Source organism: Prionailurus viverrinus, chromosome B1 (genome assembly GCF_022837055.1).
Source record: "Prionailurus viverrinus isolate Anna chromosome B1, UM_Priviv_1.0, whole genome shotgun sequence".
NCBI classification, from domain to species: Eukaryota; Metazoa; Chordata; class Mammalia; order Carnivora; family Felidae; genus Prionailurus; species Prionailurus viverrinus.
Window position 1 is genome coordinate 59,599,848 of NC_062564.1, and position 72,089 is coordinate 59,671,936.

The 72,089-nt window shown below is 37.1% G+C and overlaps 1 protein-coding gene across 1 annotated transcript; it reads left to right on the forward strand.

The window, feature by feature from the left end:
- Positions 1-2,061: 2,061 nt before the first annotated feature.
- Positions 2,062-24,508, forward strand: CBR4 (carbonyl reductase 4). Its single transcript, XM_047855049.1, has 5 exons — positions 2,062-2,404; positions 4,660-4,780; positions 5,428-5,564; positions 8,065-8,199; positions 23,078-24,508. The coding sequence occupies exons 1-5, from the start codon at positions 2,263-2,265 to the stop codon at positions 23,254-23,256; spliced, it is 714 nt and encodes a 237-aa protein (XP_047711005.1). The 5' UTR covers positions 2,062-2,262; the 3' UTR covers positions 23,257-24,508.
- The last annotated feature ends 47,581 nt before the right edge of the window (positions 24,509-72,089 follow it).

A 72,089-nucleotide genomic window follows, 5' to 3' on the forward strand; every position in this document is an offset into this window, starting at 1 on the left:
GCCGTATGCTTTAGAGACAAAAAAACTCCATTAAGAAATCTTAAACTGCATATAGTGTTCATGCTGTCGATGGTAATATTTGTATTGCTGAGGTTTCTTCCCCTGATTTTAGAAATTGTAAAATACACACAACATAAATTTTGCTATCTTAACCATTTTAACCGTACAGCTCAGTAGTATTAAGCACAGCCATATTATGAAACCATCACCACCATGGCTCTTCAGAATGCTCCATGTTACAAAACTGAAACATTATACTCATTAAACAATAACTCTCCATCCAACCTCCACCCCCCCAGCTTCTGGCAATCACCATTCTTTCTGTCTCCATGATTCTAAGTACCTCATATAAGTGAAATCATACAATATTTGTTTTTTGTAACTTGCTTATTTCATTTATCATAATATCCTTAAAATTCATCCATGTTGTCACATGTTGCAGAATTTCTTTCCTTTTTAATCCTGAATAATATTCCATTGTGTGTATGTGTACCACATTTTGCTTATCCATCCATCTGTCGAAGATCACTTGGGATGCTTGAACTTTTAGCTATTGTGAGTAATGGCTGCTATGAAAATGGGTATACTAATATCCCTCTGACATTCTGCTTCTGCCTTTAATTCTTTTGGTATATACCCAGAAATGGAATTGTTTGATTATATGGTAATTCTATTTTTATTCATTTTTCTTAAGTAGGCTCTATGCCCAACCTGGAGTTGAACTTACAATCCTGAGATCAAGAGTTGCATGCTCTACCAAGTGAGCTAGCCAGGAGCCCAGGTAATTCTATTTTTAATTCTTTGGAGGATGCTGTTTTACAAAGATAATGTTTACATTCCCAGGAACAGAGTAGAAAAGTGCCAATTTCCCCATGTCCTCACTAACACTTGTTACTGTCTTTCTTTTTTGTTGTTGTTGATAGTAGCCATCCTAAAGAGTGTGAAGTTTCACTTGTGTATTTTTGCAAGCCATTTCAAATCCCTTTTGGATCTAGATGGAATACAAATATTTAAAAAATAATGGTCAATTCGCTTATAGTTTTTTTCCTCTTTTCCTTTTATTCAAACTGCATCCAGTCCTCAAATCCAGCTTTTCCATGCACTCCTGCATTTTTTCATTGCCATCTGTCCCCTTTCTTTACGCTCTTGTTTTAATATCATTTTGCACTTTATGGTTTCCGACTACTAGCTAGTGTTTTGTGTGTGTTAGTCCTGTTGTTCCAGGTTGTGTATTTTTTAGTAGCAGGGCCCATGAAGCTTCCACTTTTTGAATCATCTAATGCATTAAAATTGTAACAAGAAATGATTCCTTTTAACAGTATAATTTTTAAGGAACTCTCGACTGTTAGCTAATTAACTCTCGGCACACTCAGCACATCCTCTTTAAAATTGTAGGAACCTGTTTGTGTTTGCAGTAGCCATGCTTGTTTCATCATCCTGCAAGGCTATGCAATCATTCAATTAACGTTTCTTGAGCTCCTACTGTACATGGTGTTCTTGATGGGGCATCTGCCTTTGCAACACCCTTTGAGATGAAGGGTAGTATCTAGATGGGGTGAGGTCTGCAACTTGGGGAGGGGCAGATTTTGCATGACTCTGGTACTTGGCGATCACTTCTTCAATAGGCAGGGCATCCAGTCTCTAGCCAAAAACAAATCCTGGATGAAAGGCAGACATTGGCACTCTGAATAATGTATATTCTGGGTTCTAACTACGATAATCAATTTATCTCGGTTGACAGTACTCTCCTAATTTTAAAATGTTAAGTCCAGCGTCTTAACCCTTAGTTCCAGGCAAACTGGAATGGCAGGTCATCCGAACTCTATTTCCGACTGCCAGGTCCCAACGGGTATGGAGGTACTCTCCCGCCTTGATTCCTTTGAGTACATTTCCCACTGAGCAGTGCGCCCTTGCCTCTTCCATTCTTGCGTGAAGACTACAAGTCCCAGCATGCAGCGCAACTCTAATAGGCCAGTCCTCATCGCTCGGGCTCTTTCACGCTCGTGTCTCCCGTAGGGCGCAAGGCCTGGAGGCCTGTGCGTGCTGACGTTGATGCGTATACGTCATACTCTTCGCGCCTCTTCCCCCGGCTTCTGGGTGGCTAAAGTCCGGTGGCAGGAGGCGTAAAGCGGTGCTTTTTCCGAGGCTGTCTGGCGGTGTTTTTGGGGGGGAGCCCCAGTGGCTTAAAAACCCGAGGGAATCTGGATAGGGGCCGCCACTCCTAGCCCTCCTTCCTCCGAGTTTGCGACTCCGCGGTCCAAGATGGACAAAGTCTGTGCAATTTTTGGAGGCTCCCGGGGCATTGGGAGGGCAGTGGCCCAGTTAATGGCTCAGAAAGGCTACCGACTGGCCATCATCGCCAGAAATCTGGAACTGGCCAAAGCCGCCGCCGGTGACCTCGGCGGTAGGTACCAAACTAGAATTGTCCACTTGGGCTGCAGCTCGAGAGCCTAAAGTCTCCTCGTTTGTAAAACGAGGCCTGGCCTTTAAGGCTCTGAGGTTTAGCCGTTTGGCTTCCCGCGTTCAGGAGCAGCCTTTCCTCAGTGTGGACAACAGACTGGGTGGAGAACCCCTTATCACCGTTTCCCGCAGTGTTTCCTGCCACGCTGCCTGCAGCCAAGGGCAGAACAACTTGGGGTTTTCTTTGAGAGTTAGCAGTCTTGTGAGGCCCCATTAATTAAGCCCTCACCTCCCTGAGGCTAGTGCTAACCGTGAGGCGCTGTTTTGTTTTGGTGTCTGGAAGGAGGGAGACACAAGTTTTCTTTGTAGGGTAAAGGGCTCACTGGTGCCGCGAGGTCCCGGGCGCCGCCTGGAGACTGGGCTGGGTGGAAAGGAGTTAAGGCAGGAAGAGTAGGCGTGTCAAGCCTGAAAGGCTCTGTATAGTTTTGCTGTGGGCTGTTTTGGCCCACGTGCAAATACACAAAGCAGTGTTTCATAGACAAAACTCTTTTTAGTACCAGCTAGTTTTGAGATATACCTGTTTTGGCTCTTTACCTCCATAAGCATTTAATAGGTTATTAAATTGTTTTGGTGGTTTTTACAAATGGACAAATGAGACTTCCAGATTCCTTCTTTATTGCATTTAAAATTCTTTTTTTTGTTGTTTATTAATAATGGATTAGTAATTACTTTTCATCATTTTGCAAACTTAAGTCTTTTGATCGTAGGGAGAAGTAGGATGTAGGATAGATGCTAAGACGCTGCTATTGTTTACTTACGAGAACGGACAAATGCTCCTTATTCACTATCATGGAGGCATTGGGAAGTTTAGAGGCCTGGGATGCATCTGGTGGCTGTAACCTTTAAAATAACAATACTGATTGGTTCACCCTAATTGTGCACATGGGTTGGGAAAATATTAGGCTCTTTAAAGAAGCAAAACAAAATACAAGTTACAGAGCAGGGAGAAATTCAGTGAATGTTTCTTGCTGCTCATATTCACTACCATTATGTTATTCTGACAAGAGAGTGAGAAAGTGGTTTTCCTTATGGGGTCATCCCAAGCCATTAGTGTTTGCTGGAATAGATAAAAACTGTTGGTTGAGCTTCCAAGGGTTATTGTGGACCCAACAGGTTTTCAGATAAACGCCAACGGTGAGTCACAGAGGATGCTTTGGGCCTTTCATTTCCTTGAATTATGTGTTCCATAAGTGTTTGGTTTGCACACTGTTTCCAGAGACATGAGAGTGTAATTTTAGTGTTAACATAATGGGCAAGGTCAGCCAGAAAATAAGGAATTGTTTAGTTTTCAAAACCCCCTATATTTTAGAGTATTAAAATGATGTATTATTAAATAGAGAATGCTTTCTTTGAAGTGTATTCTTTTGATATTTATGCATTTTTAAAAACTGGACACTTAAAGGGAAGTAACAGTTGTTTTTAGTAAAATTATTTTTTTTGGTGTGTTTTTTAGTTTTTGCATTTTGTTTTTACAGCTTCCTGCTTTGTAATGGTCAGCCTTGAATAATAGTTATTCTAATATATGTGCCATAGTAAAAAAAAAAAAAAAGTGTGAGAAACCCTAGGGTATATTCTCAGGATCAGGAAACCAGTGAAACACAACTGTAACAATTAGACATAAATTTATTTTTTAAAAAAATGTTTGTGTATTTTGAGAGAGAGAAAAAGGGTGAGTGGGGGAGAGGCAGAGAGAGAGAGAGAGAGAGAGAATATCCCAAGCAGGCCCCAAGCTATCAGTGCAGGCTTGACTTGGGGCTCAGTCTCAGGAACAGCAAGATCATGGCCCCAGCTGAAATCAAGAGTAGAGGCTTAGGTAACTGAGCCACCCAGTTGTCCCATAAATTTCAAAAAAATATAAAACCCAGAACACTGTTGAATTGGGTAGCATGGGGTCATTGTGGAAGCTATAAATATTGTTAGATGAGTCTTACAAAGCCTTATGAACATAAAAAGGGCCCTCCTGCCATTTTTTGTTGATGAAGAAATATTTTTAAGATTTACTTCCCCACCGACCTCCATCCCAATTTTATTAGACTGAACTCCATGAGTAGAGGAATCCATGACATAATCATCTTTTATCTGTAGGTTCTAAATTAGCACAGGTGTAGGTCCTAGTAGATGCTTAACAAATGTGTATTGAATAATTTTTAAATTCAAGTCATAATTTATAAGTAGTTCTAATTTAACTTTGTTGTCTAGGAGATCATTTGGCATTTAGCTGTGATGTTGCCAAAGAATGTGATGTCCAAAATACATTTGAAAAGATGGAGAAAAATTTAGGTCGAGTTAATTTCTTGGTAAATGCAGCTGGAATTAACAGGTTAGTCACAGACTTAAGTACTTTTCTAATTGTTTGTTTTGGTATGAGTAAATATATTAACTTACTTTACTTCTAAGTGGAAGAAAATGTGTACTTTAAAAATTGGTCTATCTATACTTCTTTTTTTATATTGAGATATACAATAAGGGTACAATTTGATCAATTTTAACATGTAATCACATTCATAGTGAACTGTAGAACATTTCTAGCACTCTAGAAGGCCTTCTTTAGTTTCTTCCGAGTTAATACTTATAGATAACCTCTATTCTGACTTCTGTCACCATTATGTAAGTTTTTTCAGTTCATGAGCTTAATGGTATCAGAGTAGATATTTTTTTTCTTTTTAAAAGGTGAATTTAGGACAGAATACTTAGAATAGTATATTAATTTTCTTGCTAACAAGGCTTACTATAATATGGGATTTTCTCAGTTTATTTAAGCTTTTTTGGCTACTTTTAGCTGATAGGAATATTCGCCTCTCAGCCAGCTTCTAAGTTATCTTTTCTAGTTTATCACTTATTTTAATGCCTCTCAAATCAGATTTAAAATGGGACTCTCTAGGCTTTCTAGCTCAAATATATACTTCTTGACTTTTTAAATTTGTTTTATCCCGTTTTTAATTTATATGCCACTTCTGTTTTTTGTAGGGATAGCCTTTTAGTAAGAACAAAAACTGAAGATATGGTATCCCAGCTTCATACTAACCTCTTGGGTTCCATGCTGACTTGTAAAGCTGCCTTGAAGACTATGATTCAACAACAGAGAGGGTCTATTGTTAATGTAGGTAAGTCTTCACCTGTGAAATTGTTTATCTCATAGTGCCATAAAAATATTTAATTGACTAATTTGGAGTTTATTCATGTGTGAAACTTGGATGAAATGGGTCTTTTTATTTGTGGAAAAAGGATTTGATTAGGTGATTAATGGGTAAAACGGGAATCACGGATTCACATCTTTCTAGTGATCAAAATGTTAACATTTTTTTTTAATGTTTTTATTTATTTTTGAGAGAAAGAGACACAGAGCAAGTGGGGGAGGGCCAGAGAGAGAGAGAGAGAACTCACGAACTGTGAGATCATGACCTGAGCTGAAGTTGGACACTTAACTGACTGAGCCACCTAGGCGCCCCAAGCTGTTTGACTTTTTAAGAGAAATTGGACACCCTGATTTTCATGTGAAACCTGGTTTTTAAAATACAGATAAGGAAAGTAGATTGAAAAATTTTAGGCAGTGGAGGATAGAAAATGATCTCTACAGCAGTTATGTGTGTCACTGATAAATCTAGTACAAAGGTTTAGGAGGAAGTTTTAAGTGAATAATCTCTTTAGTTTTTTTAGAGTGACTGTAACTAACCTCTAGTTTTCAGTTCATCTGACCCATGGAGTAGTAGATAAACCACATAGGTGTGTTTGTAGACCTTAAAACGCAAAATGACTTAGAATTTTATTTCAGTTTGGTAATTTGAAAATAGCATATCATCTGCCTTTTAATTTTAAGTGGTCATACCTTAAAAGGCTGCAAAAGGGGAATGCTGCTCCATTAGAGTAAATGACCGTGTTGTTTTTAATATACGCAATGGCTGTCCAAGCCAAAATGTAGGGTTTTTCTCTTTTGAAGATGAAACACGAATACTGTGCTAATAAGAATTAGAACATTTTTGACATTTACCCTTAAAAATGTAAGAAATAGGTTTTCTTAAAAAAGATTAGTAAATGATTAAAAACTAAAAGATTTAGTTGACCTTTGCCTTGTAACACAGCCAGGTAATGATTTTGGATTCTTAGAAGCTGGTATACTGGCCTGTATATATCACCTGATAATATGGGTGTATTGTTTAACTCTAAAATATCCCCTTTTTAGATATATTAAAAAAACCCACATCAGTCCTTTGTGTACATGCAAAACTTTTAGAATTGTGCGAAAATAATAATTGAAAATAAATTAGGAGAATCTTTTTACAGAAAGGACTACTTTAAACTACTAAAAGTTCATTGATTTAGGAGTTAACACTCACTAGATAAGCAATAGTGTGTGGCATGAACTAAAGTTTCCTATTTGGCCTTTCTTCCATGCCTATATTTTTCTTTCTTTTTTGTGTCTCTCCATATTTCTCTTTCTCCCAAATACCCATTTCTCTGTCTGTGTTTTCTCTGATGTTTTTTTTCCTCTTTCTTCTTCTTCTTCTTCTTTTTTTTTTAAATTGAGAGAGAGAGAGAGAGGGAGAATGTGCACACTTGAGCAAGCCAGGGAGGGGCAGAGAGAGAGAGAGAGAGAGAGAGAGGGGGAGAGAGAGAGAGAATCCTAAGCAGGCTCCACATTGTCAGCACAGAGCCCAACTCAGGGCTCAAACTCATGAACTGTGAGATCATGATCTGAGCTAAAGTTGAGTCGGATGCTTAACTGAGCCACCTATGTGCCCCTCTTTTCTCTCTTTCTGTGCTTCACAGTTCTTTTCATCTGTCATTAACTGGCATGTAATATATAATGTAGATATATTAATATAAAAAGTGTTTGGGGTGTTTTTCTTTTCCTAAAATAAAATTACTTTTTCGAAAGTTTTGTGAAGTTCTTGATTAATTTTTATATCATAAGTACAGGTCACTGGTGCAGAAAATTGTTTCCCCACTTCTGTTTTACCAGAATTTATTTGCATACAGTTGATATTTGAATTATAAATTATTCTTTCATATTCATATAAATGAGACCACCCAAGAATCTTTAGTAGGCAGTACTAGCTATAATACATCACTGAAGATAACTAAATTGCAGTTTTACAAAAAGCTTATAATGAACCTTAGTTAATTTAGATTGATGGTAGTTCAAACTTAGTGAGATTTATCTTCAGATGAACTATTTTTTTTAGTTGGAAATGAATATGTCCTTAATCTGTGTTGTAGAATCATAAAATTAATCAGCCTTTGTCTGACTTTTTCTGGTTTTAACCTCTTCCTACTGGAAGCCTTTAAAAATACTATAGGATTTTCACCATGTCTCACCTACTAAGAGATGAGATTGGGTTTCTTTCACTTAATGGATCAGTTCTCAAGCCCTTGACTGACATACAAAGTTTTACGTAAGCTTCTTTCAGAACCTGTTTTCTGTTTGTATCTGGAGCAGACTCCAACCCTAAGTCTTACTACTCAAATGATGCTGGTTAGAATTCCTAATTTTAGCAAAGGACAAGATAAAATGCTTTGTGCCTTTGTTTGTTTCCTGTAAGATTATCTAAATATTCAAGTAATCCATTAATTGGTTTGAATTTGCTTTCATTTTATTTTTTCTAGGAAGTATTATTGGTTTAAAAGGCAATTCTGGCCAGTCTGTGTACAGCGCCAGTAAAGGAGGATTAGTTGGGTTTTCGCGTGCTCTTGCTAAAGAAGTAGCAAGAAAGAAAATTAGAGTGAATGTGGTCGCACCAGGTCAGTGAAAACTTTTTTTTTTTTTTTAAATTGAAGCATAGTTGATATACGCTATTATGTTGGTTTCAGATGTACAACATAGTGATTAAAAAATGATGTGTATTATAAAATGTTCACCATGATAGGTGTAGCTTTCATTTATCTGTCAGTATGCAAAGTTTTTACAATATTACTGACTATATTCTCTATATTCTACTTTCCATCGCTGTGACTTATTTATTTTATAATTGGAAGCTTGTACCTCTTAACCCTCTTCACCTATTTTGCCCATCCCTTCATCTTCCTCCCCTCTGGCAGCCATCAGTTCTCTGTATTTATGAGTCTGTTTCTGGTTTTGTTTTGTTTTTTAGATTCCACACACAAGTGAAATCATGCTATTTGTCTTTTTCTCTCTCTTATTCACTTAGCATAATACCCTCTAGGTCTGTCTATGTTGTTACCAATGGCAAGATTTCATTCTTTTTTATGATTGAGTAATATTCCGTGTGTGTGTGTGTGTGTGTGTGTGTGTGTGTGTGTGTGTGTATGTATCACACCTTTATCCATTTATCCATCATGATTGCACATTTAGGTTTTTTCCATTTCTTGGCTATTGTAAATAATAGTAGATTAAACGGGGGGGGCATATATTTTTATGAATTAGTATTTTTGTTTTCTCTGTGTAGATATCCAGAAGTGGAAATACTGGCTCATATGGTATTTCTATTTTTAATTTTTTGAGGAACCTCCATGCTGTTTTCTATAGTGGCTGTGCCTTCCCACCAACAGTGCTCAGTGGTTTCCTTTTCTTCACATCCTTGCCAATACTTGTTATTTCTTGTCTTTTTGATACTAGTCATTCTGAAGGTATAAAGTGATATCTCATTGTGGTTTTAATTTGCATCTCCTTGATGATTATTGATGTTGAGCATCTTTTTATGTGTCTGTTGGCCATCTGTGTGTATTCTTTGGAAAAACGTTGAATCAGGTCCTCTGCTCATATTTTTTTTTTTTATTTTTTTTTTATAAATTTTTTTTTTTCAACGTTTATTTATTTTTGGGACAGAGAGAGACAGAGCATGAACAGGGGAGGGGCAGAGAGAGAGGGAGACACAGAATCGGAAACAGGCTCCAGGCTCTGAGCCATCAGCCCAGAGCCTGACGCGGGGCTCGAACTCCCGGACCGTGAGATCGTGACCTGGCTGAAGTCGGACGCTTAACCGACTGTGCCACCCAGGTGCTCCACTCTGCTCATTTTTTAATGGGGCTATTTGTGGTTTTTTGGTGTTGAGTTGTAGAAGTTGTTCATATATTTTGGATATTAATTCCTTGTTGGATATATCATTTGCAAATATCTTCTCCCATTTAGTAGGTTGCCTTTGGTTTTGTTGATAATTTTTTCCCGTGGAAAAGCTTTTTAATTTGATGTAGTCCTAATAGCTTATTTTTGCTTTTGTTTCCCTTGGCTGAGGAGACAGATCCAGAAAAATATTGCTAAGGTGAATGTCCAAGATGTTACTGTCTGGCTTTTCTTTTCTTTTTTTTTTTTTTTTAGAATTTTATGGATTCAGATGTCACATACAGATCTTTAATCTATTTTGAGTTTATTTTTATGTATTGTGTAAGAAAGTGGGCCAGTTTCATTCTTTTGCATGTAGCTGTCCAGTTAACACAAGTTACTAAAGAGACTGTCTTTTCTTCATTGTATATTCTTTTCACCTCTGTCACAGATTAATTGACAATGTAAGAATGGGTTTATTTCTGGGCTCTCCATTCTGTGCCATTGATCTATGTGTCTGTTTTTGTGCCAGTACCATACTGCTTTGAATACCGTAGCTTTGTAATATAGTATAAAATCTGGGATTGTATTACCTCCAGCTTTGTCCTTCTTTCTCAAGATTGTTTTGGCTATTTGGGGTCTTTTGTGATTCCCTATAAATTTTAGGATTCTTTGTCCCTAGTTCTGTCAAAAATTACTGTTGGTATTTTGATGGGGATCACACTGAATCTGTTGATTGCTTTGGGTAGTATGGACATTTTAACAATATTAATTTTTCCAGTCCATGAACATGGAATATCTTTACGTTTATTTGTGGCATTTTCAATTTCTTTCATCAGTGTCTTATAGGGTTCAGAGTGTAGGTCTTCTACCTCCTTGGTTAAGTTTATTCCTTAGTATTTTATTCTTTTTGGTATAATTGTAAATGGGATTGTTTTTTAAATTTCTCTTTCTGCTGGTTCATTATTAGTGTATAGAAATACAACACATTCCTGTATTGGTTTTGCATCCTGCAACTTTACTGAATTCATTTATTACTTCTAGTAGGTTTTGGTGGACTCCTCAAGATTTATATATATCTATATAGATCATGTCATCTTCAAATAGTGCCAGTTTTATGTTTTTCTTTTTAAATGTAATTTATGTATACTTATGGCTTTGTACAGTAATAGCAAAGATTGTTCCTGTGTTTATAAGTACATCAGCATCATCAGGCACTTCTGAGAGAGTATCAGAATAGGAGCATGGACTCTTCACTATTAATAAATTCTTTTTTTTTTTTTTTAAGGTTTATTTATTCATTCTGCAAGAGAGAGAGTGCACACGCATGCATGAGTGCAGGGGAGGGGCAGAGAGAGAATCCCAAGTGGTCTCCACTAAGCACAGAGCCCAATTTGGGACTTGATCCCATGACCCTGAGATCACAACTTGAGCCCATATCAGTAGTCTAATACTTAACCAACTGAGCCACCGAGGCTCCTCATTAAATACTTGGGTAGTGAAATTTGTGAGGGTATGACTATATCTTGACAGGACTTAAATGGCTCCATCTGGCCACACTGCCAGTCTGTGCGCCACCTTCAAGAAGGAGACCAAGGGGCGCCTGGGTGGCGCAATCGGTTAAGCGTCCGACTTCAGCCAGGTCACGATCTCGCGGTCCGTGAGTTTGAGCCCCGCGTCGGGCTCTGGGCTGATGGCTCAGAGCCTGGAGCCTGTTTCCGATTCTGTGTCTCCCTCTCTCTCATGCTCTGTCTCTCTCTGTCCCAAAAATAAATAAACGTTAAAAAATTAAAAAAAAAAAAAAAAGAGAAGGAGACCAAGAGTAATGCCAGTTTGCTTGCATAAACCACATTGCATTTTTAAATAAATGATTACTCTCAAACTGAAACCACAAGAGAAACTTCTCATTTAAAAATCAGTTATAAATTAAGAACTCTTAAGAGCTGAATGTTAAGAATTTCAAGGTAGGTAGGGGGTGAGTATTGGTAACATATCCACTAGTTGAACAATTCAAAATGGTACACTATTGGAGAACTATTTCCATTTTAAGTGTTCTCTCTCTTCTTGGAATATTCCATTGATTTATTGCTCATTGGCATACATTTGCTAGTTAATTTAGACTTTGTCAGTGTCAAAGCAGAACTTTCCAAGTAATGCATCTATTACCTAAATATGTTTCTTAAGTTTATCTTATGGGAACAATACTTATTTATATTTAAAATATTTGAATGGGTCTATAATAAAATATGCTTTTAATAACAGCACAAACCAGAAGGAATAATCAAACAAGGATGCATATGTGATGACATTTGCACATTTAACTAAGCAGTCATGTACTGACATAGTAATTTCTCTAGAAAGTCAATATTCAGACAGAAAAAGAATTGCTAGGGATCACATGTTTGTTTTTAAAATAGACCAGATGCTCTTCACTGGACTTCGTTGTACCCCAGAGAACTACCCAGGATTCATGTTAGAGTTTCAAAACAAAGAAAAACTTGAAGGGTAAAAAGATATTTACACAGACTCGGGGAAGAAACATCCTTTTTGAAGTCAGTCTATGAAGTAGCAAGATTTTAACAGCAATTTTATTTGTGGTTGTTTCCTTAATGAATGGATGGGGGCTCTGAGGCTCATTGTGCAATGGCATGGGAGGAGGAAAGTGGTAGGACATGGTAACAGAAATGAGAATGTGAATACCCTGGCACCAGAAAGTACTATTACATATGCATGAGGCACTGCTTAGAGGAACTAAGGTTCCTAACATCAGACATATGTGAAGTGGCCAACAATGAAGATGACTGTTTAATAGATGTGGCTTTTTAATAATTTTCAAAATAGTAGAAGTCACAGTGGGAAACTTGCAATAGAGCTAGCCTTCTGTAGGAAATCTATCAGGAACGCTTGTCTTTTTGTTAAATATGTAGGAAAAACCAAGCCAGCAGAGATGCAATTCACTTGTAAGACAAAGCAAGTTTGATTTGGGCTAAGTACACAGAAATCAGAGACTTCTCAAGAAAACAAGTAGAGCATTATTGTGCACCTGTTTCTTTTAATGTGCTGACTTTGGGCATTCCTCATGGCTTGAAAATACTGGTGGATTAAATGGGATGCAAAGCCAATTAACTTGGTCTGTCAGTTACAGGTAATTGGGAAATATTAAAACAGTGATTAGAATTAATAGTGTAGTTTGGTAAAGGCAAAACAAATTTTCCAATTCTTAACTTATGCTAACGGTTTAAAATATAAATTCAAATATACAATTTACATCTGGTTTTTTGGTCTTCAAATTAATTGCCTGAAATTTTAAACAAGTTCTATTCAATAGCCATCTGTACTCATGAACAAAAGCATTCTACAGATCACTTAAGTCCCTTTTAAAAATTTCCTCCAATTTAAATTTCCACATTATGCTAAATAATCTGTAAGATGGAAAGGGAAAGAGGGATGAAGTGTCAGTGTGTTGATATAATCTTCAAGATAATTATAAAGCCAACTTTCACGATACCAAATGCGGGCACAGAGTTATAAGAGAAAACTTTTGCCAAAGCTTATCTTGAAGTGGTTTAGTTGCTCAGTTTGAGAAAGGGACCATATTATAGATTCTGGTCTCTGTTCTGATCTACAGATGTTACAGGCCTCCCAGAGGGGACTGAAACAATGCAGCATATAAGCATCTATCAGACTTAGTGCTATGCAGTGTGTTTAGTTCACAGGATAATAGAAGCAGTTGGAATACCTACATAAAAACATACTAAGTTCCTAAACGTGAACTGCAAAATGGTCATAACTATATGTCACTCTTCAGCCAAAATAGGGCCAGAAATGTTGAATAGGTAAGTATTAATTACAATGACTTTAAGATTAGTCAGAAACCTTCCTCAAGTACCATCCCAAAGTGTACAGACCAGTTAAACATGTATAAAATTAGTACTAATCCAGCTAGAAATCCAAAAATGAAAATTACGGATGCTGCATCAAGTATCTGGGATTCCATAAATTTATAAGCAGACAGTATAACAAAATAGACTCTAGTTTTAAGAAAACATTATAGTTCAGTATCCCCAAAATATGAAGAAGTCTCACAATAACATCAAAAATCATTTTATCTGGAAGTTAGAACCATTTAAATGTACAAATTTGAAAATAACAAAATGAATTAAAAAATAAGAGCTGTACAAAGTTGATGTTTAATCTTTTAAAAAAAAATTTTTTTTTCAACGTTTATTTATTTTTTTTGGGACAGAGAGAGACAGAGCATGAACGGGGGAGGGGCAGAGAGAGAGGGAGACACAGAATCGGAAACAGGCTCCAGGCTCTGAGCCATCAGCCCAGAGCCTGACGCGGGGCTCGAACTCATGGACCGCGAGATCGTGACTTGGCTGAAGTCGGACGCTTAAACGACTGCGCCCCCCAGGCACCCCGATGTTTAATCTTTTTAAAAAAAGATTTTGACAAGTCCATTATTTCAGCAGATTGGTTAACAAGCTGTTAGTTCTCATGTGAATTATGTGGCAATGCTGTTCACTGGAGGTGCAGAATGGAGAGCTTGGTTCTTTGTGATTTGTCAGTTCAGGAGATCATAGGTAGTACAGACAGAAGTTTTAACTTACCAAGGACATGAGACCATGGCATTATTATAAAAAGTGTAAACTATCCTTGGGCCAAATGGATATAAAAAAACCAAAAACATACACAAATTACCTGGATTAGTAAAGAGGGTGATAAAAAGGTGCTAAAACTCAAATCTACATTATCACTCTTTGGTGTGATAGAAGTTTGGCATAGATATTTCCTTGGCTTTTGGATAAAATGATTGTTTTTGTATACCTGTGCCAGTTAGCCATGGGATCTTTGTCCTAGCTTACTGTAGGTATTGAAGAATTGATTATCTATATGAGAAAAGACATTTTGGTTCATTGGTTGGTTGTTTGAGAGTGTTAGGTTGGAGTAGATCTTTGCCACTTTTCCATTTCAAGTCACTAATGACTCCAGCTTGTATATTGGAATTGGTGTTTTCTTTGTCAGTGATGCTGAACTAGCAGGGATCAGGGAATTGTCAAAATGTCCTGATAACCCTTGTGCTCTGTAATGTGACTTCATCTCAATGAACATTTGATAAATGACTGTGGTTTCGATACAGCCATTTTGGGGGGGCAGGGGAGGAAAGAAAAGAAAATAAACTAAAACCTGTAGTCATTTTGACACTGCTTTCTGTTTGTGTATGCTTATGTAACCTGGTTGATTTTTGTGTTAGCTTAGTTAAACCATATACAGAATTACTTGATTCTCGATTACTTGAGATTTGGGATGTATGTATTTGCTTCCCTCCTTTAGGGATTGCAGTAGTGTGGGTGGTGAAGAGTTAGTTCTAGTTCATGATGATCTAAAAGTTGAATGATTTAAGGGTAATGCAAGTGTTTCTAACTCATAATAATAACTCAGCAGATTTCCTGAAGTGTCTCCTATATGCAAGGGTTCCAAAATTATAAAAAAAAAATGAGTAAGATATTTCTGCTACAAGCAGCTAAGTACAGTGATAAAGACTGACATGTAAACAAATAATTACAATGCCGTATGATGAATATAAAGTAGAGGAGCATATATATATATGATGCTATGGAAACACTGAAGAAGGAATGCTTAATTTTGTCAAAGTGAATCAGTCGTCAAGGCAACAGACTAAATAGTGGGAATCCAGTTTGTATACAAAGGGAAGTTTTATGAGTGTTAATGGAAGTGTGTTTGTATAGCCTTTCCTAAAGATTTTACTTTCCAGTGCCAGTTTGTACTACAGAAAAAAAAACCTTATTGCTAAAAATGTGGCCATTTCATAGGGTGACCTTTCTTATGTTGGGGATACATATTTAGCAGGATTCATAGTCTGAATATGTTTATTGGCCAGAAGTGAAGTGTAAGTGGAAGTAGAAGAATTAAATTGATTCTATGGCTTATTTATTTATTTTGGGTAGTAATTTCAACCAGATTTGTCATGTCTTTTAATAGAACTGACAAACCTCAGAATTAACAAATATGTTTCTTCTTATGTCAGTTTTCCTGGTCCCCTTCAAATGGAGTTTCCAGTTAAGGAAAACAATTAAGAAGCAAATCATAACAGAAAAAGCAAGAAAGGGAAAATAATAAGTTAGGCCATTAATCCCTGCCTAATATTATTGACTTTTTAAAGATCAGTTAGTTACTAAGCTTTGGTATTCAAATATAAAATAAATTTCTCATCATGGATAAATCTCACTGATTAGAAAATATTGAATATGAGAAACAATATTTGATAAATTGAAACTATAATGGGTACATAACTTTAAAAATGTGTTTTCAGTAGATAACACAAACATGGTACAAAATTCAAAAGTATAAAAAGGCATAGATTGACAAGTGAGTCTTCTCTAATCATCTAGTTTCTTTTCTCAAAACAACCACTAGAGTTAACTAGAGTCTTCAGTATTTCATACACAACCCAATAAAGTATGTGTGTGTGTATAAATACATATAATATATAAAAATATAAATCTGTATTTATGTGAATATACAATATGTGAATATATAAATATATATATATAAAAAGAAAGCACAAATTGTATCATGCTGTTCGTAGAGTTCTGTACCTTGGCTTTATTCATAGTGCAGTAGTGTATCTTGGAGTTGATTCCATATTCTATATAGAATTGCTTTACATTTTTAAAATCTCAGCTTTATGGAAGTATAACTCATATGTCACGCAGTTCACCCATTTAAAGTGTGCACTTCAGTGGTTTTAGTATAGTCAAAAAATTGTTCTATCATCACCACAATACATTTTAGAACATTTTCATCATCCCAAAAGAAACCTGTAGCCATTAGCATTCACTCCCCATTTCCCTCCAGTCTCCCCAGCTTCTAGCAACCACTAATAACCTACTTTCTGTCTCTGTAGAGTTCCCTATTCTGATACAGTTCATATAAATGAAATCATACAATATGTGGTCTTATGTGAGTGCTGTGTCACTTTTAGTGGCTGAATTAAAAGACAATAATGTCTGTCTTAGGGGTGTACCATAATTTATTTAACCTGTTGCCTCTTGATGGGCATTTGGGTTGCTTCTGATCTTTTGCCATTATAACTAATAATGTGGTGACAGTACCTGTGTGCAATTTATCTTGTACATGTATGAGTATATGAGTATAATCCTGGGAATGAAACTTCCAAGACTCAAAGGGTATATGCATTTTAAGTTTTGACAAGTAGTACAGCATTGCATTTATTTGTGTAGGATACCTTAAGTGTCTACCCTTTCCCCCCTTTTTAAGTTGAAGAGCTTTTACATTTACTACTTGGAGAAAATCTTGTTGACAAATGCTTGCATAAGCTTTGCCGCTACTCAAAACAGATATTATTTTGGTGCTCTTAATATGCCACTTGATATGGAGATGATTTTTCACACTGCTTTCCTATATGCTTTTACAACCATAACATTAAGACATATGATGGGGCGCCTGGGTGGCGCAGTCGGTTAAGCGTCCGACTTCAGCCAGGTCACGATCTCGCGGTCCGTGAGTTCGAGCCCCGCGTCGGGCTCTGGGCTGATGGCTCAGAGCCTGGAGCCTGTTTCCGATTCTGTGTCTCCCTCTCTCTCTGCCCCTCCCCCGTTCATGCTCTGTCTCTCTCTGTCCCAAAAATAAATAAACGTTGAAAAAAAAAAAAATTAAAAAAAAAAAAAAAGACATGAAATTTGTTCTGGTTAAAATCTTAGTCTAGTTTCTGACAACAACCTTATTTGTTCTTCTTTAAAAAAAGTGTCTGGGGTTATTTTAATTCTTTCTATATACCAAAGACTTGATACCTGAGCTGGTAGGTGTATCAATTAGTTTACATCCCACAATTGTTAATACTGGTGATAGGCTAAAATCCTGGCATCTTATTTAAATACATGGTCTGTGCTGTACATAAAAGCTTTCAAAACTAAAGTAGTGACCAACAGATATGGAAATGAGATGCTGTTTATTTATATAGCTAGCCAAAAATGGATAAAAGAAATATGTTTTCTTTAGAATTTATCAAATATAGGGGCGCCTGGGTGGCGCAGTTGGTTAAGCGTCCGACTTCAGCCAGGTCACGATCTCGCGGTCCATGAGTTCGAGCCCCGCGTCGGGCTCTGGGCTGATGGCTCAGAGCCTGGAGCCTGTTTCCGATTCTGTGTCTCCCTCTCTCTCTGCCCCTCCCCTGTTCATGCTCTGTCTCTCTCTGTCCCAAAAATAAATAAACGTTGAAAAAAAAAATTAAAAAAAAAATAGAATTTATCAAATATAAATTCTCATCAGACAAGAACCATGTACATGATTTTATGAGGAAGAGTATATCTGTACCTTTTTAAAAACAATTTACTGAGTGTGTTGTCATGTTTGTGGAACTAAAATGGAAGACATGCACTTGACTTAGTACAAGGATACATTTCAGTTATCTGTTTAAGGAGTGACAGCTTTGTATTTAGCTGGAAACCCTGAATTGCCCAAGTGATCAGTAACATCATTTGCTAGACAGTGGCACCTACTGGTAGTTTGTAATTTTTATAACCCAGCTTGAAAGGCATTGTAAATACATATGTAGTAAAGCAAGTAGGAGAGCAACATTTCCAGAACTTTATAAATAAAGTAATAATGATATGGAAGAGAGGCCTGTGGGGCCAAGGGGAGAGCACAGTTTGTGCAATACAAGCACAAAAATGAGCATGTTTAAGGACTACTAATATTTCTGCTCAGGTCTTATGATATATGATAGAGAATCCAACAGGCTGTTTATATGCGGTCAGTGTCTTGGGTTGTGAATATATTTTTAAATGAGGATCACACGGTTCATGAGCTATAGCATAAAATGACATTGAAATTTGGTAGAGCCTGGAGTAGCTTATCATTAGAGACTAGCTACATGTTTTTTATTTGATTTCTGATAAATTTGGGGATGATATACATGAATTCTTAAAAGCTGAAGGCAGATTTTTAGGGCAATAAAATCATTTTATTTTATGCTATTGTATGGTGGATACAATTATTATATTGTATGGTGGATACAATTATTATACCAGCCATATAGTGAACGCTAATGTAAGCTACAAACTTTACTTAATAATGTATCAATATTGGATCATCAAATGTACTACCCTAAGGCAAGATGGTAATAATTGGGGAAAAAATGGGGTAATGTGCTCAATTTTTCTGTAAACCTAAAGCTGCTCTGAAAATAAGTCTATTAATTAAAAAAGCTGCTGATAGTGACGAGAGAAAGGTTCTTGTTCCTTGGACCTGTTCTTGGTCTCAATATCAAACATCATATTCAAAGAGGAAAAGCCAGTATTGGTGAATTCATCCCTTCCTTTCAACTTGGCCTCTCATGCCTACTTTATTTTAGGCTTTCGGTGTAGAGTTCAGGGATGGCTATGGGATCCTCAGGGATCCCATGAGGATTGTCATTATAACTATTCATTCAAAGACAGAGACTCTTAAAACTGAGAACAAACTGAGGGTTGATGGAGGGTGGGAGGGAGGTGAGGGTGGGTGATGGGTATTGAGGAGGGCACCTTTTGGGATGAACACTGGGTGTTGTATGGAAACCAATTTGACAATAAATTTCATATTTAAACAAAACAAAACAACGACCTGGAGAGAATCTGTGCAAACTTCCCTTCATGAAATAACACCCTTATCCAAACTTGAGCAGTAGAGGGAAAATCTTCATGTAAGGTGGGTGTTTGAACATCATGATCTCAGTTCTGGACTTCTTGCAATCATTGCTGGATTCAGGGGACACACATCTCTCTCCTTCTCAAATTCGACCTAACATGGACACAGATTGTAGCAGGGCTGAATCCAGGTTGTAAAGTTGAACAAGATCTTATCAAAAGCTTCAAGATACTTTATTCTGTTCCATGTATCTCACTTACCTGGTTGTTTTTTGGAAGACTATAGTCTGCCCTCATGGCCCATATCTGTGGCATAAGACTTCTTTTCACCTCACTGGAATTGTCTCACTGTTTTGGGGTGCCTGGGTAGCTCAGCTGGTTAAGTGTCCAACTTTTGATTTTGCCTCAGGTTATGATCTCACTCATGGGCACGTAGCCTGCTTAAGATTCTTTTACTCCCTCTCCCTTTGCCCCTGCCCTGTGTGTGCGCTCGTGTCTCTCTCTCTCTCTCTCCCTCTTCCTCCCTCTCTCTCTCTCTCTCAACAAAACAAAACAAAACCCAAAAAACCTTGTCTCACTATTTAAATCTAAGATTTGCTTTTCAGTACCTCATGCTCTGTTCTAGATCTTTTTTTTTCCAAGGCGGAATGCCTTCAAATGGCCTCTCACAGATTGTGTGGCCTTATTCTTTGTCTCCAAAAGGACAGACCCATAAGGACTGATATCCAGCCGGAAGCTGGGCAAATGAGTTTCTTTCCACACAGAGAATGAATAAAAACCTAGATTAGCATCAGCACTTCCTGAATTGGAGCTATTCTACTTGAGGGTCCTTGTAGGGGAGCCCACTTTCCTAATCTTCAAGTTAAGTAGTCATTTAATGAGGCATACTTTTCATCTTTGAATCATAGTTTTGTAGAGCTAAAGGAAATCTCAGAGGTCCATCATTTTCAATCTACTTATTATATGATACAGAAATAGTCATACAGTTTTAGATAGTACATGACTTTGCTTGAGTCATAGCTTCGATAGTATTAGCAGAGTGGGGAACCAGAATCTAGTTTAATGTGTCCTAATCCAAGGGTCTTTTTTTTACCACAAAATGCTGCTTTTGAGAAAAAGTTACTAGGACCAGTTAGAAGTTGAGCCTGGGATTTGCTAACTGATTGTCACAAGGTCTTTCTTGCAAACCATTTTTACTGTAGTTTTTTTGAGTTTTTTCTCTTTCCTTTCTTTTTTTTAAGATTAAAACACATTATTGATTTTCTGTTGAGGGCTTTGAGAGTTAGTGGAGAAACATGCCAGTTTTGCCAGAATTAAAACAACCTTAGATTAAAATAAGTGTATCATGAACTCTTTGAGAAAATAATGTCTTTTAAATGTTACGTTCATAATTTTAATTCCTTCAGCTTTTTTTTTTTCTTTTTTCTTTTTTGACAGAATGAGCGTGAGTGGGGGCAGGGGGTATAGAGAGAGGGAGAGAGAGAGAGAATCCCAAGCAGGCTCCACACTGTCAGCACAGAACCTGACGGGGTGGCAGCGGGACTCAAAATATGAACCATGAGATCATGACTTGGGCTGAAATCAAGAGTCAGGTGCTTAATCGACTGAGCCACCCAGATGCCCCTAATGCATTCAACTTCTTAAACATGTGAGATAGTTTTTTTTTTTCCTAATACACTCTGAGGTATCTTTGAAAATAAGTGTGTCCAAAGACCTAAAACTTTGGATATCAAGCAGTCCCATGATAGTGCTTTTTAAGGTAATTTGGATTGCCTGTTGATCATTCTGACTCTTCACTGTAGATGAAGTTTCATTTACAGTTCACTTGAAATTCTGCAGAGGCTGGTTATCCAGTGTTATCTGTGTCAGCTGCTTCTCTTTATTCTTTTTTCCTCTGGCCATCTCATTGTTCTTAAAGATGAAAGGGATTGAAGGAAATGTTGCTGACTTTTTAAATACATGTAGTAGCAGAAGAGGTCATATTTTACAGTGTAATCTCACAATGAAACAGTGAAGTCTCACTGTCTTATTTCACAGTGAAATCTCACAATGTAAAATTATTTTGTTATTCCAGGCCCTCATTACAGACCATCTGAAGTTAGTACTGTGCATCTTTTTCAGTGACTTTTTATTTGAATACCAAAATAATATATATCTGTTGTAGATGATTTGGAAAGTACAGACAAGTACAGAGAAGAAAGTAAAAATCATTACTTGTAATGCTAGTAATTAGTGATAACCACTGTTAATATTTTGGTGGGACTTTTTTTGTTAGTTTATATATTTTTGTTTTCTTTTTAATAATGGGATAATGCATTTGTAACCATCTTTTTAATATGCAAATATTATTTTCCACTTTTAAATGTTCTTCTATAGCATCATTTTTCATAGATACATATTGTTCTATCATGTGGATATACCATGATTTCTTTAAACAGTTCCTTTTTGAAAGACATTCAATTTGTTTCTGGTTTTCCCCTAATAAAGTTGTCACTGTCATAGGCCTTGTGATAGAAGAATCTATGATTATTTCTCATAAGACTTTTCAGAAACTGTTTGGATATTTATGAGTGAAATCTAAGGCAAAGAACAATTAAATAATAACATAGTATTACATAATAAACCAGTGACTTAATGTTAATTTTCAGTATAGTGTTTAGTTCACATTTATCCTTATATTTTAAAATGTCACTGTATTTAGGTTGATTTACAATTTGAGTGACAAATTTAATTTTAACATAAGCCACTTTGAAAACTGTATTCTTGAGATTGCACGTTAAAGTTTCACTTCACATGTCTGACTTTTAGTCCATATATTTTTCATGACCTTAACATTTTAAAGATCTTTTCTGTTGTTAATTTCCTGAGGGTTAATTATTTGCTTTCTTTTTAAAAGTTTAAGTCATTGAATACTATACAGTATAGTGATTATGTAATTGAGCACTTTATTGGTAATATGTATTTGTCTCAGACTAATCTCACAAGATTTTCTTAATAAATTTAGAATTCTTGCATGTATCTACAGTATGAACCATTTAGAATTGGTTGTGTAATATATAGTACTTTATACTATAAACCTCTACACGTTAGAACATGTTCTTTTTGAGCTTTATTTCATATACCAATGCCATGTTAAATTTTGAATTTTCAATGTATTATGCTTGCATCAGAATTGGATCATTTCAAGGATGACTGGGTGGCTCAGTCAGTTAAGCCTGTGACTCTTGATTTTGGCCCAGGTCATGATCTCATGGTTCATGAGCTCAAGCCCCACATTGGGCTCTGCCCTGATAGCTGAGAGCCTGCTTGAGAGTCTCTCCCTCTCCCTCTCTCTGCCCCTCCCCTGCTTGTTCTCCACCCCCCCCCGCCCTTCTCTCTCTCAAAATAAATAAATAAACTTTATAAAAAAAAGAATTGGATCATCCCATAAGATTTTTTTCTTATGAATATTGGAAATATTGGTCTTTCTGGTCAACTATCTTAGCTATAGCAAATGAAACTAATTTTTGTCAGAACTGTCGAATCAGTTCATGTCACCACCTTTCTTCCCTCTAACCCTACTACCCCTCTACCCTCAATCAAGTAAAAATTACTTTTTTGTGATACTTTATATATAAGGATATTCATCAGATGTCCTTTTATTATATTTAGGGGTACAAGTGAGTGTTTCTTCCATAAACTATAGGTTCCCCAAGGAATGAAATTTTTATTCATGTTGTATCTACCCACTTGTATTGTGCTATGAATTGGGCGAAATAATTGGGAGTCAAATATTTTGGTGTTATTCAGTTAAACTTAATGAACATGCTTGATTGCTAGCGGAACTCTGTATTTCCTAAACAAGTTTATTGATAATCTCAAACTTTCTGATGCAAATTGATTTTTATTTAGAATTGCGCAGATGTCTTAGTGTCTCTAAGTGTCAACTAAATAAACATTTTTCTTTTAGGATTTGTTCATACAGATATGACGAAAGACCTGAAAGAAGAACATTTAAAGAAAATTATCCCTCTTGGGAGGTTTGGAGAACCTATTGATGTGGCACATGCGGTTGTGTTTCTTTTAGAATCACCATATGTTACAGGGCATGTTCTGGTAGTGGATGGGGGATTACAACTCATGATATAATTTACAGATTATTCAGTTAAAATAGTGATTATAATCAAAGGCACACTTGGGCTGTTGATTTATTTGTAGTTGGGCTGTTGATACCTACATGGGTGACATTTGGTAATCAAACTTATTGATGCTACAAATACTATTTCCATTTTTATATGAATATGTCTAAAAAGAACAGTGTGTGACCAGTTGTGTTTTCTAAATGCTAAGAACCTTATAGGCTGTAGCAATCTTAACATATAGACATTTGCAAGTGCTATAAACAGACAATATTTTAATTTACATACTTTGTTGCGAAAGTGGCAAAAATTATATGGTCTGATGGTCATGAATTATTTCATTGTATCAGGCAAAATTCTCTAGAAGTTAACCTTGTGAGCCATTGCTAAGATAAGAGTATTTATAGGGCATTGGTTAGTTGTCAGTATTTTAGCAGTCCTGCCAAAGTTAAACATTGTATTCCTTTTACATATGCCTTAGAAGATCAATTTTTATACAGGTTGGAAAAAAACATCAGTTAGATACAGGCATAAATTTAGAATCCAATTTCTTTGAGTGCATTACTCCTGATTAAGCAGCTGGGAAAAATAATTTATAAATACAAGTGTGGTACAGTTGATCCATCCTATAGAATTTCTCAAAGTGATGTGTAATAATAACCCTTAAGGTTTTAATATCTCGTATAGTAATGAGCTACATAGATATTATCAACTTAGGAAATAGAAGTAGTTTTTTTGTGTGTGTTTTTTTATCCTCAAAACACTAATTTTAGCAAACTACTTAAAAACAGTGTAAGAAATTATGACATTTTAAAAATTCAGAATATTTTGTATGAGTGAATGTAATAATTTTTATTATAAAATTTTAGAAATAATTACTTATGAATAGCATAAATGATACTTTAAGTAAATATGCAGTAACCGTGAATAAGATGTCTTTATAAGGAACAGTTAAAGCATTAATTTTAAAAGAAAATATTTGCCCGAGAATGGAAGACACAAACTGAAATATCAGGCAACATCTATTTTGCATTGAACTCTTTTCTGGGGAATAGTGTGATATTTTAAATGTCACTGGATTCATGTTGATTTTTATTATTTATCATTTTGAAATATGGTTTAGATATTTACTGCACTTTAAAAAGTAAGTTTTATTGGAGCTGAACATTATTTTATGTAAACAGATTTTATTTTATATTGCAAGTCAGTGCAAAGGTGTGAATTGGATGTACTAAATAAATGCAATGTGATAAAAGTAATAAAAATAAAAAATAAAAAGTAATAAAGTCAGATCTAATTTCTATGTCAAGCTTCCTGATTCCTTAAAAAAATTATTTTAAATTTATCTTCAACATAATCTTTATTTAAAGAAGTTTATTTAGGAAGTAAGAAAGTTAATTAGTGTGAGTAAAATGAGTGTCACTAATCAAATTGTTTACTAAATGCTAGCATGGTAATACTTGGATTTTATCAGGCATTAACAGTTCCAGGTGCATAAAAGAAATGGAGCAGTCTGGATGGTTTCCAGTGTTGTAGCTGATGCTTTTAAGGTAGGAGAGGTTATGGAGAGGAGTAGGCCATTTTTCTAATGCTGCCTCACCTGCAGGCCTTTAGCTACCTGCATTTCTTCTTTATAACATCCCACATAGGTTTGAGTTTCTTTCTCTGGATATCACATCTTCTGAAATCATCAGTGAGGGTGATTTGACTGGTGATTAGGAAGAAACCAATACATTTCACTGTTAATGACATTAAAGCTACAGATAGGTTTAACCTTTAGGTGTATTTGTACTTCAAGAAATAAAACCTTTTTAACTGTTACACCCCCCTCACCCAGGTCATAACAAACTAGTAGAATACGGGAAGAGATCTTGAAATAGGTAAAATAAGCCTTTACTGTTCCATTCCAGGCGAATTCTCCTACTCCCTCTGACCTGGTAGAGTTTGCAATTTAATGCATGCATCCTGTTGCTCAAATCAGTTGGCAGGTGTTTTTTATGCACAGCCATTCAAGAACTTCAGTGAATTCTTAACAACTTGGCAAATATACAGTTGACCTTTGAGCAACATGAGTTTGAGCTATGTGGGTCCACTTATATATGGATATCTTATAGTACTGTAAATGTATTTTGTGATTTTATTAACATTTTCTCTAGCTTTATTGTGAGAATACGGAATATAATACATATAGCTCACAAATGTTTTCACTCACTGTTTATGTTGTTGGGAAGGTTTCTAGTCAACAGTAGGCTATTAATGATTAAGTTTTTGGGCATCACAATATGTGGATTTAAGACTGCAGGTGGTCAGTGTTCCTAATCCCCTGCATTGTTTGAGGGTCAACTATATTCAAATTATCTAATAATTAAGTTTTTTTTAATATTCATTTCATCTTTCGACTATATTGTGAGCTCCTGGGAATAAAGACCATATGGTGTTTTCATTCATTTAGCTAATTAAGAAACCAAATATTGATTGAATTCCAAGCAGGCTCCAAGCTCAGCTCAGAGCCTGACTTGGGGCTCAACCCCACAACCACGGGATCATGACCTGAGCTGAAATCTAGAGTTAGACGCTCAATAGACTGAATCACCCAGGCTTCCCTAAACCACTATGATTTTTTGGTTTAAGATCATCAGTCCATTACTTTGTCCTGTTGTTGGTGATAGTTATTGAGATATATCTGTTCTGACTCTTAGTATGTATCCTGGAATATTCTTTTTTGATCAAATCCCTGTGATTTACTTTTTGGTAATTTATCTTTTTTGGTCATTTATCTCTAATTTTGATGCTTACTTTCAATTTAAAACTTAATTTGCTGTGGGGCACCTGGGTGATTCAGTTGGTTAAGCATCTGACTCTTGATCTTGACTCAGGTCATGATTTCATGGTTTGGGAGTCTGAGCTCCCCATTGGGCTCTTAGCTGAAAGTGAGGAGCCTGCTTGGGATTCTCTCTCTCCATTTCTCTGCCCCTCCCCCTGTTCTCTCTCTCTCTGTCTCTCTCAAAATAAATAAACATTAAAAAAAAAAACAAACCTGAATTTGCTATGCTAAGCCAATCAACTATTTTCTCTTAGGCAATAGACCTTAGTTTGAATAATTACCAGAAATTTAATTTAGAATTCTTGGGCTAATAGTTGAGATAAAGGTAGTATCAGTATTACGTGCAGAACTTTTTTTTTTCAAAAGAATATTTTTAATTGAAGTATAGTTGACACACAATGTTATGTTAATATCAGCAATTCAACATAGTCATTCAACTACTTTATATTCACAACTGTAGCATCTGTCACCATACAACACAATTATAAAACCATTGACTATATTCCCTATGCTGTACCTTTCATTCCTGTGATTTATTCATTCTGTAACTGGAAGCCTGTACTTCCCACTCTGCTTCACCCATTTTGATTACTTCCTCCTATTAGCTTGACTTCTGTATTTAGGGGTATGTTTTTATTTTTTGTTTGTTTTGTTTTTGATTCCACATATAAGTGAAATCATGTGTTATTTGTCTTCCACTGTCTTATTTCACTTAGCATAATACCCTCTAGGTCCATTCATGATGTCACCAATGGTAAGATCTGATTCCTTTTTGTGGCTGAGTGATCTTCCAGTGTGTGTGTGTGTGTGTGTGTGTGTGTGTGTGTGTGTGTGTGTATGTATATATATATACATACCACATCTTGTGTATCCATTCCTCTACTGATGGGCACTTGGATTTTTTCTATATTTTGGGTATTGCAAATAATGTTGCAATAAACATAGGGATGTGTATATCCTCTTCAATTAGTATTTTCATTTTCCCTAAATAATTACCCAGTAGTAGAATTACTGGATAATATGGTATTTCTATTTTAAGTTTTTTGAGGAACCTCCATACTATTTTCCACAGTGGCTGCACCCATTTACATTTTCACCAACAGTGTACAAGTGTTCATTTTTCTCTACATCCTTGTTAACCCTTGTTATTTCTTGTCTTTTTGATTTTAGGCATTCTGATGGGTGTAAGCTGCTATCTCATTGTGGTTTTAATTTGCATTTTCCTAATGATTAGTGATGTTGAGCATCTTTCCATATGTTTGTTGGACATCTGTATGCCTTTTTTGGAAAAATGTTGAATGAAGTCCTCTGACCATTTTTAATGGGATTATTTGGGGTTTTGATGTTGAGGGGTGTGTGTGTGTGTGTGTGTGTGTGTGTGTGTGTGTGTATAATAATAATAAAATCTTTATCCATTTATCAGTCAGTGGACATGTGGGCTGCTTCCAGTCTGGCCTGTTTGAAATAATCCTGTTATAAACATAGGGGTGCATGTATCCTTTTGATTTAGTGTTTTTGTATTTCTTGGGTAAATAGTACAATTGCTAGATCTTAGGATAGTTCTTTTTTTAACTTTTTGAGGAACCTCCATACTGTTTCCCAGAGTGGCTGCACCAGTTTGCATTCCCACCAAAGGGCAGGAGTGTTGCTTTTTCTCCACATCCTCACCAGCCCTTGTTTTTTGTGTTGTTGATGTTAGCCATTCTGACAGGTATGAGGTGATATCTCCTTGTAGTTTTGATTTGCATTTCCCTGATGATAAGTGATGATGAACATCTTTTCATGAGCCTGTTGGCCATCTGTATGCCTTCTTTGGAGGCATCTTTTATTTTTTTACCATAACCATAGTGGTTATTTTTTAATTATTTTTTAGTATTTTATTTTATTTATTTTTATTTATTGTGAAGTTACCTAACATACAGTGTAGTCTTGGCTTCAGGAATAGATTCCTGTGATTCATCACTAACATACAGCACCTAGTGCTCATCCCAGCAAGTGCCCTCCTCAATGCCCATCACCCATTTTCCCACCCCACCAGCCCTCATTTTGTTCATTGTATTTAAGAGTCTCTTATGGTTTGCTTCCTTTTCTGTTTGTATCTTATTTTTCCTTCCCTTCTATGGTTGTCTGTTAAGTTTCTCAAATTCCACATATGAATGAAATCATATGATACCTGTCTTTCTCTGACTTATTTCACTTAGCATAATACCCTCCAGTTCCATCCACATTGTTGCAGATGGCAAGATTTCATTCTTTTCATCACCAAGTAGTATTCCATTGTGCATTTATACCTCACCTTCTTTATTCATTCATCAGTTGATGGATATTTGGGCTCTTCCCATAATTTGGCTATTGTTGATAGTGCTGCTATAAACATTGGGATGTATATGTGCCTATGAATCAGCACTCCCATGTCCTTTGGATAAATTCCTAGTAGTGCTATTGCTGGGTCATAGGGTAGTTCTATTTTTAACTTTTTGAGAAACCTCCATACTGTTTTCCAGACTGGCTGCGCCAGTTTGCTTTCCCACCAACAGTGCAAGAGGGTTCCCCTTTCTCTGCATCCTCGCCAGTGTCTGTAGTTGCCTGAGTTGTTAATTTTAGCCCTTCTGACAGGTGTGATGTGGTATCATATTGTGGTTTTGATTTGTATTTCCCTGATAATGAGTGATATTGAGCATCTTTTCATGTGTCTTTTTGCCATCTGGATGTCTTCTTTGGAAAAGTGTCTATTCATGTCTTCTGCCCATTTCTTCCCTGGATTATTTGTTTTTTGGGTGTTGAGTTTGGTAACTTCTTTATAGATTTTTGATACTGTTTATTCAATATGTTATTTGCAAATATCTTGTCCCATTCTGTAGGTTACCTTTTAATTTTTTTTTTAACGTTTATTTATTTTTGAGACAGAGAGAGACAGAGCATGAACGGGGGAGGGTCAGAGAGAGGGAGACAGAGAATCTGAAACAGGCTCCAGGCTCCGAGCTGTCAGCACAGAGCCCGACGCGGGGCTCGAACTTACGGACCGCGAGATCATGACCTGAGCCGAAGTCGGCCGCTTAACCGACTGAGCCACCCAGGCGCCCCTGTAGGTTACCTTTTAGTTTTGCTGATTATTTCCTTCGCTTTGCAGAAGCTTTTTATCTAGATGAGGTCCCAATAGTTCTTTTTGCTTTTATTTCCCTTGCCTTTGGAGATATGTCAATTAAGAAGTTGCTGTGGCCAAGGTCAAAGAAGTTGTTGCCTGTTTTCTCCTGTAGGATTTTGATGGTTTCCTGTCTCACATTTAGGTCTTTCATCCCTTTTGGATTTAGTTTTGTGTATGATATAAAAAAAGTGGTCCAGTTTCATTCTTCTACATGTCATTGTCCAGTTTTCCCAACACCATTTGGTGAAGAGACTCTTTTTTTTCCATTGGATATTCTTTCCTGCTTTGTTGAAGATTAGTTGGCCATACATTTGTGGGTCCATTTCCGGGTTCTCTATTCTTTTCCCTTGATCTATGTGTCTGTTTTTGTGCCAATACCATATACTGTCTTGATGATTACAGCTTTGTAATACAGGCTGAAGTCCGGGATTGTGATGCCTCCTTGTTTGTTTGTTTGTTTGTTTTTCAACATTACTTTGGCTATTCAGAGCCTTTTATGGTTCCATTCAAATTGTAGGATTGTTTATCCTACCTTTGTTAGGAATGCTGGTGCTATTTTTGATAGGGATTGCATTGAATGTGTAGATTGCTTTGGGTTGTATCAACATTTTAACAGTATTTGTTCTTCTGATCCATGAGCATGGAATGGTTTTGCACTTCATTGTGTCTTCTTCAATTTCTTTCATAAGATTTCTATAGTTTTCAGCATACAGACCTTTTATCTTTTTGGTTAGGGTTATTCTTAGGTATTTTATGGTTCTTGGTGCAGTTGTAAATGGGATCATTTCCTTGATATCTCTTTTGGTTGCTTCATTATTGGTGTATAGAAATGCAACTGATTTCTGTACATTGATTTTTATGTCCTACAGCTTTGCTGAATTCATGTATCATTTCTAGCAGTTTTTTGGTGGAGTCTTTCAGGTTTTCCATGCAGAGTATCATGCCATTTGTGAAGAGTGAAAATTTGACCTTTTCTTTGCCAATTTGAATGCCTTTTATTTCATTTTGTTGTCTGATTGCTGAGGCTAGGACTTCCAACACTATGTTCAACAACAGTATGAGAGTGGACATCCCTGGCTGATCTCAGGGGAAAGCTCTCAGTTTTTCCCCATTGAGGATGGTATTAGCGGTGGGCCTTTTATATATGGCTTTTATGATGTTAAGGAATGTTCCTTCCATCTGAACTTTCTTGACGGTTTTTATTAAGAAAGAATGCTATATTTTGTTAAATACTTTTTCTGCATCTATTGATAGGATCATATGGTTCTTATCCTTTCTTCTATTAATGTGATGTAGCACACTGATTGATTTGCACTAATCAGTATACTAATCAATATATTAATTGAACTAGCCCTGTAGCCCAGGAGTAAATCCCACTTGATCATGGTGAATAATTCTTTTAACATACTGTTGAATTCAATTTGCTAGTATCTTGTTGAGAATTTTTGTATCTATGTTCATCAGGGACATTGTTCTGTAATTCTCCTTTTTAGTGGGGTCTTTGTCTAGTTTGGGAATCAAGGTGATGCTGGCTTCATAGAATGGGTCTTGAAGCTTTCCCTCCATTTCTATTTTTTGGAACAGCTTGAGAAGAACAGGTATTAACTCTCCTCTAAATGTCTGGTAGCATTCCCCTTGGGCCCAGAACTTGTATTTGTTGGGAGATTTTTGATAACCAGTTCAATTTCTTCACTGATTATGGGTCTATTCAAATTTTCTATTTCTTACCTTTTGAGTTCTGGTAATGTGTAGATGTCTAGGAATTTGTCCATTTCTTCCAGATTGCCTCAGTTTGTTGCCATATAAATTTTCATAGTATTCTCTAAATAATTGTATTTCTGTGGTATTGGTTGTGATCTTTCCTCTTTTGTGATTTTATCTATTTGGGTCTCTTCTCTTTTTGAGAAGTCTGGCTAGGGGTTTATCAATTTTGTTTATTCTCTCAAAAAAACAGCTCTTAGTTTCATTGATCTGTTATAATTTTTTTATTCTATATTGTTTCTTTCTGCTGTTATCTTTATTATTTCTCTTCTGCTGGCTTTGGGCTTTCTTTGCTGCTGCCTTTCTAGCTCTTTTAGCTGTGAGGTTAGGTTCTGTATTTGGAACCTTTCTTGCTTCCACACATCGGCCTGAATTGCAATGTATTTTCCTCTTAGGACTGCCTTTGCTGCACACCAAGGGTTTGGACTGTCATATTTTCATTTTCATTTATGTCCATATATAAATTTCTTCTTTAATTTCCTGGTTGAGCCATTTATTCTTCAGTAGGACGTTAACCTCCATGCATTTGGAGGCTTTCCAAATTTTTTCTTGTGGCTGATTTCAAGTTTCATAGTGTTGTGGTCTGAAAAATGCATGGTATGATCTCAATCCTTTTATATTTGTTGAGGGCTGTTTTGTGACCCAGTATGTGATCTGTTTTGGAGAATGTTCCATGTGCACTTGAGAAGAATGTGTATTTTGCTGCTTTTGGATGAAAATTTCTGAATATATTTGTTAAGTTCATTTGGTCCAATGTATCATTCAGAGACATTGTTTCCTAATTGATTTTCTGCCTAGATGATCTGTTCATTGTTGTAAGTGGAGTATTAAAGTCCCCTACACAGTGTTATTATCTATACATTTATTTATGTTTGTGATCAATATATTTATATATTCGGGTGTTTCATGTTGGGGGCATAAACATTTACAATTGTTAGCTCTTTGTGATGGATAGACCCCTTAATTATGATACAGTGCCCTTCTTCATCTCTTGTTACAGTCTTCGTTTTAAAATCTAGTTTATGTGATATAAGTATGGCTACTCTGTCTTTCTTTTAATTTGCAATAACATGATAGGTGGTTCTCTGTCCCCTCACTTTCAATCTGCGTGTGTCCTTAGGTCTAAAATGAGTCTCTTGTAGGCAGCATATAGATGGATCTTGATTGATTGATTGATTGATCTTTTGATTGGGGCATTTAGTCGATTTATATTCAGAGTGATTATTGAAAGATATGGATTTGGTGTCATGTGTTACCTGTAGGTTTTGTGCTTGTGATGATGTCTCTGGTCCTTTGTAGTCTTTGCAGCATTACACTCACAGTCCCCCTTAGGATCTCCTGTAGGGCTGGTTTAGTGGTCGTGAACTCCTTTAGTTTTTGTTTGGGAAAGCTTCTCCTATTCTGAATGATAGCTTTGCTGGATAAAGGATTCTTGCCTGCATATTTTTCCTATTCAGCACATTGAATATTTCCTGCCACTCCCTTTTGGTCTGCCATGTTTCAGTAGACAAGACTGCTACTACCCTTGTGTATTTACCCTTGTAGGTTAAGGCCCATTTGTCCCTAATTGCTTTCAGGATTCTCTGTCTTTGTATTTTGCCAGTTTCACTATGATTATGTCATGGCATTGACTTGTTTTTGTTGATTCTGAAGGGAGTTCTCTGTGCCTCTGGACTTGGATGTCTGTTTCTTTCCCCAGATTAGGGAAGTTCTCAGCTATAACTTGTTCGATTAAACTTCTGCCCCTTTCTCTCTCTTTTCTTCTGCAACTCCTGTTATATGGATATTATTTGGTTTCATTTAATCATATAGATCTCTACTTCTCTCTTCATGGTCTAGTAGTTTCCTTTCTCTCTTTTTTTTCAGCTTCATTATTTTCCATAATTTTATCTTGTATTTTACCTATTCCCTCCTCTGCTTCCATCCTTGCTCTCACTTTGTGTAGTTTATTTTGCATCTCATTTACAGCACCTCTTAATTCCTCATGACTATTTCTTAGGTCTGTGATCTCTGCAGAAATAGATTCTCTGCTGTCTTCTATGCTTTTTTCAAGCTGAGCTCTTAGTCTTATGACCATTATTCTAAATTCTTGTTCAGGTATATTGTTTTATCTGTTTTGAGCAATTCTCTGTCATTTCTTCCTGGAATTTCTTTTGAGGAGAATTCTTCTGTGTCATCATTTTGGCTATGTTTCTGTCTTTTAAGTGTTTTAATATCTTGTTATGTGTCCTGTACCTGCAAGTACTACTATATTAAACAGGGGTCATAGACTGTCTAGGAAGTGTTTTTGGAGTGTGTTGTGTGCACTAAGTTGTTGTGTATTTGGCTTCTCTATCCCACTGCTCTTAGTGGTGGATTGTTTGGACTTTCCAGCAGGTGTGCTTTGATTTGTTTGTTGAAGTAACCCTGGAAAGAAGGAAAGGTGTTGGGGGGGGGGCATCCCATACAAAGAGAAAAATGAAAGGGGCAAAAAACCAAAACAAAACAAAAACAAACAACAACACAGGCAGAGAATCAAAGAAACTATAAGGCTTAATACAGAGAGAGAGGAAAATAAAGAAGGAGGTACAGAAAAGGTATAAACAGAATAATGCCTGATTAAACAAACAAATAAACAGAACAGAGAAAGAAAGAAATAAAAAATAATATAGGTCTGAAATTATACATTTAATAAGAATTGACCAAAAATCAAATTATAAACTATGAGCCTGATTCTAAAGGAAAAAAAAAAAAAAAGGTTGAAAGAAAAGGGAAAATAGAAGAGAAGGAAAGAAAAGAGAAAGAACTCAGACTAATATACAAAACTGCAGGACAATTGTCTGTTGATGCCTGGGACCAAGGGCTGTGCTGGTCTGGAGGAGAGGCTGTCTGGTTTGGTCAGTGTCAGTCCCACTCCAGTAGATAAACAGTTACCAGGCAAGAAGGGGCAGGGTTTGGTGTAAGTGGTCCCACTTTGCTTTTTTTTTTTTTTTTTTTTTTTTAAGATTGTTTTGGCTATTCAGGGTCTTTTGTGTTTCCATACAACTTTTAGGATTGTTTGTTCTAGCTCTGTGATAAATGCTGATGGTATTTTGATAGGGATTGTATTAAATGTGTAGATTGCTTTGGGGTAGTATGGACATTTTAACAATATTTGTTCTTCCAATCCATGACCATGGATGTCTTTCCATTTCTTTATGTCATGTTCAATTTCTTTCATCAGTGTTTAATAGTTTTCAGAACATAGGTCTTTCTCCTCTTTGGATAGGTTTATTTTTAAGTATCTTTTTTTGGTGCAATTGTAAATGAGATTGTTTTCTTGATTCTTGGTATATAGAAATTCAGCAGATTTCTGTTTATTGACTTTGTAACCTGGAACTTTACTAAATTCGTTTATTCTAGCGGTTTTTTGGTGGAGTCTTTTGGGTTTTCTATGTATAACATCATGTCATCTGCAAAGAGTGAAAATTTGATTTCTTCCTTATCAATTTGGATGCCTCTTACTTCTTTTTGTTGTTTGATTGCTGTGGCTAAAACTTCCAGTACTGTGTTGAATAAAAGTGGTGAGAGTGGACATCTTTGTCTTGTTCCTGACATTAAATGAAAAGCTTTCAATTTTTCACCATTGAGAATGATATTTGTTGTGGGTTTTTCATATATGGGCTTTATTATGTTGAGTATCTAAACCTACTTTGTTGAGGGGTTTTTATTATGTAAGAATGTTGTACTTTGTTACGGGGCGCCTGGGTGGCTCAGTCAGTTAAGTGTCCGACTTCAGCTCAGGTCCTGATCTCACGGTTTGTAAGTTCAAGCCCCGCATCAGGCTCTGTGCTAATGTGGCTCAGAGCCTGGAGCCTGCTTTGGATTCTGTGTCTCCTTCTCTCTTTGGCCCTCCCCCAACTTGTGCTCTGTCTCTCTCTGACTCCCAAAAATAAATAAATGTAAAAAAAGAATGTTGTACTTTGTTAAATGCTTTTTTTTTTTTTGGCATATATTGAAATAGTAATATAGTTCTTATCCTTTCTCTTATTCATGTTATGTATCAGATTGATTGATTTGAGAATATTGACCCACTCTTGTAACCCAGAAATGAATCCCACTTGATTGTGGTGAGTGATTTTTTTAAAAAATGTATTGTTGTATTCAGTTTGCTGGTATTTTGTTGAGGATTTTTACAGCTATGTTAGTCAGAGATATTGGCCTGTAGTCCTCTTTTTTTGTGTGGTATCTTTATCTGGTTTTGGTATTAGGGCAATGCTGGCCTCATAGAATGAATTTGGAAATTTTCCTTCCCTTTCTATTTTTTGGAATAGTTGACAAGAATGGAATAAGTATTAACTTTCTTTAAAATTTTGGTAGAATTTGCTTGTGAGGCCCTCTGGTAGGACTTTGTTGGGAGTTTTTTGATTATTGATTCAATTTCTTTGCTGGTAATTGGTCTGTTCATATTTTCTATTTCTTCCTGTTTCAGTTTTTGTAGGTTGTATGTTTCTAGGAATTTATCCATTTCTTCTAGGCAGATAGTTTTTCATAATATTCTCTTATAATTGTATTTCTGTGGTGTTGTTATTTCACCTCATTTGTGATTTTATTCATTTGGGTCCTTTGTCTTTTTTTCTTTATTACTCTGGCTGTAAGTTATTCAATTTTATTGTTTTTTTTTTTTTAAAGAATGAGCTCCTGATTTCATTCATATGTTATGTTGTTGTTGTTTTAGTTTCTATATCCTTTATTTATGTTCTAACCTTTATTTATGTTCTAACCTTTATTATTTTCTTCCTTATGCTGGTTTTAGGTTTTGTTTGTTCGTTTTCTAGCTCTTTTAGGTATAAAGTTGTTTATTTGAGATTTTTCTTGCTTCTTAAGGTAGGTCTATATTGCTATAAACTTCTTAGAATCGCTTTTGCTGTATCTCAAAGGTTTTTAACCTTTGTGTTTTCATTATTATTATTTTTTTTTCTGTATAACCCATTCATTATTTACTAGCATATTACTTAACTTCCATGTATTTGTATTCTTTCCAGATTTTTTCTTGTGGTTGACTTCTAGTTTCATTGCATCATGGTCAGAAAAGATGAATGGCATGACTTCCATCTTCTTGAATGTGTTGAGACCTGTTTTGTGGCCTAATATGTGATCTATTCCAAAAAATGTTCCATGTGCACTTGAAAACAATGTATATTCTGCTGTTTTAGGATGGGATGTTCTGTATATGTGTTAAATCCATCTGTTCCAGTGTGTCATTTAAAGCCATTGTTTCCTTGTTGATTTTCTATTTAGATGATCTGTCCATCAATGTAAGCGGGGTGTTAAAGTCCCCTACCATTTTATTATTATCCATTAGTTCCTTTATGTTTGTTTTTAGCTGTTTTATGTTTTTGGATGCTTCCATGTTAGATGCATAAATATTTGTAATTGTTATATCTTCTTTTTAGATTGTCCCCTTTATTATTCTATAGTGTCCTTCTTTGTCTCTTGTTACAGTCTTTGTTTTAACGTCCATTTTGTCTTGTATAAGTATTCCTACTATAGCTTTCTTTTGACATCTATTTACATGATAGGTGTTTCTCTATCCCCTCACTTTGAATCTGCAGGTACCTTTAGGTATGAAATGATTCTCTTGTAGGCAGTATATAGATGGGTCTTATTATTTTTTGTATACATTCTGTCACCTTATGTCTTTTGATTGGAGTAGTGAGTCCATTTACATTCATGTAATTATTGATAGTATATATTGATTGCTATTTTATTACTTGTTTTGTGGCTATTTCTGAAGATGTTCTCTAATCCTTTCTTGCCTTTCTGTCTTTCATGGTTTGCTGGTTTTCTTTAGTGATGTATTTGGATTTCTTTGTCTTTATTCTTTGTGTATTTATTAGTAGTATTGTCTTTGTGGTTACCATTAGGTTTATATATAACATGCATATGGCCATCTAAATTAAGTTGATGATTATTTAAGTTTCAACCTATTCTTTACTCCTCTCCTCCCCACATTTTAGGATATGTGTCATAGTTTACGTCCTTTTATTTTGTGAATTCCTTGATTGATATTTTACAGAAATATTCATTTTACTGCTTTTTTGTTTCCTACCTTCATATTGCAATTTTTGGTCTTTCCTTTCCACTTAAAGAATCTCCTTTAATATTTCTTGCAGGGCTGGTTTAGTGGTCATGAATTCCTTTGGGTTTTGTTTGGGAAACTCTTTATCCTTCCTTCTATTCTGAATGTTAGCCTTACTGGATAGAGTGTTCTTGCCTGCAGGTTTTTCCCATTCAGCATTTTGAATATATCATGCCACTCCTTTCTGGCTTGGAAAGTTTCTGCTGAAAAATCCTCTGATAACCTAGTGGGGTTTCCTTTGTATGTAACTGTCTTCTTTCTTTTGCTGCTTTTAATATTTTCCCTTTATCGCTATACTTTGACATTTTAATTATAATATGTCTTGGTGTGGATCAGCTTTTGTTGATTTTGCTGGGGGTTCTCTGTGCATCCTGCATCTGGATATCTGTTTCCTTCCCTAGGTTAGGGAAGTTTTTAGCTATTATTTCTTCAAATAAATTCTCTGCCCCATTTTCTCTCTTTCTTCTTCTGAGACTCCCATAATACGAATGTTATTATGTTTCATGAAGACACTGCATTTCCTAAGTGTATTCTCATTTTTTGTAATTCATTTTTTTCTTTTGTTCAGCTTGGTTACTTTCCATTATTCTGTCTTCTAGGTCATTATTCATTCCTTTGCCTCCTCTTGCCTACTGTTCATCCCATTAAGTTTATTTATCATTTTGCTTATTGATCTCTTTATCTCTGCTGTGTTATTCATTATCTCTGTTAATGGTCTCACTGATTTTCTCCACTCTTCTCAAGTCCATTGAGTATCCTTATGATTATTGCTTTAAATTCTCCATCAGGCACGTTATTTATATCTGTTTGCTTATATTTCTGGCCATGACCTTGTCCTTTTATTTGGGAGTAATTTCTCTGTGCCTGTTTCTGTGTTGAGAATGTCAGCTATGTCTCCGGTTCTTGAGGGTAATGGCTTTATAAAGAAGACATCCTGTAGTGACCTGCATTGAAGGCCTCAGGGCCTGGCATTTCTGGGAGTGTTTCCAATGTGTGCTGCATCTGCTCTGCTGTTGTGTCATGACCACTTTATCCTTCAAGCCAGTTGTCTGTAGAGGCTCTTTGCCTATTGTGGTCAGTGTTTGGTTCCTGGCCTGAATGTGGTGTGTTTTAACTAGCTGTACTTTAGTCTGCTTGTGAAATGAGACCTGTCACCACCTCCACTGGGACCAAGTCCTTGCAAAACTCCTGGGTTGGGAGACATGATGTGGGCAGGGATTTGTGCCTGTCTTTTAGGGGGGAATGCCTGCCATGCTGGGACTGAGGCAAGCGAGACTGGGAAGGGTGGTTCCACCGGAGTGTGGGGTGGGGTTTGATATAAGCAAGTTAAGCTATAGCAAGTGTTTGTGCTATGCAGTTGGCTTGGTGTTTACACTCAGGGGTGGGGAAAGGAAATGGTACCTGCCAGTTCCTTTATTTCCAGAGGGGGTCTCTCCATGAATATTACCTCTGTGGGATAAGCTCTGAGATTAAAAACTAACCTCCCCACTGGTATCCCAGGTGCTCTAAAGATCATTGTTTTCATGCTATACATCCACAGGCTGTTTGCCCTGCCTTTTCTCCAAGAGCAGCTCTAATGTCCTCCAAGCTCTCCCAGAGCCAAGTACACTGATGTCTCTTGCCCTTCTCTGTGACCACGGCTCTCTCCCCATCCCTGTCACCATGATCTGTTCCTCCCCCGAACTGCATATCTGCACTTCCTACCTTCTTTCATGGGACATCTTTTCCACCTTTAGTTGTGGAGTTTGTTCTGCCAGTCTTCAGATCAATTTCTGGGGTATTTTGGATGATTTGATAGTTGTCTAGTTGTATTTGTGGGATGAGGTGAGTCTAGGGCCCTCCTACTCTGCTGCCATCTTCCACTTCATGCAGCTACTTGAGATGATCATGATTTTTATCCTTCATTTTATTAATGTGGCATATCACATTGATTTATATGTGAATATTGGGCCAGTCTTAATTCCCTGGAATAAATCCCACTTGACCATGGTAAATGATCCTTTTAATGTATTGTTGAATGTGATTTCCTACTATTTGGTGAGGATTTTTGCATGTATGTTCATCAGGGATATTGGCCTATAATTTTCCTTTTTTTCTGTGTTTCCTTTTTGGTTTTGCCATTAGTGCAATGTGGTCCTCATAGAATGTATTTGGAAACCTTACTTCCTCTTCTGCTTTTTGGAATAGTTTGAGGAGTATAGGTATTAACTCTTCTTACTTGTTTGATAAAATTAAACTGTGAATCCATCTGGTCCTGGACTTTTGGTTTTTGGGAGGTTTTTGCTTACTCATTCATTTTTGTTCCTAGTAATTTGTATGCTGAGGTTTTCTCTTTCTTCCTGATTCAGTTTTAGAATATTCTAGGAATTTATCCACTTCTCAGTTGTCCAATTTGTTGGCATATAATTTTTCATAGTAGTCTCTTATAATCCCTGTCTTTCTGTGGTGTCGGTTGTTATTTCGTCTCTTTCCATTCTGATTATATTTATTTGGGTCCTCTATTTTTTTTCTTCATTTGCTAAAGGTTTATCAATTTTCTTTATTGTCTCAAAGCTGTAGCTCTTGGTTTCATTGTCTCTATTTTTTTTTTTTTTTGGCTCTGTTACATTTACTTCTTCTCTGATCTTTATTATTTCTTTCCTTTTGCTGAATTTGAGCTTTATTGGTTTCTCTTTTTCTAGTTCCTTTAGTGTAAGGTTAGGTGTTTAAGATTTTTCTTGTTTCTTGAGGTAGGCCTATAATCACTATAAATTTCCCTGTTAAAACTGCTTTCACTGCCTCCCAAAGATTTTGGACATAGTGTTTCTATTTTCATTTGTCTTCATGTATTTTTTTAATTTGATTTGTTGTTTGACTCATTGTTTAGTAGCATATTGTTTAGCTTCTGCATGTTAGCGTTTTCCATTTTTTTTCTTGTGATTGATTTCTGGTTTCATACCATTGTGGTTGGAAAAGATGCATGATATGATTTCAGTCTTATTAAATGTATTAAGGCTTCTTTTGTTTAACATGTGATCTCTTCTGGAGAATGTTCCATGTGCATTTAAAGAGAATGTGTTTTCTATTGTTTTTGGATTGAATGTTGGCTCTATATCTTTTAAATTCATCTGATCTAATGTGTTACAGGTCAAAGGCACTATTTCTATATTGATTTTATTATTATTTTTTTTTTCTATATTGAATTTCTGCCCTGTATGATATAGCCATTGATGTAGGTGGGATGTTAAAGTCCTCTACTGTTATTGTATTTCTTTCAGTTTTTCTCTTTATGTCTGTTAATATTTGCTTTATGTATTTATGTGCTCCAGTGTTAGTTGCATAAGGTATTTATAATTGCTGGCCTGGCCTGATTGTTATACTAATCCTCTTGTTATACTGATCTCTTCATCATTATATCATTCTTTGTCTCTTGTGACAATCTTTGTTTTAAATTCTGTTTTATCTGATACAAGTATTGCTACCTAGGCTTTTCTTCTTTTCCTCCACTTCCTTTTGCATGGAGTATCTTTTCCATCCTCTCATGTTCAATCTGTATTGCATGGAGTATCTTTTCCATCCTCTCATGTTCAATCTGTATGTGTCTTTAGGCCTGAAATGAGTCTCTTGTAGGCAGCATTAATATGGGGCTTTTTTTTAATCCATTCTGTCACCCTAGGCCTTTTGATTGGAGTACCTATGCCATTCACATTTAAAGTAATTATTGATAGGTATGTACTTACTGCCGTTTTGTTAATTGCTTTCTGATTGTGTTTGTAGTTCTTCTCTGTTCATTCTTTTCTTTTCCTCTTGTGATTGATGACTTTCTTTAGTGTTATGTTTGGCTTTCTTTATCTTGTGTGTGTGTGTGTGTGTGTGTGTGTGTGTGTGTGTGTGTGTGGTATAGGTTTTAGGTTTGTGGTTACCATGAGGTTTATATATAACATCCTAAATATATAATAGTCTGTATTAATTGATGGTCACAAGTTCAAACACTTTGTAAAAGATATTTTTTACTCCCCTCTTCATGTTTACTATTCCCTCCCCTCCTTCTAATTATGCCCTTTTCTTTTTCACTTAAAGAAGTACCTTTAACATTTCTTATAAGGCTGGATTAGTGGTGATGAATTCCTTTAACTTCTGTTTGCCTGGGAAATCCTTTATCTCTCCTTCAATTCTGAATGATAACCGTGTCAGATAGAGTATCCTTGGTTGTAGATTTTTTTCCTGTCGTCACTTTGTGCATATTTTTTTCCTTTCATCACTCCCTTTTGGACTGCAAAGTTTTTGCTGAAAAATCAGCTGAAAGCCTTAGTGGGTTTCCATTGTTCATAACTATTTGGTTCTCTTGCTATTTTTAAAATTCTCTATCTTTGACATTTTGATCATGTGTCATGGTGTGGACCTGTTTGGGTTCAACATGTTTGGAGCTCTGTGTTTCCTAAATTTGGATGTATGTTTCCTTTCCTAGGTTAGAGAAATTTTCAACTATCATTTCTTCAAATAATTTTTCTGCCCCCTTTTCTTTGTCTTCTTATTCTAGGACCCCTATAGTATGAATGTTTTTGTTTGCTTGATGTTGTCCAAGAAGTCCCTTAATCTATTTTAGTTTTTAAAAATTCTCTTTTTTTTTTTTTCTGTTTAGCTTGGGTGCTTTATATTATCCTGTCTTTCAGAGAGCTGATCTGTTGTTCTGCATCTTCTAATCTAGTGTTGATTCTCTCTTCTATATTTTTCATTTTAGTTATATTCTTTAACTCTGATTATTTTTTAAAAATATTTTCTATTTCTTTGTTATAAGTGAGTTCATCCACTCTTCTGTCTAGTCTGCTGAGGATCTTTATGATCATTTCTTTAAATTTTTTTTAATGTTCATTTATTTTTGAGAAAGAGACGGAGACAGAATGCAAGTGGGTAAGAGGCAGGGAGAGAGGGAGACACAGAATCCAAAGCAGGCTCCAGGCTCTAAGCTGTCAGCACAGATCCCAGTGTAGGGCTTGAACTCACAAACTGTGAGATCATAACCTGAGCTGAAGTCCGACACTTAACTGAGCCATCCAGGCTATGCTAATTTCTTTAAACTCTTTGTTAGGCATATTTTTAAACTCTGTTTCTTTAGGTGTTCCCCTCCCCCCCCAACCCCCCCAACCCCCCACCCCCCGCCCTGAGGTTTTGTCTTATTCTTTTTGTTTGGAGTGTATTCCTTTGTCTCCTCATATTGCTTGACTTTCTATGCTATGTTTGTTTCTGTGAATTAGGCAGAACAGCTACTTCTCCTAAACTTGAAGGGATGGTGTTATGTATATTGTTCTTTGTATAGACTGTGGGTGCTTGGTGACTTAGGCTGGTTGGCTGGAGCTATGACTGGTGTGGGCTGGGGATCAGGTCACTTCTTGCTGGGTCTGCCCTGGTGGGATAGCTAGAGCTAAAGTTGGCATGGGCTGGGGTGGTCCCAGGGCTCCCTGTACAGAGGATGCTCTAGCAAGACAGCTGAGGCTGAAGTAGGTGCAAACCAGGGTATCCTGGGCTATCCATGTAGAGGATGCCCAGGCAGAGGAAGCTGAAGTCAGCACAAGCCAGGGAGTCCTGGGATGATCCTCACAGAGGCCAGGATGGTAGGATAGCTGAAGCTGAAGTGAGTGCAGACTAGGGTGTCTTGGAGTGCTCACTACAGGGGGAACCTTGGCAGGGTGACTGGAATCAAGGCAGGGTGCAAGTTGGTCCCAGGACATTTCATTTATGTAGCACCCTGGTGGGGCAGCTGGAGCTGAAGTGAACGGCTGGGGGACTTCTGGGGCACTCTTCATAGGGGGCACTCTGGCAAGGTGGTTGGATGCAAGATGGGACATGGACAGGTGGCATTCCCCAGGTGCTCTATACAGGGGTGCCCTGGCAGGATATCTCTAGCCGAGGTGATCTTGGGCCAAGATGCCCCTGGGATAGCTGGAGCCAGTGCAGGTGTGAGCTGGGATGTCCAGTAGTGCCATGTGCCAGGGTTGCCTGTGCAAATTGTCTGCAGCCCAAGTGCTGTGGGCCTGGGGTATTCCAGGGGGCTTCAGCCTGTGGCTTTCTGGTGAGATGGCTGGCACTGTCGAGTGTGCTGGCCAGTGGTGTCCTGATGTGCACTGTGCCAAGGCCGCCTGAGTGGGGTGGTTTGGGCTGTGTCACCAGGGACCCAGGGCTTGCTAAGGTGATCAGCTGGCTTGTGTGCTTGGACCCTTGTTCACATCCCAGTTATCGAGCTGGAGGAGGAACGGAAACTAGCGCTCCAGGCCTTCTGACCCCGAGAGAGTTGCAGCAGTGCCCCTGCCAGCTGGCAGGGCTCTAGGGCAAGTTCTTTTATGTTCTAGTTGCCCTTTTAAATCACCAGCTTCAGGGTGTCTTGGGCTGGTGTGGGCTTTGCACCTGGGGCTTGCTGAGACAGCAGGCCAGCTATGACATTCATACCATGTTCCAGTCTGTGCTATCAGGTGGCAGGGGAATGGAAACCGGGACACCCGCCAGCCCTTCTGACCCAGACAAGAGTTCCAGCATCTCCTCTGACATCTGGCAGGGTTCTAGTTCCCTTATATTCTAGTTGTCCTATAAAACTGCAGCTTTTTTTCTATGCCCCAGGACAGATGAGTCTGCTCACAGTTCCTCAGTACTAGCTCTCCCTCCCCACTGGAGTTTGCAGTGTTGGGGGTTTATTACTTCATTTATTACTTCGTTACTTTGTCTTTATTACTGTGTCTCCTCCTGCCATTCTCTGTGTGGTCTCTATCTTTTGTTGTGTAGGGGCTGTTCAGTCAGCCATCGTTCTTCAGGAGGAATTGCTCTATAAATAGGTATAGATTTGTTGTGCCCTTGGAGGAGGGGAGTTCAGAGTCTTCCTATATTGCCATCTTGGACCAGAACCAGCTTTTTATCCCCGCCCCACCCCTCCAATTTTAAACACATTAACAGGAGCCCCATTTCTGGAAATTTTGTTATGTGTATGATAGAGTGAGGAAGATGTGGACATACTTTAGAAAGAAAAGTTTTCAGTGATTCAGAGTGTTCATTACTTCATTAAATAAATGCTTATTCATTCTTACTATATACCAGATACTACTAGTCATGGGAAGTACAATGGTGAGAAAAACAGAAATGAACCCTGGTTTCCTGGATCTCACAGACTAATGGGGTTGTGGTGGGGGGCAAGCAAACCTTAAACAATAACACAAATGGAAAATGCCTATTGTGATAAGCATGACAACAATGAGAAGCTCTTGTTACTATTAAATCATCTGACTGGGGAATTTGACCTATTCTGGAACGTTAGGGATGGCTTCTCTGAGGCAGCGATAGTTGAACTCAAACCTTCCATTTAGAAGGAACAGCATGTGTTAAAATCTTTGGTAAGAGGGAACATGGTGAATCAGGGATTGAAAGGCCATTCATTATGCCTGGAATGCAGAGCAAAAGGGAGGGTGGTGTGAGAAGAGGCTGTAAGTCTAGTCTGTACAGATCTTTGTAGCTCATGTTAAATGTTTTGCACTTTATCCTAAGAGTCATTGGAGGATTTCAAGTAGGAGGGAAATGTGATGCATTTTGAAAAGATCATGCTGGTTTTAGTGGGGAGAAAAGGTTGAAAAAGAAAATAGTGCGGGAGACCTACATTTGAGGTAATGCAAGTGAGAGATAATAGGAAGTTGAATCTAGGGGTAGTGGGAATAATGGAGGTAAGTGGTCAGAGAAAATTAAATCAGCAGTACTTGGCAATGGATTGATTATAGGAAACAGATGCATTTCTGATTTACAGACATGGATGAGTGGTGGTAGCATTTGCAGAAAAAACTGAGTAAGACCAAATTTTATGGAGGGAGGAGAGAGAAGATCATGAGTTTAATTTCAAACATGCTGAATTGAGGTGTCTTGGAGATACCTAGGAGGAGACATCAAATAGGCATAAATTAGGAACTCCAAGGGGGATGTCTGGGCAAGACATACACTGTAAATCATCCCTGTATAAATAGTACTTAAAGTCTTGAACACTAAGAATTGAAGAGATTGCCCAGGTAGAGAGTTTAGAGTGAAAATATGATGATGATATTCCCCAAATACTTGGATAGTACTTACTATGTGCCAGGCACTGTTCTAAGTGTGAACATAGGGTGGAGTATTGAGTAACAATGGCATTTACTCACTGGTTAGAGATAGATGAGCCTGCAAAAGAGTTTTGAGGACTAGTCAGAGTGGTAGGTGGGAAATGAGGAGAGAACTGTGTTTTAGAAGCCACTAAAAGAAAAATTTCTTGAAGGAGGGAGTCCTGAATATCAGTACTGCTGAACATGTTAAGTAAGGAAGTAAAAGATGGATTGCTAATATGGAAATGATTGATTTCTTAAATGAGAGTTATTTTTGTGGAATGATGGAAACAGAATCCAAAGGCAAATGGGGAAGGAAATTGAAATTGGTTCTTTTACTTCACATTAAATACAAAGATCAATTCCAGAAGAGTCAATATCAAGAATATAAAATGAGTAATAAATCAGTAACAATAACCCTGTAGGAAAATATGCAAAAGTTACAAAACAGACATTTTATGGAAGAAGAAACACATAGTCAACATATGTTGAACTTATGTTCTAACTAATTAGGGATATACAAGTTAAGACCACAATGAAATTTCATTTGGCATTTGGGTGGCAAAAATTAATGAGTAGGATAATACTAAGTGATAGTGGGACTTCTCAAATTTTAATATGAATTACTTAAAGATCTTTGAAAAATGCATGTTCTGATTTAGCAAATCTGGAGTGGGGTCTGACATATACCGGCTTTCTAACAAAGTTTTAAGCGATGCCTATGCTGATGGTCTTGTGGACCACAATTTCAGTTGCAAGGTTGTAAAGGATATAAGTGAATGGGCGCGTTTAAATATGACATTGCTGAAATGAGTATTAATTGGTACACAGTTTGGAAAATAGGCATTACTAATAAAGTCGAAGGGGAACTATTTATCCAAGGGGAACTCTTGCATCTGTGCACCAGGAGACATACATGTAGCAGAACTGTCAGATCTCTCTTTTTCTTTAATATGAAACTTATCGTCAAATTGGTTTCCATACAACACCCAGTGCTCATCCCAACAGGTGCTTTCCTCAATGCCCATCACCCACTTTCCCCTCCCTCCCATCCCCCATCAACCCTCAGTTTATTCTCAGTTTTTAAGAGTCTCTTGTGGTTTGGCTCCCTCCCTCTCTCTCTCTTTTTTTCCCTTCCCCTTCCCCACAGTCTTCTGTTAAGTTTCTCAGGATCCACATAAGAGTGAAAACATAGAACTGTCAGATCTCTATCCATCTCTCTTTGGAACCCTTTACCATACTTGTGCATGTTGGTCCTCGTGTACTTTTCATTCCCAGTAGCCACCACCTTTTTCTTTCTGTTGACAGGCTATCCTAAGGCTTCCAGGACACTGTTTGCCTGCTTGCACATAGAGCTAAAAGTGCCAGGGAATTTATGTTCCCTAGAGTTATATCCACTAGGGAGTTAGTGTTTTCATTTTGTTCAGATAAATCCCCAGAAGTGAGATTGCTGAATCATAGTGTAGTGCTATTTTTTGAAGAGCCTCTTATTTACTACAGTGGCTGCACCAATTTATATTCCCGCCAGCAATGCACAGTGGTTTCCTTTTCTCTATATCTTCACCAACACTTGTTATTTCTTCTCTTTTTGATAACAGCCATTTGGCAGGTGTGAGGTGAATTTAGTTTTGATTTGCATTGCCCTGATGATTAGTCATATTGAACACCTTTTCATGTGCTGTTCATGTCTGTTCAGGTCCTTTGCCTATTTTTTCATCAGATTTTTTTTTTTTTAAACTATTGAGTTGCATGAGTTTCTTTAATATAAAACTTTGGTAGTAACCCATTATCAGATATTCGCAAATGTTTCCTCCTATTTGATAGGTTGCCTTTATCAATTTGTTGATGGTTTCCTTTGCTATGCAGAAGCTTTTTAGTTTGATGTCGTCCTACATGTTTATTTTTGCTTTTGTTGCCTTTGATTTTGGTGTCAAACCAAAAAATCATCAAAGAGAAGTGTCAGGGAGCTTACCATTTGTGTTTTCTTCTAGGAGTTTTATGGTTTCAGGTCTTACATTCATGTCTCCAAATCCTGAGTTAATTTTTATGTATGATGTAAGATAGTGATCCAGTTTCATTCTTTTGCATGTGGCTGTCCAGTTTTTCCACCACCATTTGTTAAAGATTCTGTTCTTTCCCCGTTGTATATTCTTGGCTCCTTTGTCATAAATTAATTTACTATATTTGTCTATTTTTAATTTCTGGGTTCTTGATTGTATTCCATTGAACTATGTGTCTGTTTTTGTGCTGATAGTGTACTTTTTTGATTTCTATACCTTTCTAGTCAGAGAATATGATTCCTCCAGATTTGTTCTTCTTTTTCAAGATTTCTTTGGCTATTTGGGGTCTTTTGTGGTTCTATGCCAATTTTAGAATTGTTCTGTTTCTGGGGAAAATGCCATTGGAGTTTTAATAGGGATTGCATTGTATTTGTAAATTGCTTTGGGTAGTGTGGACATTTTAACAGTCCACTGGAGAAAGAGATCTATCCAGATCTTTCAGGGATTATTGGGAACTGGGTCAAGCTCACTTGTTACTAGGGGATTTTAGACACTGTAATGATTCCCATGTGTATATGGGGGCATATGGAAGCCAGGTGATAAATGGAGTCCTGGCTCAAGTCTGTCTCACAACTGGGCTCACTGTATCACTAGACTCACTGTGTGGTCATTTTCCCTGTTCCTGAATGTGTAATTATCATGGATACATTTAGTAATTGACAGAACCATCATGTTTAACCTATAGAGTAAGAGTCCTCATGGTAGGAAAAGACAGGTGGAAACTACTGGAACTTCTGCACAAGATAGCAAATCAGAAGCAGTAATCTTTCCTGGTTGAATGGTAGAGATTAACGTTAGTCTCAAAGACTTAACAGTTGAAGGTAGTGATTCCTGTCAAATCCCCATTGAATTAATGAGATTTTCCCTGCAAAGGACTGATGGTAAGTGATGGTGAACTATTACACATTTAACCAAGTAATTTGCTGACCACAGCTGCTGTATCAGGTAAGATACCCTTACTAGAGTAGAGCAGCACAGCCTGTGGCACTTCATATGCAGCAAGCAAGTGATAATGGAGAATGCCTTCTTTAAGTATCTATCAGGAAGGGGGATAAGAAGCAGTTCATACACACTTAGAATGGACAAAAGTACAGGTTTATGGTTGGTCATGTTCTAGGGCTGTATCAACTCTCCTTCCTTCTGTCACAATATATTCCAAAGGGACCTTGATTGTCTGGAAATTCAGTAAAACATTATATTAGATAATAACATTCTTTGACAATGTCCTACATTCCCTTGTCCTTTTTGTATTTTTATTGCATCTTTCTGGCAAACTCATAAATTTACATGATCAACTCTTGGCTTTCTCTGTGCTTATATTGGAAGAGCTAAAGCCTGTGTTAGGAAGTCATGTAAAAGGGAAAAAATGGTTTTATGTGAAATTCATGACTATCAACCTCAAATGGTGACTTTTATTTTCTCTGTAGAGAAGGTGAGAGACTCTCTAGAATCACCTTCAAAGGGGCATTGAGGTTTGAGGAGAGTAGGGGAGGCTTGAATTTGTCATTGTGGAGAGTGAGAAAGTGAGGTGACTAGAGGAAGGTAATATAATTGTCAGGTAGCGTTGAGGGCCATGTTTGAAGATTATCTGCTACAAAGTTGAGGAGTATTCTAGAATTATGTTTTTTCCCATCCTCATTTTTAGTGATTTTCTGGAGTTAATAATTGCTTTGTTTTATATTTGTTTGGTTTGAAATATATCCATCAAGGTTCTGTCTCCTAAACTTTTTAACAGAACTCTAAAACTCCTCTCTATAGCATGACCTATCACTTTGAGGTATCTTCCTAGTGCCCCCCTTCCCCCTGCATTGTCCCCTATCCACCTGCTCCAATCTGGACTGAATGCTTTTTAGTGTGATGTACAGTTTTCAAACTGGGACTTTCCTTTACCACCACCCTGGAAGTTTCTTTTGGCTTATTTTTGTCTTGGATGATTTATTATCCTAGGAGAGATTGTTGGTTGTTCTCCAAAGTCCATTATACTCTTCTTTCATTGTAATGAAAGTTTGACACATGGCCTTCTACAAAAAAAACAAAGTATACTTCCCAAACTGCATTGCAGTTAAGTGTAGCCATGTGATTAAATTCTAACCAGTGAGATATAAGCATACATGTCTAGTTCACTGTAACTAGATCTAGTGTTTAACACAGTGATCAACCCCAATCCACAGTAAACATTTGCTGATTTACTAAATCAGTATGTTGCCTCAGCCTTGGAGCCCCTTGACAGCTCCTTGTCATCTCTTGACAGAGTTTTTCCCAATTATTGAAATCTTTCTCTTTAAGGCTACTTTGTATATCCTGCAAGAAGCTTTTCTTGTCTGCATTCTTCCCCTATTAGGATTATTTCTTATATTAATGTCTGTACTTGAATTTGAGGAGTTACAGTTATTAAGGGGTTTCTGTATAGTTGCCATAATGGCTGGATTGGTTTGTTATTAAGAGTATATATTAAGTTCTGTTCTGTGACATTTTTAGCACTGCTTACAACAAAAAGTTGATAAAAAAGAGACGGTCCCCTGGCTTTGCAGGGGAAAAATATCTTATATTGTATTAATTTAGTCTTTACTTGTCTCCAGTAGTGGGTTGTGTGTTTATATTAAGGGTCCTTTTTTTCCCCTCATTGTTTTGTCCTATGTCTGGCACCATGACAGATAGATTTTGACAAATTTGAATTGTATGGATAATGATTAGGTTAGGTGAATACTGTGAATCTTTTCAATATTTAAGATTACTGATTTCCTGGAAGAAAAGGCAATCAAAGATTAACAAAAACTTCACAACTGTTAATATCAATGAGGGTTTTTCTGGAGAGTGAAATAAAATTTTCAGATCACCTTCTTTAAAAATCATAAATGAAAGTGGGAGACGGCTTTTCACGAGGGGGAAGATAGTGGCATAGGAGGTTGCTGGGCTCACTGCATCCTGTTGACCACTTAGATTCCACCCACATCTGCTTAAATAACCCAGAAGACCACCAGAAGACTAGCAGAATGGACTCTCTGGCTCCAAACATAGATAAAAGGCCCACGGAAGCGGGTAGGAAGGGCAGAGAGGCAGTGCGCGCTACACGGATGGTGGGAGGGAGCTGGAGCAGTGGAGGGGCAGCCCACCCGGCAAGACAGAGCCCCTGAAGTCTGGCTTGCAAAAGCAGAGGGGCCAGACTCTGTTGAGTTCTGACAGCCAGTGGGACTTAACATCTGGAATGTCAACAGCTCTGCTCGGAGAGCGGGAGGGCGAGAGGACACCGGGAGGGAGAGTTGGTGAGCCTGGAAGACAGAGCTCAGCTTGGCAGGGGAACAAAGGCGCTGGCAAGCGCCATATCCTTCTCCCATTCCCCAGCCAAAATTCCAAAGGGAACCAGATCCCGTCATCTGACTTGCTTGCACGGTGCAAATGCCCAAGGCTGTGCTTCTGTGGATCCATCCCTCCGATGGGTCTGCCTCCGTCCTGGTGCTGCAGGGCCCCTCCGGCAGGGGACCACCGACAGCAAAGGGAGCTAAGCCTGTCCCTCCTACCCCTGTGCACCTTGCGGATGCACCCTGGCTAATACGCCAGATCCCACGCAAGCAGTACCACAAGCCTGGCAGTGTGCAAGTAGCCCAGACAGGGGCCACACCACTCAACAGTTAGTCCTGCCCTTGGGAGAGGGGAAGATAAGGTACACACCAGTCTGTGGCCCCAGCGGTGGGCTAGGGGAAGACATTGGGTCTGACTGTGGCCCTGCCCACCAACACAAGTTACTCCAGACAGCACAGGGGAAGTGCCCTGCAGTTTTGAGCCACCGCAAGGACTACCCAAAATGACAAAATGGAAGAATTCTCCTCACAAGAAACTTCAGGAAGTAGCGACAGCTAATGAATTGATCAAAAACAATTTAAGCAATGTAACGGAACAAGAATTTAGAATAATAGTCATAAAATTAATCACTGGGTTTGAAAAAAGTATAGAGGATAGCAGAGAATCTATTGCTACAGAGATCAAGGGACTAAGAAATAGTCATGAGGAGCTAAAAAATGCTATAAATGAGGTACAAAATAAAATGGAGGTGGCCATAGCATAGATTGAAGAGGCAGAGGAGAGAATAGGTGAATTAGAAGATAAAGTTATGGAAAAAGAGGAAGCTGAGAAAAAGATTAAAAAATCCAGAAGTATGAGGGGAGAATTAGAGAACTAAGTGATGCAATCAAATGGAACAATATCCGTATCATAGGAATTCCAGAAGAGGAAGAGAGAGAGAAAGGCGCTGAAGGTATACTTGAACAAATCATAGCTGAGAACTTTCCTGATCTGGGGAAAGAAAAAGGCATTGAAATCCAAGAGGCACGGAGAACACCCTTCAGACGTAACTTGAATTGATCTTCTGCATGACATATCATAGTGAAACTGGCAAAATATAAGGATAAAGAAAATTCTAAAAGCAGCTAGGGATAATCAGGCTCTAACTTACAAAGGTAGACCCATAAGAGTAGTGGCAGACCTATTTACTGAAACTTGGCAGGCCAGAAAGGAATGGCAGGAAATCTTCAATGTGATGAACAGAAAAATATATGCAGCCGAGAATCCTTTATCCAGCAAGTCTGTCATTCAGAATAGAAGGAGAGATAAAGGTTTTCCCAAAGAAACAAAAACTGAAGGAATTCATCACCACTAAACCAGCCCTACAAGAGATCCTAAGGGGGATTCTGTGAATGAAATGTTGCAAGGACCACAAAGTACCAGGGACATCACTTCAAGCATGAAACCTACAGACATCACAATGACTCTAAACCCATATCTTTCAATAATAACACTGAATGTAAATGGACTAAATGCTCCAACCAGAAGACACAGGGTATCAGAATGGATAAAAAAAACCAAGACCCATCTATTTGCTGTCTACAAGAGACTCATTTTAGACCTGAGGACACCTTCAGATTGAAAGTGAGGGGATGGAGAACTATCTATCATGCTACTGGAAGTCAAAAGAAAGCTGGAGTAGCCATACTTATATCAGACAAACTAGACTTTAAATTAAAGGTTGTAACAAGAGATGCAGAAGGGCGTTATATAATAATTACAGGGTCTATCCATCAGGAAGCGCTAACAATGATAAATGTCTATGTGCCAAATATGGGAGCCCCCAAATATATAAAACAATCACAAACATAAGCAACCTTATTGATAAGAATGTGGTAATTGCAGGGGACTTTAATACCCACTTACAACAATGGATAGATTGTCTAGACACAGGGTCAATAAAGAAACAAGGGCCCTGAATGAGACATTGGATCAGATGGACTTGACAGATAATATTTAGAACTCTGCATCCCAAAGTAACAGAATATACTTTCTTCTCAAGTGCACATGGAACATTCTCCAAGATAGATTACATTTGGGTCACAAAACAGCCCTTCATAAATATATAAGAATTGAGGTCATACCATACACACTTTCAGACCACCATGCTATGAAGCTTGAAATCAACCACAGGAAAAAGTCTGGAAAACCTCCAAAAGCATGGAGGTTAAAGAACACCCTACTAAAGAATGAATGGGTCAACCAGGCAATTAGAGAAGAAATTAAAAAATATATGGAAACAAATGAAAATGAAAATACAACAATCCAGATGCTTTGGGATGCAGTGAAGGCAGTCCTGAGAGGAAAATACATCACAATCCAGGCCTATCTCAAGAAACAAGAAAAATCCCAAATACAAAATCTAACAGCACACCTAAAGGAACTAGAAGCAGAACAACAAAGACACCCCAAACCCAGCAGAAGAAGAGAAATGATAAAGATCAGAGCAGAAATAAACAATATAGAATCTAAAAAAACCTGTAGAATAGATAAATGAAACCAGGCTTCTCAAAAAGAAAAGGGAGATGACCCAAATAGATAAAATCATGAATGAAAATGGCATTATTACAACGAATCCCTCAAATACAAGCAATTATCAGGGAATACTATGAAAAATTATATGCCAACAAACTGGACAGCCTGGAAGAAATGGACAAATTCCTAAGCACGCACACACTTCCAAAACTCAAACAGGAAGAAATAGAAAACTTGAACAGACCCATAATTAGGGAAGAAATTGAATCAGTTATCAAAAATCTCCCAAAAAATAAGAGTCTAGGACCAGATGGCTTCCCTGGGGAATTCTACCAGACATTTAAAGCAGAGATAATTCCTATCCTTCTCAAGCTGTTCCAAAAAATAGAAAGGGAAGGAAAACTTCCAGACTCATTCTATGAAGCCAGCATTATGTTGATTCTCAAACCAGACAGAGACCCAGCAAAAAAGAGAACTACAGGCCAATATCCCTGATGAATATGGATGTAAAAAATCTCAATAAGATACTAGCAAATTGAATTCAACAGCACATAAAAAGAATTATTCACCATGATCAAGTGGGATTCATTCCTGGGCTGCAGGGCTGGTTCAACATTCGCAAATCAATCAATGTGATACATCACATTAATAAAAGAAAACCATATGGTCCTGTCAATCGATGCAGAAAAAAAACATTTGACAAAATTCAGCATTCTTTCTTAATAAAAATCCTCGAAAAGTCTGGGTAGCAGGAACATACTTAAACATCATTAAAGTCATTTATGAAAAGCCCACAGCTAATATCATCCTCAATGGGGAAAAACTGAGAGCTTTCCCCCTGAGATGAGGAACATGACAGGGATGTCCACTCTCACCGTTGTTGTTTAACATAGTGTTGGAAGTTCTAGCATCAGCAATCAGACAACAAAAGGAAATCAAAGACATCAAAATTGGCAAAGATGAAGTCAAGCTTTCACTTTTTGCAGATGACATGGTATTATACATGGAAAGCCCGATAGACTCCACCAAAAGTCTGCTAGAACTGATACATGAATTCAGCAAAGTTGCAGGATACAAAATCAATGTACAGAAATCAGTTGCATTCTTATACACTAATAATGAAGCAACAGAAAGACAAATAAAGACACTGATCCCATTGACAATTACACCAAGAATCATAAAATACCTAGGAATAAATCTAACCAGAGATGTAAAAGATCTGTATGCTGAAAACTATAGAAAGCTTATGAAGGAAATTGAAGAAGATATAAAGATATGGAAAAACATTCCGTGCTCATGGATTGGAAGAATAGATATTGTCAAAATGTCAATACTACCCAAAGCTATCTACACATTCAATGCAATCCCAATCAAAATTGCACCAGCATTCTTCTCGAAGCTAGAACAAGCAATCCTAAAATTTGTATGGAACCACAAAAGACCCCGAATAGCCAAAGTGATATTGATGAAGAAGACCAAAGTGCGAGCCATCACAATCCCAGACTTTAGCCTCTACTACAAAGCTGTAATCATCAAGACAGTATGGTATTGGCACAAAAAGCATAGACACATAGACCAATGGAATAGAACAGAGACTCCAGAATTGGACCCACAAAAGTATGGCCAACTAATCTTTGACAAAGCAGGAAAGAATATCCAATGGAAAAAAAGTCTCTTTAACAAATGGTGCTGCGAGAACTGGACAGCAACATGCAGAAGAATGAAACTAGACCACTTTCTTAAACCATTCACAAAAATAAACTCAAAATGGATAAAGGACCTGAATGTAAGACAGGAAACCATCAAAACCCTAGAGGAGAAAGCAGGAAAAAACCTCTCTGACCTCAGCCGCAGCAATTTCTTACTTGACATATCTCCAAAGGCAAGGGAATTAAAAGCAAAAATGAACTATTGGGACCTCATGAAGATAAAAAGCTTCTGCACTGCAAAGGAAACAATCAGCAAAATAAAAGGCAACCAACAGAATGGGAAAAGATATTTGCAAATGACATATCAGACAAAGGGCTAGTATCCAAAATCTATAAAGAACTCACCAAACTCCACACCCAAAAAACAAATAATCCAGTGAAGAAATGGGTGGAAAACATGAATAGACACTTCTCTAAAGAAGACATCCAGTTGGCCAACAGGCACATGAAAAGATGCTCAAGGTCACTCCTCATCAGGGAAATACAAATCAAAACCACACGGATACCACCTCACGCCAGTCAGAGTGGCTAAAATGAACAAATCAGGAGACTATAGATGCTGGAAAGGATGTGGAGAAACAGGAACCCTCTTGCAGTGTTGGTGGGAATGCAAACTGGTGCAGCCACTCCGGAAAACAGTGTGGAGGTTCCTCAAAAAACTAAAAATAGATCTACCTTATGACCCAGCAATAGCACTGCTAGGAATTGACCCAAGGAATACAGGAGTGCTGATGCATAGGGGCACTTGTACCCCAATGTTTATAGCAGCACTTTCAACAATAGTCAAATTATGGAAAGAGCCTAAATGCCCATCAACTGACAAATGGATAAAGAAGATGTGGTTTTTTTTTTTAATTTTTTTTCAACATTTTTATTTATTTTTTTGGGACAGAGAGAGACAGAGCATAAACGGGGGAGGGGCAGAGAGAGAGGGAGACACAGAATCGGAAACAGGCTCCAGGCTCTGAGCCATCAGCCCAGAGCCTGACGCGGGGCTCGAACTCACGGACCGCGAGATGGTGACCTGGCTGAAGTCGGACGCTTAACCGACTGCACCACCCAGGCGCCCCGAGATGTGGTTTATATATACAATGGAATACTACTTGGCAATGAGAAAGAATGAAATCCTGCCATTTGCAGGAACATGGATGGAACTGGAGGGTTCCATGCTGAGTGAAATAAGTCAATCAGAGAAAGACAGATACCATATGTTTTCACTCTTATGTGGATCTTGAGAAACGTAACAGAAGATCATGGGAGAGGGGAAGGAAAAAAAAGAGAGGGAGGGAGCCAAACCATAAGAGACTCTTAAAAACAGAATAAACTGAGGGTTGTTGGGGGGTGGGAGAGAGGGTAGGGTGGGTGATGGGCATTGAGGAGGGCACCTGTTGGGATGAGCACTGGGTGTTGTATGGAAGCCAATTTGACAATAAATTTCATATTAAAAATCATGAATGAAAGCAATTAAACTGTCGAAAGGGCCACAATAAAGTTGAGGTTAAAGGAAAAAGTTTGAGAGAACATATGTATGCTCAAATCTCTCAGATCCTTATTTTCCACAGTAGCCTAAATTCTGATCATACAGTTGGCTAATCATGGAACACAAGCAAGGGGAATGAGTTGAATAGGGTTATTGGTCAGAGTATTGTGCTATGATGACTTAGATGTCATTACCAGAAAAATACCCATGCTTGTTTGATCAGGCAGTTTGATTAAGCATTTTCTTGTTGTGGTGCTTGGCAGAATAGTTGACATTGGAAAAATGATTACTGCATTAAAAACAAAAACAAAAGTGGTTCAACTTTCATACAATATATTGTAATGAAATAATGATTCCATCATAGAAATTCACTTTTTCCACCAAATACACTGTATAAAAAAGAAAGGAAAATTTCTGGTATTGTAGCAAACAATAGGAAATGGGGGAAAATTCCATTTACAATAGTATCAAAGTATTCAAATATTTAAAAATAAATTTAGGGCGCCTGTATGGCTCAGTTGGTTGAGTGTCTGACTTCGGCTCAGGTCATGATCTCATCGTCCATGAGTTCGAGCCCCGCGTCAGGCTCTGTGCTGTCTGTTCAGAGCCTGGAGCTTGCTTCAGATTCTGTCTCCCTCTCTCTGCCCCTCTTCCACTCATGCTCTGTCTCTCTATCAAAAAATGAATAAATGTTAAAAAAATAAATTTAACAGAAGTATAAGATCTCTGCATTGAAAACTATAGAATATTGATTGCCGAGAGAAAATTAAGATCTAAATGAGTAGAGAAATTTACTGTGTTCTTAGATTAAAAGATTCAGCATGTCAGGTAATATGTTAAGTCTTAAATTGATCTATATATAGCTTCAGTACAGTTTCAATAAGAATTCCAACAGGTTTTTTTTTAAAAGATAGAAATTGATAAGCTGATTTTAAGTTTATATGGAACTATAAACAACCTAGATTAGTCAAAGCAATTTTATATAAGGTGAACAGATTTGGAAAAATTACTACCTTATTTCAAGACTAATTATAATGCACCACTAATGAAAAAGTGTGGTAGTGGTAAAAGGATAGATATTATTGATCAGTGGAACTGAAAAGAGAACCCAGGGCTGGATCCACTCAAGAATGCTCAGTTGGTTTTTGACAAAGCTGTCTAGGCTATTGAATGAAGAAAGGGAAGTCTTTCCGCAAATGGTGTTGTAACAACTGTATAGTCTGTCATATAGAAAAATGAACCTTGACCCTAACTTTACACCATACATAAAAGTTAATTTGGAATGGATAAGATCATAAATACAAAGACTAAAATTATAAAACTTCTAGAAGAAAATATAGAAATAAAAGTTTGTGACCTTGAGATAGGCAGAGATTACTTAGGGCACAAAAGGCAAAAATCATGCAGAAAAAAATGGTAAATTAGGTTTTATCAAAATAAAGAATTCTTGCTCTTTGGAAGATACTATTAGCAAAATGAAAGGTAAGTCAGAGACTAGTAGAAACTATTTGCAATACATATATGAAAAAGAACTTGTATTCAGAATATGTAATAAGCTGTTACAACTAAAAAGCAGACAGCCAAATAAAAAATGGCCAAAGGATTTTATTAGACACTTCACAAAAGAAGATCTATGAATGACTGTAAGTACCCCAGAAATTGCTTAGTAGCTTAAGTGATCAGGGAAATCTGAATTAAAACCATATTGAACCACAGTGAGATATCACTATGTACCCATTAGAATAGTATAATGAAAAAGACTGATAATACCTATTGTTGAGTATACAGAGTAACCACAACTCTCATATGTAACTGATGGGAATTTAAAGTGTTAAAAGCTGTTTGAAAACTGTTGGTGGTGTCTTAAAAAGTTATACACTTAGTGTACCACTCAGCCATTTTGCTCCTAAATACTTTCCCAGTATAATAAAAATACATGTGCACACAAAATTTTGTACATTATTGTTTACAGCAGCTTTATTTATCATAGCCAAAATTGTAAGCAACTACATATTCATTAATAAGAGAAAGGATAAACAAAAACTGGTATATTCATACAATGGAATACTGCTCAGCAGTACAAAAAGAATCAACTACTGATACACGTGGGTGAATTGTGGGTGAATTGCAAAATAAGCTGGGTGGAATAAACAGACCAGAAAAAGTACATACTGTGTAATTCTACTTATCTAAAATCCTAGAACATATAAACTAATCTCAAATGACAGAAAGGATGTGAGTAGTTGTCTGGGCCTAAGGGTAGATGAAGGGGGGGCTACAAAGAGGCATTGGAAATTTTCAGGGTGATGGATATGTTTTGTGTCTTGTGGTGGCAGCTTTATGGGTGTATATGTCTTCAGAATTAACCAAATTATACATTTTAAATGAATGAATTATACCTCAGTGTTGATAATAAAGAAAAGGAGGATGGTGGGAGGGGGGAATAAATTTATGAATTTTGGGTGAGAATACAACTCGGGGCCTAACCTTTGGAAAACAAAATTTCCCTCCATTTTCCCTAGGGGCACAACAACGTCTTCTTAATTACCAGTCCTATAGTAACATGTCATGTATGTCATCTAGTGTGACATTTGCCAGAACAACCAAAGTGATTATTTAGTTTTTTTAAATTAGAAGCCTCCAAATTGTCTTCAACAGTAAATAAAATCACTTTTAGTCTAAGTAGAAGAGTTTAGTATTAATTTCTTCCTTAAAAAGCTTTTGGTGATCAAGTTTTCAAATAATGCTGATGTGGTATTCAGAATGCTGTGTATCCTGAAGAAGCAGTACAATTCTTCCTTCCTGAGAGTGATGTAAATCTGTGCTTTATTTTGAAATTAGTTTAGTTGACTAACATATTTTAGTATTGTGTGTATTTTTGAAATTAATACATACAGTGCTTTGCCAGGAGTGTAATAGGAATTGTTTGTGTATATCATATTGACATTTTGAGTGATCTTTTTTTTTTTGAATTTGGATTTTTTTAACATATATTCTCATGGATCACATTGCACATATTCTTTTAAAATTTCAGATTTGTACGTATATAAAGAACCAGGTAAGCATTTCCACTAGTAGTACACAGCTGTTCAACCATGAAGAATATACTAGGCTTTTTAAAAATTTAATTTAATTTAATTTAATTTATTTAATATTATTTTAAAATTTACATCCAAGTTAGTTAGCATATAGTGCAACAATGATTTCAGGAGTAGATTCCTTAGTGCCCCGTACCCATTTAGCCCATCCCCCTCCCACAACCCCTCCAGTAACCCTCTGTTTGTTCTCCATATTTAAGAGTTTCTTATGTTTTGTCTCCCTCCCTGTTTTTATATTATTTTTGCTTCCTTTCCCTTGTGTTCATCTGTTCTGTGTGTTAGAGTCCTCATATGAGTGAAGTTATATGATATTTGTCTTTCTCTGACTAATTTCACTTAGCATAATACTCTCCAGTTCCATCCACGTAGTTGCAAATGGTAAGATTTCATTCTTTTTGATTGCCGAGTAATACTCCATTGTATATATGTACCACATCTTCTTTATCCATTCATCCATCAGTGGACATTTGGGTTTTTTCCATACTTTGGCTGTTGTTGATAGTGCTGCTATAAACATTGGGGTGCATGTGCCCCTTCAAAACAACATATCTGTATCCCTTGGATAAATACCTAGTAGTGCAATTGCTGGGTCGTAGGGTGGTTCTATTTTTAATTTTTTGAGGAAATTCCATACTGTTTTCTAGAGTGGCTGCACCAGTTTGCATTCCCACCAGCAGTGCAAAAGAGATCCTCTTTCTCCGCATCCTCGCCAACATCTGTTGTTGCCTGAGTTGTTAATGTTAGCCATTGTGACAGGTGTGAGGTGGTATCTCATTGTGGTTTTGATTTGTATTTCCCTGGTGATGAGTGATGTTGAGCATTTTTTCATGTGTCAGTTGGCCATCTGGATGTCTCCTTTGGAGAAGTGTCTATTCATGTCTTTTGCCCATTTCTTCACTGGATTATTTGTTTTTTGGGTGTTGAGTCTGGGAAGTTCTTTATAGATTTTGGATATGAACCCTTTATCTGATATGTCATTTGCAAATATGTTTTCCCATTCCATCAATTGCCTTTTAGTTTTACTGATTGTTTCCTTTGCTGTGCAGAAGCTTTTTATTTTGATGAAGTCCTGATAGATCGTTTTTGTTTTTGTTTCCCTTGCCTCTGGAGACGTGTTGAGTAAGAAGTTGCTGTGGCCAAGATCAAAGAGATTTTTTTCCTGCTTTCTCCTCAAGGATTTTGATGGCTTTCTGTCTTACATTTAGGTCTTTCATCTATTTTGAGTTTATTTTTGTGTATGGTGTAAGAAAGTGATCCAGATTCATCTTTCTGCATGTCACTGTCCAATTTTCCCAGTATCACTTGCTGAAGAGACTGTCTTTATTCCACTGAATATTCTTTCCTGCTTTGTCAAAGATTAGTTGGCCATACATTTGTGGGTTCATTTCTGGGTTATCTGTTCTATTCCATTCATCTTTGTGTCTGTTTTTGTGTCAATACCATACTGTCTTGATGATTACAGCTTTGTACTATAGCTTGAAGTCCGGGATTGTGATTCCTCCTGCTTTGGTTTTCTTTCTCAAGATTGCTTTGGCCATTTGGGGTCTTTTCTGATTCCATACAAATTTTAGGATTGTTTGTTCTAGCTCTGTGAAGAATGCTGATGTTATTTTCATAGGGATTGCATTGAATATGTAGATTGATTTGGGTAGTATTGACATTTTAACAATATTTGTTCTTCCTATCTAGGAGCATGGACTCTTTTTCCATTTTTTGGTGTCTTCTTCAATTTCTTTTATAAGCTTTCTATAGTTTTCAGCATATAGATTTTACACCTCTTTGGTTAGGTTTATTTCTAGACATTTTATGGTTTTTGGTGCAATTGTAAATGGGATTGATTCCTTGATTTCTCTTTCTGTTGCTTCATTGTTGTTGTATAGGAATGCAACAGATTTCTGTGCATTGATTTTATATCCTGGAACTTTGCTGAATTCATGAATCAGTTCTAGAAGTTTTTTGGTGGAGTCTTTTGGGTTTTCCACATAGAGTATTATGTCTTCTGCTAAGAGTGAAAGTTTGACCTCCTCTTTGCTGATTTGGATGCCTTTTATTTCTTTGTGTTGTCTTATTGCTGAGGCTAAGACTTCCAATACTATGTTAAATAACATTGGCGAGAGTGGACATCTCTGTCTTGTTCCTGACCTTAGGGGGAAAGCTCTCAGTTTTTCCCCATTGAGGATGATATTAGTGTTGGGTCTTTTGTATATGGCTTTTATGATTCAAGGTATGATCCTCGAGGTATGATCCTTCTATCCCTACTTTCTTGAGGGTTTTTATCAAGAAAGGATGTTGTATTTTTGTCAGATGCTTTCTCTGCATCTGTTGAGAGGATCATAGGATTCTTGTCCTTTCTTTTATTGATGTGATGAATCACATTGATTGTTTTGTGGATATTGAACCAGCCCTGCATCCCAGGTATAAATACCACTTGGTCATGGTGAATAATTTTTTTAATGTATTATTGGATTTTTAAAAAATGTATTATTTAATGTATTGTTGGCTAATATCTTGTTGAGGAGTTTTGCATCCATGTTCATCAGGGAAGTAGGTCTGTAGTTCTCTTTTTTAGTGGGATCTTTGTCTGGTTTTGGAATCAATGTAATACTTGCTTCATAGAAAGAGTTTGGAAGTTTTCCTTCCATTTCTGTTTTTTGGAATAGCGTCAAGAGAATAGATGTTAACTCTTCCTTAAATGTTTGGTAGAATTCCCTGGAAAGCCATCTGGCCCTGGACTCTTGTGTTTTGGGAGATTTTTGATTACTAATTTGATTTCTTTGCTGGTTATGGGTCTGTTCAAATTTTCTATTTCTTCCTGTTTCCGTTTTGGTAGTTTATATGTTTCTAGGAATTTTTCCATTTCTTCCACATTGCCCATTTTATTGGTGTATAATTGCTCGTAATATTCTCTTATTCTTGTTTTTATTTCTGCTGTGTTGGTTGTGATCTCTCCTCTTTCATTCTTGATTTTATTTATTTGGGTCCTTTCCTTTTTCTTTTTGATCAAGCTGGCTAGTAGTTTATCAATTTTGTTAATTCTTCCAGAGAACCAGCTTCTGGTTTCATTGATCTGTTCTACTGCTTTTTTGGTTTCGATAGCATTAATTTCTGCTCTAATCTTTATTATTTCCTGTCTTTTGCTGGTTTTGGGTTTTATTTGCTGCTCTTTTTCCAGCTTTTTAAGGTGTAAAGTTAGGTTGTGTATCTGTGACCTTTCTTCCTTCTTTAGGAAGGCCTAGTTTGCTATATACTTCCCTCTTATGACTGCCTTTGCTGTGTCCCAGAGGTTTTGGGCTGTGGTGTTATCATTTTCATTGGCTTCCATGTACTTTTAAAATTCCTCTTTAACTTCTTGGTTAGCCCGTTCATTCTTTAGTAGGATGGTCTTTAGTTTCCAGGTATTTGTTACCTTTCCAATTTTTTTCTTGTGGTTGATTTTGAGTGATCTCTTATAGTAACTTCTCATCTACTAAAAGGTTGTTATGTCACTAATTTTTAGTTCCTTTTCTTAAGGTCTGGCCCCAGTAGAGGGTTTCATATCTTTTGCGCTGAGGTTATTGGAACAATAAGGCCCTTGAGGCTAGAAAGTCTTGGTTTCACATTCTAACTCTGTAAATAGTTGAGTGATTTTGGTAAATTACATTCCTCCTTTCAGCCTGTTTACTCACCTGTAAAAGAATAACAATTTCTAGAATTGCTGTAAGGATTAATAAAATAGCATTAATGTGCTAGTACAATGCCTGGCATGTAGTAGATGTTTAGTAAGTGTTAATTCCATTCCTCCTGAGAGGATTTCTGGTATCTCTTCTGGGGCTTCTAGCATTGTATTTGGATTCTCTGAGTGCCAGCAGCATTATGTTTTGTACTCCAGTGTTTCCACTTTTATTGATGTACTTTCTCAGCTTTTTTTTTTCAAGTCCTGTTTTTAAAATTTATTCATCTTGATCTGAAACGTATGGGTTATGAGCAATATGATTTTTGGTTTATTCACAAAATGTTAACCATGATCTATATCTCTGAGAATATCGCAGAGAGTGAAAACTTAATCTAAAATCATTGTCTGCTGTGTTTATTGCATTCTTTACATCAGGCACTTTATTCCCCTTAAAGGGGTCTGCTAGAAGTAAATATTTATGCTGTTAGGCCATCAGGGAACTGGCAAGCCATCATGCAACTTTTTCATGGTTTCCCAGAGTCTGAGTCATTTTAATCATACCTTTCTCTGTGATTCTCTTGTATGAGTTCCAATTAATCCCTATGGACATTGCTGTTCCACAGCTGGCAGCTTTTCTGCTCTTGGCCCATGCTCCATGGCTTGCTCTGACCAGTCTCTTGATATGCACAAGAAGTCAGTTCTAAAACTGGGTGGCCTTAAACTTCAATCCATAGTGAGAGTGGGCTGGGGCTAGGACTGAGAATATATTCCTACAGAATATTTTGCAGTGTATCTTCCATAATGGCCCTGCTTTCTTTCCAATTTTTCACAACTGGGAAAACAGTGTATCAGTCTTGTGAGTGAGAAAGGTGACCTAAGCTACAGATTGAAAGCAATCAAGGAGAAAACCAAAGAAGCATAAAATATATTTGAAAGAGTACCTACTGTCCAAAACTCCAGCACTACCATTTTTATGGTTCAGTATTTAAATTTAGTTTTTATATGTGTCACTTACACATTGACAGAGAGTCATTTGATATTAGCCTCCTTATTTGTAATTAACATGTTTGTTTTTTTCAGAATTAGGCATTATGTGACAGCATCCCACTAAGCAGATGATTTTCTCTCTGTGAGCCGCAAGCACCCCCAGCATTCTGGGTGCAAGCACACTTCCCATTCCACCAGTTCTCAGTATAGTTACATCATAATGAGCAGTTACATTATTATAATTACATAAACAGTATTCATAGCTGAGTTGTGTTAGTATTTGGTGTTTACTTTTCTTTCCCGGCACAATATTTTGTTTTCCTTGGAATGGATAATCTTATTTGTTTAGTTTTTTGTGTTCTCAACACTCACTAATCCCAAACCTTTCCCACTTATATAAATATCCTGTTGATACAGTTGGCTCCTGAACAACGCGGGGTTTCGGGGCACTGACCTGCCTCCCCCCATGCAGTCGAAAATGCACATATAACTTTTGACTTTCTCAAAACTTGACTACTCGTAGCCTACCATTGACCAGAAGCCTTACTGATAACAGTTGTTTAACACGTATTTTCCATGTTATATGCATTATATACTGTACCCTTACAATAAAGTAAGCTAGAGAAAGAAAGTGTTAAGAAAGTCATAAAAAGGGAAAATACATTTATAGTACTGTATTGTATTTATTGAAAAAATTCTGCATATGAATGAACCTGCACCATTCAAACCTGTGTTGTTCAAGGGTCAACTGTGTATGCCAAAACACTGGGTAATGAATCAATTTCATGCTTTCAATAAGTCTTTCTTGTCTCCTGATCTGCTATAGTCTTGACTGGTTACTCTCTAGATTTGCTGCATAACTGTTTTCTTGGGATCTTCCCTCAGTATCATCTTACACATTGCCTTTGCTTCTCCCATCTGTTGGATCCCCTGTGGATCTCATATCTTACTTTTTTTGATTTATGACTTCTTTGGTAGAACACATCTTCAGGTAACTTCCTGAGAAAAGGTGCATAGGAGATAACATTTTTGAGAACTTCATTCTTTGTCTTTAATTTTTCCTATTTGTTAAATTGACCGAGTATGGTATACTAGGTTAGGAATCCTTTTTCCTCAGAATTTTCAAGGAACTCCTCCAAAGTCCTACATCTTCGTGTTGATATTAAGAAGTTTTAAAGAAGACCTGTGTCTTTGGTATCTATATTTCTCTCTGGAAGTGCTTAAGACCTTCTTTTTGCCCATAGCATTATAAGATTTTATTATGGTATGCTTTGGCATGGGTCTTTTTTCATCTATTGGTGGACCCTTTCAATCTCTCACTCTCCTTTTTGCCTTACTTTCTGGGTATGTCCCCCAATTTTATCTTGATACTACATTTCAATTAACAGCTTTTATTTTTATTTATTTTTATTTTTTTTCAGTTTATTTTGTGTGTGTGTGTGAGAGAGAAAGAGGGCTGGGTGGGGAAGAAGCAGAGAGAGAAAGAGAGAGAGAATGAATCCCAAGTAGGCTCCATGCTGTCAGCACAGAGCTTGACTCAGGGCTCCATCTCATGAACTGCGAGATCATGACCTGAGCCAAAATCAAGAGTCAGATGCTTAGCTGACTGAGCTGCTAGGCGCCCCAGAGCAGCTTATTTTCAATTCCTAAAATATTCTTTTTGTTTTCTGAATATTCCTTATTCATAGCATCCTGTGCTTGTTTCCTAGATGCAGTGTTTTCTTCTATTTCTCTGAGTTTATTAATAATAGAAATTTTCTGCTTTAGGTACTCTATTTCTCTGAGTTGCTTTACTTTTTGGATTCTTAGCATATTAGATGCTGTTCTCAGATCTTTTGTGATTTTTGGCTGTTTGTTTATACTTAACAGTGGGATATTAAAAACCACAATGGATTGAACTCAGGGCTGATCTACCTCCAGAGCCAGTTGCTAATTTGCAGGAAATACTGGAGACAGAAGAACATGTTGAATTGCACCATGAGTAGCACTTGACAAAATCCAGTCTATAAAACATGGTACAGCCCCAACTGTTTGATTTCTTCAATAAATAAATTATAAGAAAAAGAAAGAGATGAAAGGAAAAGTGTAGATTAAGAGAGACTTTAAAAACATATTAAATTTAAAAACAGGGCAAACTAAACTTTGCACTTTAAAAGCTAAAACAGTAAATTTTATGTTGCATCTATTTTACCACAATTTAAAACAACAACAACAACAACAACAACAAAAACAACAGGGGCAAGATGAAATGATAATATTCACAGGACATGTAGAGGGGCTTCTGGGGTATGTGGCAAAATTCTGTATCTTGACCTGGATGGTGATTTTAAGAATGTTAGCCTTAGAACAAATCACTAATCTACATATTTGTTTTATTGTTTGTTTGTTTGTTTGTTTTGGTATATGTGTTTTATTTTGAAATATGAAGTTTTTTTAAAAATTATTTTAAAAGAAATAGCTTCTTGTACATAGGTGGGGATTGTTGGCTATGGTCTTCACCATGGGATGATGTGGACATTTTCACTGGCAGAATCCCAAGTCAGTTTTTTTTAGCTCATTGGTTCTCAAATGTTTTGGTCTAGGGACCCATTTATGTGCTAAAAAGGATTAAGGACCCCAAAGAACTTGTTTATGTGGGTTACATCTATTAGTATTTGCCATGGGTTACTTCTATAAGTAATTACCAGAATTAAAACTGAATATTAAAAACATTTATCCATCAAAAATTGTATTAACATTTCATTTTAATATAAATATTTTTATGAAAAATGTTATTTTTAAAACAAAAAAAGTGACATTATTTTACATTTTTGTAAATCTTTTTAATATCTAGCTTAATAGAAGACAGCTGAGCCCACATTTTTTCTGCTTTTAATATTTTGCAATATCACACATAGTGTAGTCTTTGAACACTTGATACTTTTGAGAGAATGAGAGTGAAAATGGAAAATAACATTTTAGTATTACCTTGCTTACTCTCTGAGAGGATCTAGGGACTCTTAGGGGTTCTTGGACCATAGTTTGAGAACTAGTATTTTAGCTGGTTTTCTCTTGAGCTGGTCAGATTCTCCAGAAAGATATCTACTGTCTGGAATGCTGGCTGTCAGTATTCTGGAACTGAAAGGAGGGAAGAAACCTATAAACTTTTTACTTGATTCCTCAGTTGTTGGTATTCTATCACTATGGGTGCCTGATTATCTCTCAGACCAGTCCAGAAAATTTGTGTTTTACCATCTACTCTTGTGTGCAAAGTGTCAGAGAGTCCAGTTGCTTCTAAAATATATTTTCAACCAGTCTTGCTGTTATAAGCTATGCCATCATCTTGACTTCCAAAAGTACCAAATTCCCTAATTCTAGAAATTTTGTGGGGTCTCTCATGGAAATTGGGTTGTTTTTCAGTTTTCTCATTCTGGCCAGAATTCAGTTTTGAGTCTGCTGTTAAGTTAGTGCCCAAATTCCATTTGTTTCTAGTTATCAAATGTTCTTTCATTGGTCTCCTCTCCTTTCACTTTGCCCCTTTGGATTTATACCTGAACAAACAAACAAACAAACAAACAAACGCACCCTTGAAGTATTTTGCTTTTGTTGTCTGGGGACATAGTGGTGCTAAAAATATGTGTTTAAAGTACCATCTTGAATTGGAAATCCCAACAGTTCCATTTATAAGGATGTTTCTCTATAACTTGTTCACATTTTGTGATAGTACATTATTTTCTTGAGGTGAATGGACATTCTTAGAGAGAGTTTACCTCTTTCCTCAGATAATCCTCTTTCTCACATTGGGAAAGATTCTGGTGCTATCTAGCATCCTGAAGACCCTGAACAGATAGTGAGGCTACCTCTACAGGAGCAGCAACCACTACTTCAGCAAATTAAGACAAAGTTCCTGAGGCCTCTTAAAGGTACTCTCATTGGCAAAGAGCAGACTGTCTTATTAGTCTGTTGTTACCAGGTACTGTGAAGAACCACATGCAAACACCACTGTCTTCCTGAAGGAAAATAATTTATTTGCTAACCTTACAGAGATTCTTTCAGAACACAACAAGTAAGAACAGCTCTTAGAATCAACTGAGCAGGTAGGGAATTAGGATTTCTGATCCCTCCTAAGACAATGGTTCTTAAGCTCTAGTGTGCCAGAATCATCAGGAGGGCTTTTTCAGCCTCAGATCGGTGGGTCCCACCCTCAGGGTCTGATTCAGTGGGTATGGTGTCAAAAATTTGCACTTCTAGTAAGTTTCTGATGATCTGTGCATCACACTTGGAGAGCCATTGCCCTAATAGGTAAACTTCCCAAAAGAAGGAATTTTTTTTTTTTTTATGAAATGTATTGACAAATTGGTTTCCATACAACACCCAATGCTCATCTCAAAAGGTGCCCTCCTCAATACCCATCACCCACCCCCTCCTCCCTCCCACCCCCCATCAACCCTCAGTTTGTTCTCAGTTTTCAACAGTCTCTTATGCTTTGGCTCTCTCGCACTCTAACCTCTTTTTTTTTTTTTCCTTCCCCTCCCCCATGGGTTCCTGTTAAGTTTCTCAGGATCCACATAAGAGTGAAACCATATGGTATCTGTCTTTCTCTGTATGGCTTATTTCACTTAGCATCACACTCTCCAGTTCCATCCACGTTGCTACAAAAGGCCATATTTCATTTTTTCTCATTGCCACGTAATATTCCATTGTGTATATAAACCACAATTTCTTTATCCATTCATCAGTTGATGGACATTTAGGCTCTTTCCATAATTTGGCTATTGTTGAGAGTGCTGCTATGAACATTGGGGTACAAGTGGCCCTATGCATCAGTACTCCTGTATCCCTTGGATAAATTCCTAGCAGTGCTATTGCTGGGTCATAGGGTAGGTCTATTTTTAATTTTCTGAGGAACCTCCACACTGCTTTCCAGAGCGGCTGCACCAATTTGCATTCCCACCAACACTGCAAGAGGGTTCCCGTTTCTCCACATCCTCTCCAGCATCTATAGTCTCTTGATTTGTTCATTTTGGCCACTCTGACTGGCGTGAGGTGATACCTGAGTGTGGTTTTGATTTGTATTTCCCTGATAAGGAGCGACGCTGAACATCTTTTCATGTGCCTGTTGGCCATCTGGATGTCTTCTTTAGAGAAGTGTCTATTCATGTTTTCTGCCCATTTCTTCACTGGGTTATTTGTTTTTCGGGTGTGGAGTTTGGTGAGCTCTTTATAGATTTTAGATACTAGCCCTTTGTCCGATATGTCATTTGCGAATATCTTTTCCCATTCCGTTGGTTGCCTTTTAGTTTTGTTGGTTGTTTCCTTTGCTGTGCAGAAGCTTTTTATCTTCATAAGGTCCCAGGAATTCACTTTTGCTTTTAATTCCCTTGCCTTTGGGGATGTGTCGAGGAAGAGATTGCTACGGCTGAGGTCAGAGAGGTCTTTTCCTGCTTTCTCCTCTAAGGTTTTGATGGTTTCCTGTCTCACATTTAGGTCCTTTATCCATTTTGAGTTTATTTTTGTGAATGGTGTGAGAAAGTGGTCTAGTTTCAACCTTCTGCATGTTGCTATCCAGTTCTCCCAGCACCATTTGTTAAAGAGGCTGTCTTTTTTCCATTGGATGTTCTTTCCTGCTTTGTCAAAGATGAGTTGGCCATACGTTTGTGGGTCTAGTTCTGGAGTTTCTATTCTATTCCATTGGTCTATGTGTCTGTTTTTGTGCCAATACCATGCTGTCTTGATGATGACAGCTTTGTAGTAGAGGCTAAAGTCTGGGATTGTGATGCGTCCTGCTTTAGTTTTCTTCTTCAAAATTCCTTTGGCTATTCGGGGCCTTTTGTGGTTCCATATGAATTTTAGGATTGCTTGTTCTAGTTTCGAGAAGAATGCTGGTGCAATTTTGATTGGGATTGCATTGAATGTGTAGATAGCTTTGGGTAGTATTGACATTTTGACAATATTTATTCTTCCAATCCATGAGCAGGGAATGTCTTTCCATTTCTTTAAATATTCTTCAATTACCTTCATAAGCTTTCTATAGTTTTCAGCATACAGATCCTTTACATTTTTGGTTAGATTTATTCCTAGGTATTTTATGCTTCTTGGTGCAATTGTGAATGGGATCAGTTTCTTTATTTGTCTTTCTGTTGCTTCATTGTTAGTGTATAAGAATGCAACTGATTTCTGTACATTGATTTTGTATCCTGCAACTTTGCTGAATTCATATATCAGTTCTAGCAGGCTTTTGGTGGAGTCTACCGGATTTTCCATGTATAATATCATGTCATCTGCAAAAAGCGAAAGCTTGACTTCATCTTTGCCAATTTTGATGCCTTTGATTTCCTTTTGTTGTCTGATTGCTGATGCTAGAACTTCCAGCACTATGTTAAACAGCAGCGGTGAGAGTGGGCATCCCTGTCGTGTTCCTGATCTCAGGGAAAAAGCTCTCAGTTTTTCCCCGTTGAGGATGATGTTAGCTGTGGGCTTTTCATAAATGGCTTTTATGATCTTTAAGTATGTTCCTTCTATCCCGACTTTCTCAAGGGTTTTTATTAAGAAAGGGTGCTGGATTTTGTCAAAGGCCTTTTCTGCATCGATTGACAGGATCACATGGTTCTTCTCTTTTTTTTTTTGTTAATGTGATGTATCACGTTGATTGATTTGCGAATGTTGAACCAGCCCTGCATCCCAGGAATGAATCCCACTTGACCATGGTGAATAATTCTTTTTATATGCCGTTGAATTCGATTTGCTAGTATCTTATTGAGAATTTTTGCATCCATATTCATCAGGGATATTGGCCTGTAGTTCTCTTTTTTTACTGGGTCTCTGTCTGGTTTAGGAATCAAAGTAATACTGGCTTCATAGAATGAGTCTGGAAGTTTTCCTTCCCTTTCTATTTCTTGGAATAGCTTGAGAAGGATAGGTATTATCTCTGCTTTCAACGTCTGGTAGAACTCCCCTGGGAAGCCATCTGGTCCTGGACTCTTATTTGTTGGGAGATTTTTGATAACCGATTCAATTTCTTCGCTGGTTATGGGTCTGTTCAAGCTTTCTATTTCCTCCTGATTGAGTTTTGGAAGTGTGTGGGTGTTCAGGAATTTGTCCATTTCTTCCAGGTTGTCCAATTTTTTGGCATATAATTTTTTATAGTATTCCCTGATAATTGTTTGTATCTCTGAGGGATTGGTTGTAATAGTTCCATTTTCATTCATGATTTTATCTATTTGGGTCATCTCCCTTTTCTTTTTGAGAAGCCTGGCTAGAGGTTTGTCAATTTTGTTTATTTTTTCAAAAAACCAACTCTTGGTTTCGTTGATCTGCTCTACAGTTTTTTTAGATTCTATATTGTTTATTTCTGCTCTGATCTTTATTATTTTTCTTCTTCTGCTGGGTTTAGGCTGCCTTTGCTGTTCTGCTTCTTGTTCCTTTAGGTGTGCTGTTAGATTTTGTATTTGGGATTTTTCTTGTTTCTTGAGATAGGCCTGGATTGCAATGTATTTTCCTCTCAGGACTGCCTTCGCTGCGTCCCAAAGCGTTTGGATTGTTGTATTTTCATTTTCATTTGTTTCCATATATTTTTTAATTTCTTCTCTAATTGCCTGGTTGACCCACTCATTCGTTAGTAGGGTGTTCTTTAACCTCCATGCTTTTGGAGGTTTTCCAGACTTTTTTCTGTGGTTGATTTCAAGCTTCATAGCATTGTGGTCTGAAAGTGTGTATGGTATGACCTCAATTCTTATATATTTATGAAGGGCTGTTTTGTGACCCAAATGTAATCTATCTTGGAGAATGTTCCATGTGCACTCGAGAAGAAACTATATTCTGTTGCTTTGGGATGCAGAGTTCTAAATATATCTGTCAAGTCCATCTGATCCAATGTCTCCTTCAGGGCCCTTGTTTCTTTATTGACCGTGTGTCTAGATGATCTATCCATTTCTGTAAGTGGGGTGTTAAAGTCCCCTGCAATTACCACATTCTTATCAATAAGGTTGCTTATGTTTATGAGTAATTGTTTTATATATTTGGGGGCTCCAGTATTCGGCGCATAGACATTTATAATTGTTAGCTCTTCCTGATGGATAGACCCTGTAACTATTATATAATGTCCTTCTTCATCTCTTGTTAAAGCCTTTAATTTAAAGTCTAGTTTGTCT

Coding starts and splice junctions, on each gene's coding strand:
- CBR4 (XM_047855049.1), top strand. CDS start 2,263: ATGGACAAAGTCTGTGCAATTTTTGGAGGCTCCCGGGGCATTGGGAGG. Junction 4,781..5,427: donor AATGCAGCTGGAATTAACAG/GTTAGTCACAGA, acceptor TGTTTTTTGTAG/GGATAGCCTTTTAGTAAGAA. Junction 5,565..8,064: donor AGGGTCTATTGTTAATGTAG/GTAAGTCTTCAC, acceptor TATTTTTTCTAG/GAAGTATTATTGGTTTAAAA.